The following is a 71,713-nucleotide window of genomic DNA, read 5'->3' as shown; positions in this document are numbered from 1 at the left end:
TAATAACTTATAAATAGAGACTTTTGTATCAAGCTTCCGTAGCTGCTTCCCCTTTCTTAAACTTGAAACTCAAATTTCAGGAAGTCCATGCACAGGCATGGCAAATGGCCAGAGTCCCCAGCTGTGCACTGCCAGCCCCGTACCACCCAAAGCAAGGGGACAGGCCCCGAAACGCAGAGCTACTGTTCAGCTACTGTGACAGCCTGAACTCATCTATTGTGAGGTACCATGGTTGTCACCCTCTTTCCCTTCCCTCCCATCCCTGTTGGCATAGCTGGCTTCAAAAGAAGTAATCTCTCTGCCATCTGAATCCAAGGAAGGTGTCAGTTTGGTTTAGCAGTGTCCCTGGAACAACTCCTGGGCATAATCTGTATTATACTACTTCCATATCACCCGCCTTCTAGTGATGAATTAAAGCTATTTCAGACAACTGTTAATAAGGGCACTGAAGAAATGTAGTGAAAGCAGAGGCTTTCTGCTACATCCAGAAATTGCACTTCCAGCATAAATCACCTCCAGCTTTTCAGCAGTGCTAGAAACTCTTTTCTTGCTAAGGCTGAAAGAAACAAGATTGCATGAGGAGCTCCCTGGCTCCTAAACACTGGCTCTCCAGAAACAAAGAGCCTGCCCTCCTCAAGATCACACGAAACCCCAAAGGAAAATCTCTGTGATGTTCTGACTGTGCTTTTGTACAATTTGATGTTATGCTTTCCTAAGAGCATGGCCTAACGACCTCACACTGATCACACAAGCAGCAGGTGTTGTACAGCCACAGTCACCTCATCTGCAACAACAGGTCAAGTATTGTACAATTTCAAGGCTCTCCATCACTCCATGTACTTTCTATTTAGGTTAATACTTTTCCTAAATAAAACCAGAAACGCGGGCATCCTTTCTATTCTGAGGATCCTAACACATTTTATTCCACAGATTGGTTATATCATTTAAGTCAATTCACCTGTACAAAATGGGTCTTGTCAAGAATAGAACAGAAATAATTTTTTGAGAACTCATTGCCCTTTTTCTGGGAAAGTAATAATCTGAAATCCCTCTTTAAACACCCGTCTAGTTCTTGATAATATTCAAAGATTAACTCCTCCATTCACTGCTGCAAATGTCTAAAACACCTTAATTATCAACTCATTAAATCTAGCACATTCTTTCTCTCTGTTCAGCTATTATCACACATATCTTACTGCTACTAAGCAATGTTGAGAATTGACAGGGGGTTTCCTGTACCTCCTTAACCACAAGAAGAAGTTCACATTGCTACCAATGCCTTCATCATTGCTTCTTCGCTGTGATTTCCTTCATTCGGGGTCTCAGTTGATAATGAGAACAATTCAGTTTTCCATGATGATTTGCATTGCCACGCACTCTTATAAGCTATGCTTTCTGTACATGATTTGGCCATCAGCAACCATTGTCTTGGGCTAAGTTGCATCAAGCCAGATGCTTATCAGGCCAAAGTAGAAAAACGGATAGTGGCATGGCTCTGGAGGACAGGGTCATGGTGCTCCACCCAGGGGGTGACCCATTTTAGAGCCATCCCCAAGAGCTGGGAGATTATCACCTCTGAGAAGCTGTTACCTTTCAGGTAGGCCTCTTGGTAGATGGTAAAAATGAGCTGTATTTGGTAAAGACGATAAAGATGAACCCATTGCCTTGCCAGGTCTCCACCAAGGGGTTTTGAGAACTGGGACAGGCTTTGCTGTGAGCATAGGGGGTTAGAGACCTGCCTCTGTATGATGGCTGCCCTTAGTCTCCTGCAGGGTTTGGGGGTTACCTTGGGGTCAAGGGGCAAGACAGGGGTCAGCCTGCATGGTGCTCAGTCCAGGGCTCCAGGCAGCCACAAGGGCCGGGCCATCCAGAGAAGGACAAACTAGGAGCCGAGGGTGGCCTTAGTGCAGGCCAGGAGGTGACCATGGCCCCACAGCACCCAAGGGAGCCAGGAAGGTCTGGGGTTGGTGACCGGGTTCAGCCAGCAGTATGGTGACAGTCAGAGGTGAGGGGACATGTCCGGTCCGAGGTCAGCCTGGGGATGCCAGGCACGGGAGTGCCAGCGAGACTGGTCAAAGCACCTAAGTCCTTCCAAGTTCTCCCAGCTCTAAATGCATGTCCTTGTTCTCTTTTATCTCAATTTGCCTCACCCTTATTCCCTGAAATATCGGTCTACTGTGGCTGGTTCACCACTGCGGAAGTACCGAAATAGCAGGGAGCCTTGGCCAAGCGTGGGGTTACCCAGACGCCCTACAACGCTAGCCTTGGCGGCACTCTGCAGAATAGAGTCATTTGATCCCATACAGCAAGATTCGTAACCCAAGGCTCTGATCCCACAAAGCCAGAGCAACTCTTTTGTATGCTCTAATATGTCATTAGCTTTTATAAAAGGGAATCAAAATGTCAAGAAAAGGGAAGAAAGAAAACAAATATAGATCATTTGAATAGAGAATAGAAAGTGAATAGAAAGAAAAGGCAGAAGAGGATGTAACAAACACTGCATGCCTGAAGCAAAAGAACAAGCGTTGCATTTACTTGTGGTATTCAGAGAAAAAAATTCCACTGACTTCATTGAGAGCAGAATCATACCTTGGCTTGATGCCTGTGAGATTGCAAAAATGGATATCTATCTTTTGCATCTGGAATAGCCTCTGCATACACAAGCAATCTCTGAAAATTTAGTTCTTCTCACTTCTGTAGCTCTTACCTACTGACCATTTTTCTGTCATTCCTGCATTTAGGAGGGTCTGTAGTTCCCAAATTATACTTGAGGGCTGTTCAGTGACCTATTGTGTCCTCCTGGTTTCTAACACCACTGTGACATCTGTCTCTTCAAGTAGCACAGCCACTGCCAGGGTTTCATCTGGTTTCAGTAAGTTTGACAGAAGTCAAAACAAAACCCAGTAGCTTCTCTCTTCACAGCTACGTCATGACTTCAGAGCCATTTATTTATATCAAGATCTCTGCATTCAAATTAGAACACTAATTTTCTATGAGGTGTCTGCGGACTATTTCTAATGAGTCTGTGAAAAGCAACTAAGGAAAGCAAGGGTATGGGCCTCCACCAAGGGTATGGTGGCTTGCATGCACCACTTACATTTACTCCTCCATTGAAGAAAATGTAGGATGTCTGTACATCAAAAGAGTTGAAAAGCACTGTAGTGGATGCTGCAGACATGATCAAGAAGAAAAAACAGAACTAGAATGAGCCAGAGAGGGAAAGATGTAAGAGGAGAGACAGCGGCCCTAACAGGTCAGCATCATAAGAAGACAAAATTGTAACACAGGCCCTGATGAGTACTGTCACTGGATTTCAGCAAATTTATTTCAACGTTGAATCTTAGCTGTCACATTAATAACGCCCCAGGTACCTAAGGATGTCTGATGTCTCTCGTCTGTTGAATCATTAAATTCACAATACATCCAACACATCCCTGACCATGGATTCCTCTGCAAAGACACTTTATATTGAGCTTGTTTTAGAGCAAGGGCTGGCTCCCAGTACCTGGTTCCCTCATGTGAATGCCTTTGCAACCTACGCTACAGACACGGCTTGTTCTGTTTTGGGGTTTTCAATGATTTTTTGGTTGTTTCACATTATATGTTCAGCTAGAAGTGGCCTGAGCAAATCCAAGCCAGAGCTACCTAGAACCTGGTGCCTGAAGCAGTCTATGCAAAGTTCAGCGCAGTGTGTGAAACTTCTCTCAATGAGGAAGGAATTGAACCCACCAAACCTGCAGCTTTCTTAGTAAGAACTGGGTCCGTGAACACTGCCTCTTTCCGAGGGTTTAGCTCTCTGATTCTCTGTAACTGAAGTGTAGCATTTTTTGCAATTCCCAGGGAGAATTTGCTGTAAAACAAAATTGAATTACTGATGTTTACGATTTTCACAAAAAGACACGACTGTTACTTTTATTTTTTCAGTTGTTCAGATGGGCAGCCAAATAAAAACAAGATTTATTTAAATAGTCCTACCCAGGTGTCAGTAAGCTGTAAATTTGTGACTTCAAAGGTTTCTGGTTTTGACACGAAGCCACTTGTGGTTAATGTACTCATTGCATGTCTAAAGTCTGATAAAAGGCTGCAAAAGGTTGCCTGTTTACTCTCCAGCTGAAGTCAGCTGCTCGAAAGGTCGGAGAGGCTTGCCTCTCCCTACAACCTTGCCTCTTCCAAAATTTGTGGCTTCTTAGTAGCTGTTAACAGCTCATTTTAGAGAGCACACTGCTAAGTTTCAAATATTGCAGCACTTTACTCCTTGGCCTGTGTAAAAGGTGGTGCCCCCGCCCCCCAGTAAATAGCTTTTGTTATCTAGTGCAATGATTTACCCCCATTGTGAAATGCTTATTAAGGAAGGTATATAAATGCCACCTAGAGCTCCAGCATAATTCACACAATGGGAATTAACACTCAGACGTTAACTACTCTAAAAAACACACAACACACACAGCCTCAAGCCTTCTGCCACATAACTGATTTCTCTGTCTAGTGATGTTTTGCAGTACTACAACCCCTATAGCTCTACCTTTCTCAGTAAAACCACGTGTGTTAAATTGGTGTAGCTAAGCAGGGAACCAGGCTGCAAGACTCATATTTGAATAAAGTCCTTCCCTGAAGAACTATCAGCTGCTCCTTACACATTTTTATTGACATATTCTCCCGCCTCCATAACATGAAACTCATCACAAGCTTGACCGTCATTAGGTTGATGCTGGGAAATGAAGAGTTGGGTCGGTTTGGCTTTGGCCATTTGCATAGACCTCATTCATGAGAATCTGGAGCTGTTTGAACTCTGTTTACAGAGAAGCTAAAATAAACTCCATGTTTGTGTGCACACAGAGAAGCTCAGTGACAAGTCTGTGCTTGAAAACAGCTTCAAACCCAAATTCATCTGGCAACCCGGGCACACCCAGTATTTTACTCCTCAAACCTCTGCCACCCACCGCCCACTGCAGATTTACAAATTGGTGTCTAATTACCAAATAGCTAGTGAGAAATGTGGACCCTCTCTTCTGTATTGTGAAAGAAGCCGCCTTTCTCATAACTGGCTGTCCTGTGTCTTAAAGACACTTTAGATTTTATCTGGGTTAAAGGATTTTGCCAGGTGAAGTCCTGCTCGCACAAGCTACAGCTGATGGTTTTGAAGAGGTGCCCAAAAATGGACCTGAAGCAGCCATGGAGATTGGCAGGAGATACTGAAGCAAAAGCTAGAAATACTCACAGCGTTCACCACATGGTTAGAGTGAAAACACCTGCAAGAGCTGAGCTAACCTCAAAGCTTTCCACAACTAAAATTGGGAGACCCCTTTCACTTTTCCTTCCCCACACCTCTCCCCTTTGCCTCTCCCAAGGCCACACGGTCCGGCCATGTTCACGGTGACAGGTTGTGTCAGACACTTCCGCAGCCAGTTCAACTCCTTAACCCGCAAAAAACAGCTATTTTTTTTATGGAGAAAGATGGTTTCCTTTTGACAGCAGTGAACTGTTAGATCAGATTAGGCCACCAAGTGGGAACTTGCACACTTAGTTCATCTCCTTTGCTCAAATACTCTCAATTCTCAAATACTCTTGCAAATAATCTGCCTTTGCCTATCAGCCTTAACCAGAAACTCCACAAAAAGCTCGCTTGTTCAGCTACCAATATCACGGTTCCCTAACATGGAGAAAATAATAGAGGGTTAAAAATTACAGCAGGACCTAGTGACTCACTGAAAAGTTGTTTTAATGATAGGTGATTGAGATATAGGATTTGGGGTTTGCAGGAAGTTCAGAAACTTAGTTCTGTTGCAAGTCCACGTATAAACAGTATTGTAATTTTGAGGGGCTGAAATAGGTGGTATGGGCTAGGATTTGTGTTTACTCATATAAACTGCACACACAGTAGGAAAATTTTGTCTGTTGAACTGTATCCATATAATATTTCAGCAAAGATTTTCAGCTACAGATGTGCCCTTAGAGTACCAGCTGGTTTTAATATCTTGGAAAAAGTGACATAGTCTCATACAATGATATTAAAACTAGCTGATATTCTAATTTATGCAGAAAAAGAAAATAAAATATGTATGGCAATACCTAACATGCTACCTGAATATTACTAAGCTGGAATTCTGACATTCCTTGTTACTTTTTCCTTCAAACAAAAAAGGCAAATTATTTGCTTGTAGAATCACTGTGATTTCATCAAAATATTTCTGTTTAGAGCTCTTTTTTCTTATGAAAGAAAAAAAATACATAATGAAAATTTGTCTGACCTGCTCAGATTAGCAACAAGATGATACAGATATTTAAGGGAGGAAAGTGAGGGCTGCTGCTGCTGAATATTTGTCCCCTGACATTTATCTCTAAATTTAAGAGGAAGTGTCAGCGATACATAAAAACAGGCGAGCTACCTTTTGTAGGGCATGTGAAGATTTTGAGTTATGGCTCAACTCTGTAATGGATTTAATGGGTTTAAATAAAAGCAAACACCAAGACAGCAGTTGTAAACTGCGTCTTGGAGGAAGCTGCTGAAATAGCCAAGGCTTGGGCACAGGCTGCTTACCCAAGTGTGGTGCTGCTGCGAATGTCCGGTGCTGTGCTGCTGCATCCCCTTTTTCCACAGCACTTGAACCAGGGAGGGAACTGGACTTGCATCTCTGAGTCCTGAGAAGATATTCAACACCTGCGCTGTACTGCAGCCCCTCTGCTCCCCGCAAACGCCTAAGGAAAGCAGGAGGACCAAGGAGGCTCCAGCACTGCACAGGGTCAGACCTCACCGTGGCCCTCCCAAATCTTTGGGAGTTGAAAAACACCAGGCAGGTCATCTTGAAGGCACAGCTAGAGCTTCAACAGCAGGTATACACACCTCCAAGATTTCCCTACTAACATTTTTTGAATTATTTAAGTTAATTTATGGCTACACAGATCTTTCCTTGAATAGCAACAGTGGCTTAYGGAGCTCCTGTCCCCTTCGCCTTGCAGCAGCTCGGCTGTGTGTGTGGCCATAGGATGAACAAGAACATGGAGCTGATCTGGCTGGAAAACAACCCTTTTGGGGGATCTTTTTCATCTGTCCCATTCCCTGATTTGGTTCAGCTGTGCAAATTATCATGTTGCTACATGAGAGGGGTTAGGGAGCTAGGGGGAACAGGTGGCGGTGGACAGAGAGGAGAGAATGAAGCTGCTTGGAAAGGCAGCACTACCACCGAATGCAAAATAGTGTTTTGAAACTGTTTATGTCTTGCAAGGAAATGAAGGGAGCTGAAATAGCAAGTAGACAAGTGCGGACTTACAAACCCCTGGCGCAGACTCGGCCACGTGTGGGATATTTTAAGGCCAAACCCCTCACATCACTGTTACAGAACTCCCTAGGCCACACAAAGAAAAGTGGCGGGAAATCAGCTATAACTAAATTCAGTGAAGTTACGTCACCCACTGTCACTATTTAAGTGAATTCAGGAAGGGAAGTTCTCATGATGTATCTTGGTAAAGAGAGACGGCATAAAGTCTGCAGCTGAAACACTTCTTGTAATGAGCTTTACCCACATCAGGCCAAACCTGATTTCTGCTTTTGCATTCATTAAAATGCTTTAACCAAGGTATTTACCCTTTAAAGGCAGCAGCTGGGACCCTAATTTCAATGTCTACAGCATTAGTTTCTGATCTCTTTTCGACGTCTGTCTTAGGAGGAGCTGAATCCCATCCTGGAAGTGCACCAGGGCTATGCCAAGCTTAGGGTGACCAGTGCTGAAGTGGGTATCTGCAGCCCGAGTGAGAAGTGAACCACGTGGCTCCGCACCTGGGGGCCCGGGGAAGCCACACGGCCCCCGTCTTGGCAGCCCAGTGTGGGTGACACCAGCCGATCCGATGGCAATGTGAGCGGTAACTGTGTGTGCAGACAGAACATCCCAAACTGCCCGGGAGGGCGTTTGCCCCAAAACGAATAATGTTAAAGAGGGAACTAACAATAATGTGGATTGCTTAAGAAATGACCATCTGCCGGGTTAAACAGTAACCAGGAAATTACCAAGAGACTTTGGGGGAAAAAAGAAAAAAGAAAAAGAAAAAAGGAGTGGAAAAAACGAAGCATGCAAATTCGTGATGAGGGAAGGGAGCAACAAACCTGGTCTGCCACTGCCAGAAGCACCCCTGCTGGCATCGTGACCTTCATCGTCCCCCACATGCGCACTTTTTTTCTGTGACAGGAACTAGTTGAATTATAGCCTTCTCCCACCGGCAAAAATATAGACTGGAGCGGAAGCAAAGACGAAAAAAGTTAAGTGCAGTTTTATCCATGGCCAATTTGGTTGTACTGATAAATTGTCTCTTTTAGGAAAGTACCAATGTAAGCTGTGAATTTCACTAAACGTGTTTTTTTTGTTTCAYGCCAAGCACTGGCTTTCTCCCTAATTACTAAATTCAGTGATGCTCATGAGCTGTTTTTTCCATTTCTAGTCAGGACTACATAATTTCAGGGTATTGCTATATTTATTTAAACAATTTACTGCTGCAAATATTGAATTGTTTCAGGGTATTGCTGACAGGGTTTTTTTAACCAGCAGTTTTCACTGAGAAGTATCATAATATTTAATTGCCTGCGTCTGTGCATGCATTTCATGTGTGTTTAGAATGAAAAACCTTTCACAGACACCAGGTAAGATAAAACAAGCAATTTTATTTTAGACTGTTTCCTCATTCATTGGTACCAAATCTCTGCTGCTGCATCACTTAACAGCATACAACTCATCCATGTGAGGCATGAGCACACACTATCATTTCTGTCATTACAGAGCATACCAAATCGTATTTACACTAGTGATATGGTCCCTGGGGGCTAATGGATGATATCTGATCTACCATAAAGTCTGCTTGGACAAAATTGTCTCTGCAATTATATTTCAATTGGTAGAATGAATTTGTACCACTTTTTGTCATATAACTGCAGTAGTTTTGATCCAGTACTTGGTGCTCTAAGGCCCAGTTTACCATGTTGTGGAACCACTGCCTTGGAAGAAATTCAGGCTACATGAATTGGGCCACTAGTCTCAATAAGATGAAGGGCTTCTTGTATTCATAAAAGCTGGCCTGTTCTTCACCACTGTATCATTTTGTCTAATAAAAGATATTACCTCTCACTGCACACATTGTCTCTTTTTTAAGCACTTGACGGTTCTAAAGTTTTCCTCTCTGAAACTGTATCTTGGTATTTCTGTGTTCTCTGTCAACAGACTAATGTGTGAACAGAATATATCTATTATATGAATGAAACAGTTCTRTTATAACAAGGAAACTTTTCAGAGAGAACGCTCCATTCAACTGTGTTGCTCCTGTTGGCTTTGCCTGGGTGGACAGCTGTGCCTGAGTGGAGTCCTCACGATTCCACAGGGACCCCGTGTGAGTGAATGCTGTTCCAAAAATGAGTCTTTAGGCTCTGTCTGCAATACAAATGCTGCATCAATTTGTAAGTCAGCCTAGTTAAACAAGTGCTATGACTGTCCTGGAGAAAAACTTCAACTGATTTTGCTAAATTTATTTAGTTAAACAATTTACTGCTGCAAATATTGAAACCCAGAAGTTAATAAAATAAGCTCAGCACACCAAATGATTCAAGTTACAGCTGAAAAGACAGTGGATATCTAAATAGCAGAACTCCTGTTTAAAAACAGAACACAGAAGTAAGCAAATGGCCAGTCATCTGTTTCAAAGATGCTGAACTGTGAACATCTGTATTTCCATCAACATTGTGAACTGCAACAAAGTGTTCCTACTGTAGCTACTTTCCCATCTACAGCAAAGACAAAATKCTTATGGGGAAAAAAACTTTTTTGTTAAACTTGTGCAAGTTTTGTGTACTGTTTCTCGTAGATAATGACCTATAAGCTTGATGGTAGGAACAACAGCCATGAAGTGAATGAAAATATTTTATAATCTGATGTCATTTTTCTTGCTTCTGCTGTTCATCATTCAGCAATGATTTTTTCATGATGCGTTTATAAAAGCTTTTTTTGTATAACAAACAGCAGATGTCACCAGGACTTATTTTAGAGACTGACCTTTTAAGTTGCAGCCCTGCAAGCTTGGGAAATGGCATGAGAAGACATGACCAAATACTCTCAGGCTTTAAGATAGGGAAGCTTTATGGGGTCTGCTTCTGACAAGGGAACCTCTCTCAGCAGCCACTCTAACATTTCATAGGGCAAGACACCCTGTGACAATCTCATCTCAATCTCCCCCAGAAGAGATGAAGCATCACTTCCTTATAAGGCAGCCCTCTAATTCATCAGGTTCAGGTGTCAGAAGTCACACTTGTGATTCTGAGAATGAAACATTTATCACTTATCCATTGGGTGCTAACCACTCGAATCCAAAAGAACCATGCCCTTCCTTTGGTTCCTCTTGCTCTTAAATGAAGGAGTGGCTTTAATGTAAGTTTGGTGCACCAATTTCCCATTTTTACTTGATTCACTCAGTTTGCCTGAATGTCCCTGCAAAGACGGGAGGAAAACAAGCTGTGTCTATCAGGCTTGTTTTTTTTTAAATCTTTCAGTGAGTAATCCCACCTGATTTTTCTAACTTTCTCCACTTGCAAAACACAGTACTCAGCACATTTAATTTGGATGCCTTTCTGCATTGTTTACTCCAGGTGAAATCATTTGAACTGCTACAGAAGAATTTTGTCAGAAGGCGAATTCTTTCCTAGCTGTGAGCTACTCAGTGTCTGTGGTGGGCATAATGAAAAAGGAGAAACCATCTTGCTACAAGTGACTAGCCTAGTGATACAGCTGTAGTTCCCTGATCCATTTTCTTTGATGGCAAAGCTGGTTTAAGAAGCTTCCAGTTCCATACTTTGCTCCCAGTTGCTTTTTCTTCACACACATGCGCACAMACACATTTCCTTAGCTGTATCAGTGTGACTGCTTGTGGGGTTGGGCTGTATATTGGATTCCCAAATGATGAAAACTAGTAACAGCTCTACAATACCTTTTTTTTTTTCCCTTTTAATGCTTGGCCTCAATTAGTGGTATTGGCAGATAGAAAGGGGCAACTAACTGCAGAGTGGATGTGAAAATGCATGGCTATAAGACAGGTGGCAGCAAGGACAAAAACTTCTTAAGCTAGTTTTACTATCTGAGAAAATACATGACATATCTACCATGATGGGATGTGGAGAAGTCCATGTTAACCATGCCTGTTCTCCCAACGAAATCACACATTTGTGCCAAGAAACTCCACCAAGCAAGCACTGTGCAAGCTTGACTCTTTACCCCATGTAAAGGGGACTCAATACAGTAGAGAGGTAGTTCTTAAATGTCTCCATTTCCTGCATCTTTAACCTTGTGTGAGTCACCTTTCTCCCTTTTTCTACTTAATCCGCCCTCCCCTAAATACTTTACTTCAGAAATTGCTATGCAAATCATGTTTCTAAATTATTAGAGGGGGAGGGGTTAGTATTACACGTATCAAATATTTATGTCCTGAGCCATGCAACAGGTTAAAARCAGAAGTTACTTACATTTGCATGTACATATGGTACTTTAAAGACTGACTGATTTTAAAGACGCAGTATAATTCCTGCCTCAGCAGTTGTAGTGGTACAAATTTACAATCCAAAAATATCCAAAACACATGTTTTTTCAATTTTTTCTGATATTCAGTTCATAGATGCAAGGATTAGTCTTTTTCCAGGATGCCAAGTTTTCCCATCTGCCTTAAAATGAACAGTATTGGAAAACTTTTACAGCTGGCATTTAATGGAAAACTGCAAGGCCTTTTCATTATTCTTTCTTTGACCTGCTAGATTAACTCCACTCTGTCCTTTTCTCTGGTTAAAAAGATGTGCAGATAGAGACTTGACTCTGCCTTTTAACAACAGTCACTTCACCCACTACAGGGTCTTTGAAAAGGGTTTAATCTCATCTAAAACATGACCGTGTTCATCACGACTTGGTGGCAGTTGCGTGGTAACATTAATGTGACCATGAATGACTTACTGGCTAAAACGCTTTCAGGTTGCGTTGCCCTTGCAGCTTGGGTGGCGGAGCCACTTGCGCAACAGCTGTGCAGCTACTACGATTAAATGATGTTGTCACAGAAACTTTGGTCTTTGGCTGTATTCATATTTACTACACATTTGTAAAGAAATATCCACTTGAACAAAGCAGGATGTGCACTTTTCTGCATGTATTTGTGCCACAGCACCATAATGTCTATCAGCAAAGCGTGAGGCTGTGGTAGCTGGTTCAGGAGCAGCTTGGACAGCCACCCAGCAGCGAGGTGTAAAGCTGAGGGCTCCACTGCAACCTGTCCTCCCTTGCCAGGGTGCCAGGATCCTTACACATGATTTGWATTTTGACCAGATGCCTGTACATCAGCCCGTCTGGAATTCCTTAGAGGGTCGGTTGACCACCGATTTCCTGGATTTATGTTTGGCTTGGGATAGTTATCCTATCCTGGTAATTATTTTGKTTTTTTTACATGTAATTATTTTTCTACTTCCTTTTGGTTAATGTATGGCTGCTATTTTTAACTTGGAGCCCATTGCAGGTAGTTTTTCCTTGGGAATTAGCAATTACGATTATTTTTGTAAAGCAGAATTCAGTCATTCTGCAACATTAGCCTTCAAACTTAAAATAAGAAGTCTTTAGGGCCTCTGTGTAGAACTCTTCAAAATGGTACTTGCCAAGGCTGAAATATTTTGGCTGTGTGAATAATACCCTACTCACTGCTTTTAAAAAGCAGGCCCGTTTCTTTCACACAGTTTGATATAAACATTATGAACTCTACACTGTCCTAGGCCCCTGTCAAGAACAATGCCTTAGGGTTAATTAGAGACACCGGGGATACCTGCTTTCCTTTCTTTCCCAGTGTATCCTTTTGTAGCCCAAAGATCTCCCTGTGGCATACATCTTGGCTACTTCTGAAACTTCCAGTTCACCTACTTCATTGCCTCAGTTACAAGTTGTGAAATGGAGGAAGATTGCTCTATACAAGTGCATTTATATCAGCCCTTAATCCACCCATCTCTTTTTGCTACCTCACTCATCAGGTTTTTGACATTCTGGTGAAAGAGTTGCTGTGGAAAGTTTTTGCTGGCGCACTGTATTTTGGCATGTACACTAGACAAAGTAGCTGTTTTTTGCCCTCTTGCCCAAACCAGTGAAAGTCATTCTGGTACACAGGGCAAGTGGCCAGGTAGGTGGATGCCAGCCTTCGTCTTTAAAAACAGGTCGGCATTTCCTCCTCTTTTTCCTTGTGATTCTGCATCTGTCCAGTTTTATAATTCATCTATTTGTACATCTGCAAAAAGTAGAGAAGCTTTTAACTGCATCCCAAGCAAAGAGTTTGGGAGGATCCTGTTAAAGATACAGGAAGTTAGAAAAGTCAAAGCAACTACTTTTTTAAAGAACCAAGAGAAATCACAAATAGCTAAAAAAATGCACTTATTTCTGCTTTACCAATTTGAAGTTTTTTTCAGAGATTTTATGAGACAAACTCCTGGCAATACACATATACTTCATAAAAAGAGCCATGTGGAGAAAAAGAAGCACCAAAGGGATCTGAAAGTCTTTGAAATGCTACCATTCCCTTCCTGCGTGGTGTTGCTCTCAGACAAACGTATTTAGTATTTTGCATTTATATAATGCTTTTTGTGAAAAGGGTTTTGGAAAACTTTATAGGAATGATGACAAACTTAACAGCTATTCTTGCCATGCTTAAGTAAGAAATCTAGCAGAACCAGGAACAAACGTATAGCCTCTTCTACTTGACCTACCTGTTCCTCCCCACCTGAATATTCAAGTTTCTCAAAAACAGAATTTATTTTTACAAATATGAAATCACTGTGTTACAGCTGGGAATTTGAAAAATACAGCATGGGATAACAACCGGATCGAGTTCAGAGAAGAACCGTGCAGCCTGGCCAGTGGCTAAACCAGTTTCCACAGCCCAAATCCATTGCTCTATTTAATGGCCAAGTTCACATCTGTGCTTGAATCACTCCCCATAAGTTATGAAAAGGCAGGCAATTACTGCAACAAATCCAAAAGCCCCGATTTTCAGCTGCAGCTCTGCTTTGCATTCTGTTTACTGCTTCCCATTATTCCCGCACAGCGTAATCTGAACTCACCCGCTCTTTCCACTTCCTCGTGGCTTGCAATTTCTTTAGTTCTTGCACATATTTTTGTGTTTTACAGACAATCAGCAACTTTTTAGATCCCTGACTACAGCTCAGCTTTCTTTCATGTTATTTTTAGTCAAAACTAGCTACCAGGCACAAGTTTTGAACCTATATGAAGAAAACCGACTCAAGAGGCCAGTCTTGCAGATGTGGTCTCTCAATCTTTTTTCTAAAGCTAAATGATACTGGATCTTCCCGTCATTTCTAACATGCCAGTCGGCTGCAAATCCTCGAGCAGAGCTGACCGCACTAGGTGTGCCCCCACCCCAAATTTTGCTGAGCCATCAGGCCTGTCCTTCCGCTACCAGGGGCATGGGTTGCCGTGTCCCACTGGCGGATTTGCTAGAGAAAGGGAAGATAAAAGAAAACACTGGGTATGGCTTTTCTAGGCTCATGGAGGGGGGGGATTTGATAAAATCCTCGCTGCCATGCCGGGCCGGGTCACTGTCTCCCGGCACCATGGCACAGCCCTAGGTAAAATCAAGTTGCACCGCACACAGATTGGGGGGGAGAAAAAAAAAACACTCACAAACGGAAGAGGATTCACTTTTTTTAAGGGGAAATGGGGCCACACTGGGATAACCGGCCCCGCTGGGGGGGGGAGGCGGGGGGGGCCGCCGGTCTCAGCGCGGGCCGCCGCCACCTGCCGCCCGCTGCGGGCGGAGCGGGCCGGGCCGGAAGGCACCGCCCAGCCCCGGCGCTCCCCGCCCTCCCTCGCTCCCTCCCTCGCACACGGCGGTCGCGCAGGAGCCGCCGCAGCTCGGCGCCCAGGCGGGAGCGGCCCGGTAGGGGGGGCACGAGGGGCCGCGGCGCGGCGCAGGGCAGGCGGGCGGGGCGGGGCGGGGCGAGCCCGGCCGTTGGGGTTTAAATGGGAGCGGCGCGGGCCGCGGTGGCTGCGGCCGCGCGGAGGGAGCGGGGAGCTGGGGAGCTAAGCGCCTCCATGGGAGGTGCYGACCCGCTTCGCAGGAAAGCGCTGCGGAGCCTTTCGAGGGCAAGTAGGAAAAATACTATTTTTTTTTTTTAATTCATTGCCCGTACAGCTCGCCGCCTTTGTATGGCGCAGAGCGGCGTATGAGCAGCCTTTTCTTTCTATAAAACAACAACAGAGCGCAAGAATCTTACTATGACTAAGTCTTCTCTGTCTTTCCTCTGCTTTTATAATAAAACTTCGGGTGGCGACGGACTAAGCAATACGCTGTGCTTTGCGTGTCTGTGGTAGGAACATTTTTGCTGTTTCACGAACTCTCTGAGCTACTCTCTATGTAATACAGCCTTTCATTTTTGCTGCGCTCTTAAGTAAGTTTATAAGCTTGTAAGTGCGCAAAGTCACCACCAAAAGTGTTTTAGCATAAGCTTTAATTTAGCGTCTGCGAAACACGTGGAAAATCGTGGTTAATTCGGTAATCATTGTAATTCTTTCTCAATTGCTTCCAGGTAGTTAACAAAAAATAAATGTTTTCCCATCATGTCTCTCCAGGCAGTAGCTATAGGTAGCTAYGCCAGAACGGAAGTCTTCAAACATTCCGGCTCTAAAAAGGTAAAACAAAGAAATAATCTAAAAAGTCCCCCAGTGTTTTCATTAACTGGGGACACTGTTTCCAAAAAAATATTCTGTGGCTTTTAATTTGGAGTGCTTGTGGTAAATATTATATTTTAAGCGATAGCAGTTCCATTATGGAGTTGAACTTTGGAAATTTAGGCCTAAAATTGAAAAAAATGGCTAATTTATGCTGTAAAAAAYGTGAAACTGTTTGTCACCCCTTTTTATTAATTATGGCTGTATGTTGCAGTATGCTTCAGGCATCTCTGCTTTCTTATTTTCTGGTAAGCACACTTTGATTACATTTTTTGTTTGGGGGAAGGTTCCTTGAATATTTAATTATCAATCTGTGGTATTGTTTAAATGGTRGTATTTTTAGAGTAAATGGAAATCTTTTATCAAAGTTCTCAGAATACCAGTTCTTTATGATCTAAGAGATGGAGGGGTTGTTTAAAAAAAAATACTATCTTAAAACATTTATGCTTACTAATAAAGTATTTATATTCAGTGTGGTGTGGGGTAGAGTCAGTTAACTACTGATTTTAAAAAGTAGTGACTACCTAAAGTAAGTTCTTGTCAAATTAACTGTTAAATAACTGAGTTCCTGTAAGAATTACTTTACCTGATAATCTTAGCAATATGGTATTTGTGTGTGGTAAAGTCTGTCTAAACAACATTTTTTCTGTGTTAGTGGAGAGAGGAGGGAAGAAAGAAAAAAAAAAAGTACCAAATCAGTTACTGGACAGAATGTTTTTCTAAGCTTCGCTGTAATTAAACACCAAGTRCTAGAAATGCAGCCTGCTCTTTCTGTTGTGAAACATTATTCTTGAGTTAAAAGGGAAATTCTTCTTGGGGTTTTGCTTTGGAAACTTGTGCTTTCCATGAGCCTGAAGGGAATTTGGACTGGGTCTGATCTTTGAGTCACCTGACTCTTCCTCAGGACTGCAGGGGGAATTGGAGGTGAAGAGAGGATGCTGGAGGGCTGGGGAGTGCTTCCCCTTGTTTCTGTGATGTGCTCTGCGCACCCATGGGGCCGTGGAAAGGGGTCGGGAGACAAAAGCATGACCCCTGCATGGGATTTGCGAGCTTTGGGAGACCTCTTGCTGTGCTGGTTTGGGTGTATCTTACTTCCTTACTGGAATTAGCCCCTCAGTATCTAAGTTAAACTGCTTGCCCTCATTCAGCTTATGCTGATTTGACAGTGCAATAAATCCAGCTTTGGGGTTGTAAATGCTGAATCAGAAGTACCATGACTGCACAAAGCAAAGTGCTGATCTGGTATAAACCTGCTCGGCCAGTTCGAATGGGTCCAAAATTTTTGTYGGCTTATATTGGCAGGCTGTATGCTGGATTGAGTATTATCTATTCGTGCCACGTCTCGCTTAACGCTGAATCAAGCATATTGCTGACATAAAGTCCATGTAGTATGTTATATCAAATTAGACAGAAATGGCTATGTGACCATGCTGGATCCCAGGCAATACCACTGGGAGATCAGGCAGCACATGGATGAGGTAGGTAGGTGATGGTTGTGGAATCAGCACTTTATGTGCTCGTGTGTGTCTAAACAGGCTGTTCCTTCCAGCTACAAATTGGCAGTTCCTTGAATTCTTTTCCAATTCATCATTGCTGTTTTGACAAATACATGAACTTCTGACTTCAGCACTTTATCATGTGTAAGACAAATGCACATTTTAACGCTCCTGTTGTGAACAGTTTCATTGAAATCAACCAGTGCTTGTGGTAGAGGAGTTGAGCATATACCTGAGTAGGTATTTGTAATCTCTGTTCTAAGAAAACATGCTTCTAAAAAATAAATAGTATGGTTGCCTTGATAGTTAAAAGTGGTGAGGGGAAACGGCCCGTCTTAACAGACTGTGTGGTTAATTTTGTAACTAAATGCTCAGGACTAGAACCAGTAGTTGGCTTGGGCTCTGAAATGCTGCTTTTGATCACCTGCCTTTGGGTAAAATGCAACATGCAGAGTTAAGATGCGAAAGCTCATTGTATAATACCTGCTTGTAGGGAGCTTTCCAGACAGGCTTTTAGGCAATTCAGTCACTGCCAGGAGTTGGTGACTGGCAGCAGGCAGTTAACAGTGTTCTTCTGCAACCCCTGATGGGATGAGTGTGAGACTGGGGGTACTGTCATCGCAGTATTGTTGTCACATAACCAAATTGTCTGCCTGTGTGTTCTTGTTCTTATGGCTTTTCTGATTCATCTAGCAGACTCTTACAGAAACGGCATATTCTTCARTTCCCTCGGTGTATACTCCAGCGAGGATTAGCTGTCTTGCTCCAACACCTCAAATCTCAGTTCTGTCAGGTATGCCATTTTGTTCTAAAATGTCTCCCTCTAGGGATTTTTACTGGTGCTAGTAGCACTAGTAAAAGCTGTTGATAAAATCTGTTTTAAACAAATGAAATCTGATTGGAGAGGAAATCTCATTTATTGGCTTTTAAGATGTGACATCAAAGTATATTGTAGAGTTTGAAAGTATGGTTCTTTGCCTTTTAAAGGGTAGTTTGGCTGTTTTAGTTATGCTAGCATTTTGAACACTTGAATAAAATACTTGAACTGTTCAGATGATTCTTGAGAAGTTGTTTTAACTCCTTACTCATTCAAGACCTCCATTCTCAGATTTTAACAAATTACCAGAATTACTCATGTGAGTATCGGTTGCAAAATTGAACTTGAGATTTTTATCACTGGAACTAACCTATTCTTGGTAACGGCTTAAAATTTCCTTCCAGGCTTGGCAGTGCAGAAACCTGAGTTAAAAATTTAAAACTTGATCTTAGTTGATATAAGAGAAAAGAGAACAAATATTTAGCAGAGCAAGTCACCATGATTATGTGACTTGTACTAGAGATGCTCATGATGCTGGAGTGGTGGAGGTGAAGGATGAGAGGAAACGGTAAGGCTCTCGGGTTGGCCTTTGCAATAGGAGAGCAGATCAGATGAGGAGTTAAAGGCAGCAAGACTGAATGTTGTGACTGCACAGAAAAGGTAATGTTTTTAGCCTGGGCTAAGTTATATTTATGCAACTGAAACATCTGATAGTTATCAGATTGCTTTCCTTTCCTGAAAAGATAGAAATGTATGTTTGTTTTTTTGGGGGGGAGGGGGGATTTTGAAAGTCAGCTAGCTTTTATTTTCTCACTCCTGCTCTTGCGCTATAGTGGTTGGCTATACAGGCAAGGTATTTGTAGTGCAGAGTCTGTTTGGCAAACACCAGCCAAGCAAAAGTGCAGTTTTGCAGCTACTTCTGCATCCCTGCTAGAGTTTAGTCCTGATCAGTGGCAGAGGACTGGTCCTGATCACTGTCACAGATGAACTGTTCAGCTCATTTTGACTTGGCTTTACTGTGGAGATTGTTGCTAGTAACACTTGCACCATAGCGCCTACGTGTTGTTCTTAATGGTTGTTGGGTTTTTTTCTGCTTTCTCTTGATGAGAAGTGCTCTTTATAGACTTACTTTTCCAAAGTGCATGGGTTTTGGTTTGGATCCCTTCATTAGCAAACTCTTATCTACCAAGCAGTTTGAGTGCATGCTGGCAGGTGAGTGGCTTGTTGTCTTCTATTGAGGTGTGTCCAGGGAGAGCAACCTCTGGGCAAGGTCTGCTGTCTGCAAGACTTGCYGCTTTTTTCAAGCAGTGGTGTTTACCATTCCTTGTGATCATAAGTAATCGATCTTTAGACTGGAAATGAATCTTCTTGTTTGTATCTATTCTTAGAATTTTACGATCGACTTATCTTCTCGGAAGGAGACAGTTGATCACTTTGTCATGATGTGGTTGATAGTTTCTTGTTGAAAAATATTAACCTTTTGTCTAAACTCTTCGTTGCTTGGATGATGGCAGTTCCTATGAGACTTTCTGTTGAAGGTATAGAACTTTGATTTATTCTTGAATAGCTACCAATTGCAGTGTATGCTTTTACATCACACTTCTGTTGTCATGTTTGCCATTACAGGTAGCTTTTCCATTTTCTATTGAACTCCAATTTTGCAGTAGATTACTTAGGGCTGTGGCAGGTAGTAATTTTTATTCCTTCTGAGGCTTTTTAATGAATTCACTCTGGCTGATTTTCTTTGTGGATCATGTAAATGTTGCCACCCCTCTGACTAACGAACTAAAGGTTACTTTGGCCTTCTCCACGTGAGAAGGAAGTGTCTGACTGAAACCTGTAAGCACTTGACCTCTTTTTCCTTTTATTACTAAATGTATGCTTTTTTTTCTTCCTGCTGTTCTGATCCTCCACATGTCTTGCTATAATTTCTTTTCTATCTGTGGTTCAATATGAGAACTGAATGCCTATTGTTTTTCTTAAAGTTTGTACAGGTTTTGAGCCTCCAAAACTTTATTAAATAATGTTGGGAGACTTCCTTAGTTAACTACTTTGGTTATAGAATTTTGTARCTCACAAATTTCATCAGGCACTGACAGCACCTTTGGCTTGCAGATTTCCAGCTTTTTTGTGCATTGATCTGTTGTGAAGCATGTAAGATTATCTTCCAGAAATAACTGTTGTGGGCTGTAGATGTTGCAGAATTTTAGTAGTTCCAGGGGTTAAATGAAATACCAATGTAATTCCAGTAAACCTTTTCTTAAACCTTAATGCTTACTGATATGAGCCCAAGCCTCTTTCAACAGCCTGTGATTTGCCAGAAAGGATATGGAGTTTACAAATAGGAATTAGAAGTGTGTTTGTTTTGGGTGTGTTGTGGTTCCCCCCTGCCCCAAGTGACCTTTTCTCTTATTGGCAATAGAACCAAAACATGAAAATGGTAAATAGCAGGGCTGTAATAGTTATTTACGTTGTACTTCATCCAGTTTTGTAGAACAATGATGTTTTCGAGCACACTAACAATCAGCCATCGTTAGTCTTAACTAATTGTATGTGTTGTCTAGAAGCAGCCTACTTTACTGTTGATTTATTACCTATGACCCTATCAACGACAGAATTGCTTCCTGACTGCAGAAAGCAAGATCTAGTTGGAAGAAGTGGAACAGAGTGGTGCTTGAATTCAGTTCTTCCTTTTCTTCTCACCCATGTCAAAAGTGAAAATTGCATTTTATTCATGCTGTAAATTAGCCTTTTTTAAATTGTTTCCTAACTTACTGATTTCTTTGGTCTTCTGAACAGATGAATACTTGAGGCCAGCAGTGATTGGACATGCAGGAAGTTTTGGATCATACCCAGACAGTGCTGAAGCTATCAAAGACATTCTCTTGTCTGTTCTAAATGCATCTGGTCTGAAGCCCTCTTTGCTGTCAGAGCAGACCACCATGCAGAGAGCTGAACATCCAGACAGTGACCTGGAGCGGTGGGAAGAGAGCAGCGATGGGGATAACAATGATGACAGTGATAGCGATTCCCCACATCACAGTGCTGCTTATACACAAACAGATATTAGRTTTACAAGGCATCGGGTGTGTTGGGACAATACGCAGTGTGATTCCTCTAAACCTCTGTTGGATTCTTTATTTTGCCCACATTATTCTGGCAGGGATCTGGCTACTTCCTCCTTGAATGGTTTCACTCTTTCAGAAGTATCCCCTCTAAAGCAGGACTGCTTTACCCAAGTAACATTAACAGGAGGCACCGTCACATCAGCTGTTGTGCTTGCTGGAAAAGAACATCGAAACTCTTTCAGTCCCYCAGAACGAGACTTGGCTTTTACAAGTTTTCTCCCAGATTCAACAGTTAGTAAGCCAATAGATCCATTAAAATACTGTGGTGCTTTGGAGCCTGCACCTGTTAGCAACAGTGACTGCAGTTCTCTGCATGGCTTTTCCCAGCCAGAGCCATCGGATCAACCAGGTAACTTTACATTCACAGGCCCATCTCTTGTTTTAAAATTTCTGTACTGGGAATGGAGGGACTACTGTAATTGAAATTGGCCTTGTTTATGGGAATTGCAAATGATTATACAAAAGCTCTCATTCAACATGGGTGGGAGGAAAGAAAGAAATCTCAAAATGAAGGCAAGTGTTAGAGTTAGTGAAACATGAGGCTTTCTAGCTTGGAGTTTTCTTTTGGTCTGCAGTCACAGGAATGCTTCTTTAGTAGAGACCCTATGATAAAATGTAAAAATCATTGAGCTGTGATCAGTGCAAATCATCCAGCAGATGAGACTACCACTGACTTTACCTTATCTTCGCAATTACTCTTATTCTGAAAGCAGATAGCAAAGGTCTTGGAGTTTGGTGGTGATTCACTGATGTGTACTGGCTCCTCCAGACATCTCTTGGTGTTTGACATGAGCGGGAGGTAGGAGACCCCCTTGATTCAGATTTTGGGTTAACAGCCATTCTTGTTACGGCTCAACGATTTTTCCCTCCTACTTCTCATCCCCTTTTTACATGCACCAGCTATTCTCAGAGATGTGGCCTCTTTGAATGCAGATCACAATTCTTTTTACTCCTCCTCTGCTTCAGCGTGCCTCATTCACCACACTGAGTGGGTGTTGTCTGTGAAGAGGAGCAGATGAAGCAGATTGAAAGCTGCTAGCAGAGTTGATCTCTGCTGAGTTGGGTTCCTCTTGTTCCTGCAGTGGCATGGAGCCCCCAGCAGCATGGGGCCTCACAGTAATGAGTTCGGGCCATTTGGTCAGGGTTACACCAGAGTTCAGCCCTGTGCCCCAAAGCTGGCAAGTGGAGCAGCAAATGTGGCCTCGGGATGGCACCTGTGTAATGGTGAGATGTGCCAGCCTTCCTGGACTTTGGCTCAGGGCTGCAGTCACTTAGCGGAGCAGCAGAAGACTCCTTGTGTTTAGCACCTAATGTTGTTGGTGTCCTTTGCTACAGTGAGATGAAGCATTTTGATTTTATTTTTGCAAAGAATTTTGTGTATCTGATGTCCTAATCTTACTAGATAGYGAGCCCCGAGAAGATGGTGCAACTGAGACCTGATTCTGTACTGGATGGAAGACAGGTGGGAGGTAGCAGTCAGCCTGCCTTTGTATTATAAATAAAAAGCATAAAGGCTGTTTTGTCTCTGTTTGATTAGTAGTAATCAGGGGCTAAGTGATGACACTGTTAAGCTCCATTTCCAAGGTCTGGTACCATCTGGCTATTCACTCAAAACACATCTAATGCCTCAGTCTGCACTGAGCTCTCAAATAGGCACATGCCGTTGCAGGGTCAGAGGCTTGTAGTAGGATCCTTTTAATTACTTTATTAGCTTTTTAATTAAGCTTTAAGTATTAGAATAATATTTTAAAATTTTAATTGTCAAGAATTAAAATTTAATTGAGAATTAAAATTAAAGTATTTTAAAATAACTTAGCTTTATTAGCTTTTTAATAACTCTTAAAAAGTCCCTGTTCTATTATTTAATTAACTTGGCCTTCTGGGGTAGGCTGTTATCGACAGGTATGGCAAAGACTATGGTTGTTTGCTTCTGGTGGGTATTTTTTTGGCTGATCCAGGCATGACAGACTTAAAGTGCCCAGCAGAGATGTGGGGAGAAGCAAACAACACCCTGTGGTTGGAGCTGGGTTCAGCCAGTCATGCAGGTTTAGGTATCTCAGTCTGGAAAACCTGGCCAAGTCTCTAAATGTCAGCAGGGACCATGAGGCAGGTGTATAAGAACAGAGAAGCTGTGATGTAAGTGGGATATGTCTCAAGTTTCTGTGGGGTCAATAAGTTTTTGCTTATCTAGAAGGTGATCACAGCAATRAGGCTGAAGGCAGCCTGGTGTCTGAAGAAGTGTCCTTGCTTTTATAATCTAAAAAGTAATCCTGAYGGGGGCTGGGGGTCCTGTTATACATTGTGCTCTGTCTGCATCAAACTTTGATTTCTTTTCTGTACAACTTAAAAAATTCTGCAATCAGCCATTCACTGTTACTTTCAATCATTTAAATCCCAGGTGCAGGAGAAAGAGGGCAGGGGAAGCAAATGGCAAACTGAAAAAGAAGAAATAAAATGCATGATTTGAGGGCAGGAAATACACAGGCATATCTCCTAATTGAACCTTTCAAAGGAAATGTGCTATTTCAAAGGAGATGGATCCTCACTTTTGTTTCTCATACATTGATTACAAAGGGCTGGACATGTGAGGGATGCACAAGATGACAGTCATGATGACTTAAATCAAAATAAATCTTTTTTTTTTTCAGTGGGATTTAATAAGGGAGTTACTTCTGATCCTGTGAGATTCCTTTTAGGACTTGTCACTTTTTCATACTTCAAAGGGCCAGCAGCTCCACACAGCTTTCTGAAAAGTTTCAATCTTCCTTAACAGGGAGTCTGTGGCTGAATTTGTTTTTTTTTTCTGAGGGGTTTCATGGCTGGTGTGTCACCAGCACTTCACAGGGCTAGTTCTTCCTTTTAACCTTTGTATGCATCAAGGCCATTTCCTCCTGTGGCTCCTAGGAGAGCTCTTTCCTTAGCCTCAGCTGCCTCCAGGCCATGGTGCCAAGGAGCAGAAGGGCAAATGGGTTATTTTGGGTCAGATGTGGAGTAGATTCCCATTGCTGGATGCACTGAGCTCCTTCCTGTAGACTGCTGTCCTCTATAAATCTCCTCAATATCCTCCATTTGTTGCCAAACCTCTGGAAAGAGTGAAAATTTTAGTGATAATTGTTCAGTTAAGTGTCATAGTAAAACTTGATTCCAGTAAAGCCTGTCTGTAGTGATAAATGCTATTCTGAAATGCTCATACAAAATGCATGTTTCTTAGTATGGGTCTGTATCCAATCTTTTTTCCTGCCTTTTTTTCCTAGTTGTCCTAACTAGATTGCTTCGGTATGGAAACCACACGTTCTTTTATAGAAAAATGAGGAAAGCAGAGTAATGTCTACCTTCTGTTAAATTCCCTGAGCAATAAATAAGTCTCATTAAGTCTCCCCTTCAGAGTCCTCATTCTTTTAGGTTTTTTTGTCTGTCTCTAGCCTTTCTTTCCTCTGCTCATCTTGTCTAAACTAATTTCTTCCACCTTTGTTCCTTTTCATGTTTTTTTTTTTTTTAAAAGGAAAAATGCTTCTAACTCTGCATCTTGCCCTCATTTACATTATCCAGCATCTTTAGCAACACATGACATACTGTAAAACTCTCATGGTTTTGGAGTCCTACACCATTCCTTCCTTTCCACCCACAAATTCTGTATGGCACCCAGATGTCACACAGTACAAAACTCTGCTTTTGTGTAAAACAAAACTAAATTTTGTTTAAAAGTGCAAAACCAGAATTGCTATTGTTCCTTTTTACACTCACTTTAGTAAAAGGTGGAAGTGGGATGCAAAGAGTAAGCAAGAGAGAAAGTTTTCATTTAGACTTCAAAATGGCATTGAACATCAGCCCTTACCAGTTTGCTGGGGCTGGTGTTTTAAAGAGAAAAAGGAATCATTTGAYCCATTTCCTTATTTCTGCTCTTTTATATTCAGAGCCCCAGTTCTGTCTCTTATCGTAACTGATAAGAATGCAAGCTCTTATCAAGCTGTTAGTCTTTAGCAGTACTTACATCTCCCCACACACTGTTTATTCTGTAAGATGAGTCATCAAATAGATACAAAAATAACCTAATTGTATAGTGACTTTGCACTGATTAAAAGTGTTTTCAAAAGTCAAATCAGCATGGTATGTGTGTCTTCCCTGTTTTCCTCCTCAATAAGCACAGTGTATTAATAAGTATTAACAATTCTCTACAAAAATGTTAAGTCTAATTTGCTACACTCTAGCACCATACCTGACTATGCTTAGGGCAGCATAACAAGAATTACTACACTATAAAGAATCTAAAGTAGTCCTGAGAGTCCGGTGTCCTTTAGTCTTCATAAATTATTCTTGTGTTTTGTGGGCCCTCTTTTCCCTTTTTAAGATTTTTCAAACAGAAATTCAGCTTTGGTGAATTTTTTGGAAAAAAGTCTTTGATTAAAACCTGTTATCTGCAAGGGCATTAAATGGCTTGTATGGTGATAGCATTTAGACAGGATAGATTTTATACTGTAAACACCAACACAACCCCCCCCAATGACCTTGTAGGTGAAATAGAAATCAGTCTGTACAAGACCAGAGAAGAGGGATACAGTAAACAAACATTAGTTAATGTACAAAACTGGAGTCATCTTTTTTGATATCACTTTGGCATTGTACACTTACAGAAAATATATATTATCTTCATCACTCTTCTAGCAAATTTATTGTAGCAGTGATTGTAATTTGAATACAAAACATAGGGTTTGATTTCGTGCCTTCAATTTTCTGTAAAAGAACATGACTATGTTTACTTATATATAGGAAACAATCTGTAGTACAGCTTAAACCTGCAGAAAAACAGATGTGTTCTCTGCTTCACAGTAAAACATTCTTAATGGGAAAAGAGATTAACTTTGTTTCTCATACTCATTGTAATTCAGCAGCAAAGGCCAGGAAACTAAAAACTGCTATTTTGGGAAGCACAGAGTACTGTGATTAATGCATGTGCTCCACCTGGATTTATTACCATGCACATGCATTTAGTAGGACCACCAGGAATGCATCGATGAGGGCTGTGCTGGGTGAGGCTCCTTCCTCTTGCAGGGGTTAGGAGCTAGCTGAGAGTTAAACCGGGTTTTCCTGGCAATTGATACCCATGCTTCAGGTTGCCAGGGTATAAAGGCCAACTTGTTTCTCACATTTCTATCTACTTCTCCTTTCATCACTCCGTCCAACCTCAGCTGTGGTCAGTTTTGGGAAAGAAAGTTTGCTTTACTCTCTGGAAATCACCCTGCACACATCTTGGGAACTGTAGATGAAGAAACAGCTAATAAAGCTCATGTTATACCCACAGGTTCTACTTCACCTTTGAACATAAGCGCTGTTCCCTTGAATCGTTCCTTGCAGGATATCTTCGTGCTTCCAGAAGACGTGGAGAAGGTGAGGGCATCAAAAAAACCTGTTGTCATAATTTTTTTTTTCCCATTTTACATGAAATAAAGTGTCAGGAGGCATTTCTCAATAATTACTGTCAATTGTTACTAAATCTCCATAGATGCTCTTTTCTCTGGTTACCTTTAGGGGGAAAAAAAAAGAGGTGATGGAAAAAAATCTTAAAAAATGTTGTATTTTCCCCTGTTCTTCCCTTCTTTAAGTGAACAACCCTTCAGTCTAAAACACCCATTTCTTTATTTGCTTTTACTTTCCATCCATCGTAATTAAATACTTTGAATTATTTTAAAATAACTGCAACATTTTAGAACACACAAATATTTCCCTTTTCATTCCAGCATTTTCTCAGACGTATTCCTTGAGCCAAACTATGTTGCAGTTAGCATATGGACAGGATTTGCTTCATGTTTTTTACTGTGAGGAGACAGGGGGGAGGCTGACTTTTTTGTGCTTATGATGAGCTCATGAAGTTGCTGTAAAAAATACAAAGCAAATGACAAGCACAGTAGTTGTAACATCTGCAGTAATTTAAGGCAGTATCTAATAGCTTCTAATTTGCATAGGGGTTTCGAATGGGTTTGGGTGTGTTGCTAGATAGGCAGCCTATTTGAGTCTATAAATAGAGATAAAGATGGCAAGATAGCGCTGTAGCATATAACTGTGTGCTAAATTGGGCCTTAATATCTTTTCTAATGATTGAAAAAGAGAGGTTAATGCTATTAACTATTGCAATGAGTAGGATTTAATACAAAAGAACTTTAAAAGTTTGTCTAGAAAAGGAATCTTTTGCAGCTTTGTGGGTGTGGAAGCATCACATCCTGGGCCCAAGAGGCGATTATCTTTGTGCATGGCATTACTTTTACTGGAGTGGCAATTTCTGCGTTTGATTTGAAGCTCTCAGTGTCCCTAAGCTGCATTAAAAAAAACAGGGAACTTTGGAACTCGCTTTTCATGTCGCTTTATGTGTAAGGCATTTCAGAAAGGAGGTGACATTTCTCCATCTGTAATATGGCAACCAAAAGCAAAGTAATTTGTTCTCAGTCACCAAGAGACCACTGAGTAGATACCTGGATTTGAAACCATGGTCACCGAGCAAGGCAAGATCATGTCAGCCACTTCTGTGCAGATGGCTGGGAGCTGGTATGATTACAGGTGGAAAAACTACAAAAAGCTGTCACCATGAGTGGGGCTGCTAGAAAATAACATTTTTAGGCTGTAAAATAATCTCTGGTTGAAACTGGTAAAAGCTTAGGAGACCAAAGACTAAGCTACATGCAGTGTTAACAAGTCTAAGGGTTGCAGTCCTGTGCCAGGAAGAAGGTCCAGATGATCTAGAGGAACTTTCCACTGTGATGTGAGTGGGAGAGAAATGAGACGAGGTGGGTGTCACAGCAGAGGTGGGACCTTCCTAGGGTGACAGACCCTGGTGGGAGGCAGAAGTGAAAGCTGAGGGAGATGTACCCTAAGTCACTCAAATAGGATCTTGTGCCATCTTTTTCCAACACGGCTACCTCAGGTATGCTCATGACTACTTTTATCAGCAGGACATGCTGGTGTGCTGTGCTCTCCCACTAATCTGGGGTTAACCACTGCCACACAGGCTCTTTGAACCCTCAAAGTAGGAGGTTTCCTCTTCCAGCTCCCCTAAAGAAAAAGGCTGTGTAAACCTTTCCTTTGCTAATGGTGTGTCTTGTGTCCTCATCTCTGAGGAAACTGTTAATCAAGGAAGTGATATTAATCAGYGTTAGGCATAAGATGAAAGTCTCTTCAAACACCCATGTGTACTTGTGGGCCCTCTAGTATTGAGACAACTCTATTTTAAATGCATTTGCTTGTGAACAATTAGAAAGCAGAATAGATATCTACTGTGCTGCTTAAGTTTCAGCTATTTCTAAACACTGATGTTTTTCTTAATGCTTCCTGTGCAGATTGTATGGGATGTCATGAACACTGACATGAGCGGTACAATCTTTTGTAGCATAAGGGCACTTTTAAAAAATTATTAATTATTCTGCACACAGAATCTGTAGCCTTAGGTACTTCCAGGTTATTTCAAGCAGAGGTTTAGCCTTGCACAATGTAAATGTGCACAGTTGAGCCGAGGGGGGAGGGTATCCTAGGCATCTCTGAGTTCCTGTCTGCGTACCTGAGTGCACATATGCCCAGTGACCCATGCGCTTTTGAGCTGAACCTGGGGTGGGAGCCCAYGCCCAGGGCAGCAGCAGTGGGATGCTCTGCTGGAGGTAGGGGAAACAACAGTGACACTGGGGCAGAAAGCCCAAAGGTTGTCCAAGTGTGTCGGTGGCCCTGGGATGGTTTTACAAGTTCCCTTGTCCTGGAGGATGGGTAGCCCTGGCAGGCAAGATGGTAAGGGACACCATGGAGGGGTTGCTTCTGGCATGGGAATGCCACAATGAAGCTTTGAAACAACTAACTTTTATTTAAGGCAGTGCAAACACCACAGATCCTGGGCTTCTGCTTAGCCTTATTGCAGACTTTCTATGTAGCCTTGATTTGACCATGTAAGCTCTCCTGCTGCATATTCCCTACGTAGTGGTATCACCTCGCCAGCTTAACTCTTAACGTGCAAAAGCATTTTACTAGCTTTTGTGCTACTCACCCTCTGAAGATCTACAGTCCCTTTAAAACTTGCTAGTTCTGACCCCATCCAAGTTAGCATGCGTGCAAAACTGCTTGCACACAACTGACTTAATTAAATCCTATTAAATACATTATATGGATTAACACATGCATACTAATCAATACAGTGTAACTAGAAGACTACATCCATAAAATGCATACCTGTTCTTCAGTTAGGCATGTAATCAAGTTTCTTTTTATGTAATAGTTGGAGAAGATAAAAGCAAATTGTATGTTTTAGTCAAGAGTGAGACAGATAATTGTCTGGGCTGTTGCCTTTTGCTTATTGTCTCTGAATTACCTGAGGGCTTTTTGGTGCTTAAAGGAAAAGCCAAATAGCCTTACATTTTCATTTCTTGAGTTGAAGCAGCATGGGGAAAAATTGGGCCATGTCCTAATGAGTGTTTCAATTTTGTGTCCAGGAGAACGCACACTTCTTTGTTGCAGATATGATTATAGCATCTCTGGAAAAGATGAAATGTAATATCCTAAGCCAACAGGCAGAGTCCTGGGGTCTGGAGGAAACCAGTGGATCAGATGGCAGCTATCACACTGATTTGGAGTTTTCTTCCTATCCAGGAGTAAAGAAGTCAGATTCTTCTGTTGCCTCTTCAGACAGTGGTTATGAAGGCAAGTTGCTTAGTCTATAATGCAACCTTTTTTACCAGCCTTTGCCTTTTATTATTGTGCAAGAAAATACTAAAAGAATTTGGGTGTTTCTTGGAACCAAATTCCCTTCTTCGAGTCTCACAACACCCAATCAAAGCTGTATTCCGTAGGGATCATTATTCCACAGGTGAGTTACCTGTGGGTCAAATTCTGTCTTTTGAATATTCACATCTCTGTGTTTTATTTATTGTAATTAATTTTTTTTATATATGAAAATGGGAAGGTAAGATTAAAGTGACATGCCAATCACAACTCTCCACAGAGCATGCTTGCAATTGGTTAGTTTTCTCTGTTGTTTAAATCCTTTTTTGTGGGATTTGAAGTCCAGCTCTTTCCTTCCTCTGCAGTGTGCAGATCAGGCCACACAGTTGACCTGAGTGAAATTGCCCAGAATAGTCGTGCATGTACAGTTTGAGGCAGGATAACAAAGGCTCCTGGCACTAGAATGCTTGTGTCGGCAAATGCATTTGTAAGTGGAGTTCAGTGTCATATATAAGACAAATCTTAGTGATGAAACTTCCAGTCTAAATTACGTAACTCCTGGAGAAAATCAGTAGTTTGCTTGCACGTAAGAAGGAGACTTCCTTTTATACAAAATRCTTTTGTCTGAGTCTCTGGAACCTTCACCCTGATCAAGCCTGTACTTGAGAGGGAGGCTGTATGACAGACTGCCCAGAATGGGCTTCCAGTGTGTAAAAGTTGCTCTGTAAATAAAATGTGTAAGTTAAAGTTGGGAAGCAAAAAAAGTGATATATATAACTGCAACTACTCTGGAGATACTGGAAAAGTTTTACTGATGCCTGTTTACTCTGGACAGGCTGTGCTCTGCTGAATGTCAGCTCCTCGGTACATCTACCGTCACATCACGAGGTTACCAGATTTCCATGCCACAGTGACTCAGATGATGAATACGTAATTATTGGTAAGACTTTAAAATTATAATTGCAGAAGCAACTTTATTGTTCAGCTGAATCTGTTGCATCACTTGGAAAATTTACTGACATAGTAGGCATTTTCACAGGAGAAATGACATGACAGAATGGAAACAGCTACATATGTGTGACTCTGTTAGAACACGTGTGAAACTCCAGAGTGGTACAGGACTTCCTTTCTACAAATGAATATCTTTGCTGGCTTACGGGCTAGAATTGTATTTAAGGAAGGCAGTGCATGCGGATGAGCAAAGTGTGAAACTTGCACCTAATTTACAGCCTCAGCCAATTATAGAAGCATTGTTTAAGAGAATTTAGGGAAGTGTATTATTACTTCTGTATTAAACAAGTTGATTTTTTTTTCCTTTGACAGCTCTACCCTGTACTCCAGGACTAGAGCACACTGTCTGTCTCTGTCTCCTTGTAGTCTCTGGTGCTTTACTTCTTCTCAGGGGATCCCAAGTTTCTCTAATTACCTTCTGGGTTTTACATATACAGAAATATAAATCCTTAAAAATGGTCTGGGCAGCATTTAACTTCCATCTTACTTTTTGCTGTTAACAGGTGCTTTTTTTATTGTCCCCTTTGGTTTTGTAGAGATTCACTTGTTTTTCACCTTCTCTTTCCCTAAGCTCAGAACTGACTCACAAAGGAGTTCTGGTAGCAAGAGTTATTTTGATGTATATAAGTGGGGAAGCATTTATCTTCAGAACAATATGCTTGGCCAAAATCAATGCAATCAGTGTAAACACCTTGTCTGCATAAGCATTTTTGTCTATATAAACATAATGAAGATGTGTGTGCTTTGATTCTGTTCATCTCACCTGCTACTAATTTGTTTATAGCATTATCTAGCATGTTTGTGATTGATGTCTCAACACAGTTGTCAGTGTCCAGAAGAATTAATGCATGCTCCATTGATTCTGTACATTAACGTTCGTGTCCAGTTTCTTCTATCATGGGCCTTTTGGGTGGGCTTGGACTAGCTCAGCTTAGTTTCTCTGTGTTGATTTCCTTGCTCTTGAAGGGAGGCTGGTGGTGATGATTTGAGGTGTAGCTGTTAGGGAGTGCTCTTCACCTGTGCAAGTCCGAGCTCTACAGAGGAGATCAGACTCCTTATCCCTGTCTTACAGCCAAGGCTGAAGTTGTTCCTCACATCCAACGAGGGTGTTTGAAAGATGAATGTATTTTGACACCACAGTAACTCAGAAGATAGATATAAACCAGTGCTGAGTAACAGAAGCTTTTTTCTTAGATAATTTTTTTCATGATAATTTTCTCCTTTCCTGCAGAACTTGAAGACCTTGAAAGTCTGTCAGTCTCCCCAGATGAAAGGTAATGCTGTTTATCTTAATATAATAGCCCACTGGCACTGGCTTTTCTGCTGGACCAGCTTTCTAATGCCTTTTCCTTCTGGGGCAGGGAAAGGTGTGGGAGGGGTAAATTTGGTGCTCCTAGGGAAGGGGAAGGAATGCTGCTTGACAGCAAATGTCTTTGCGGTACTTGGCTTAGCATGGCATTCCCCTGGTCCTCGAGTCTTGCTGGAGGGTGGTGGCTGTGGCTCTGCGAGGACCTATGTGTATCAAAGCAAGGGAATAGGAATAAAAGAATGGGAGAAAGCTTTTCAGGGATGCAGAGGAGGCAGGCAATGGAGCTGCTGMTGACATGCTGCTATTTTTCACCATCTTTATTGCTTAACTTTCAGATCATCTTTTGAACCGGGCTGTAATTCTGCCGAAGCAACAGCTCAAGAGCTGTACAGGGCTTTCAGAAAACACTGGTTGCAGACAGAAGCTGCAGTTCAACTGTCTGGTTTCCTGAGTTCATCTAAGCAGAGAGTGAGTCTGAGCAGAAAACAGCAGGGTCTTTATTTGGTTCCCCAAATAATTATTGTCTCACTCCAGCTGCTTCACTGTTACGGAAAGGGGGAAACTGCATAAAAAAAGTACAGACAGGGTTATTAGTTTGCAGATTATTATTAGTCACAGATTATTAGTTTGTTTTTAAAAAAAAAATGGGAAAATATCTTCTCTGTTTAGCAATTTTCAGTACATTTAAGATGTTAGGCAGTTGTGTACAAATCAGGATGTACTTCAGTAGTTTTTCCCTGGGCCTGTTATGAGGGAAATTAAGCCAAGGGGGAACTTGGTTTACTTGCAGGTGAAGGCTGAACTATGAAATCCTGGAATATAAAGGGAGATGTTTCATAGCATTTGGTATGTGTCCAACAGATAGGTGGTTCATCTACATGAGTTTCTTTCTTGGAAGGTTGTGCTGAAAGAAGAGATTCCAAGAAAGCTGGAGTCCAGTTTGAATCTGGCTGAAGAAATAAAGATTGTATCCAAATTAAGAGGATCTTCTGGCTGGGCCCCACCAAGATCTCAAATTATATTTAATATTCACCCTTCAGTCAAGTAAGTCTAAGGGATCTGAGTGCTGTCATGAGGACAGCATGGGACTTGTCCATAACCTGCAGAGGAGCCTGGGTGGTTTGACAGACAAAAATGGGGATTGAGCTAATGCAGTGCAGCCTTCTGCAGTGTCTGTCACTACCTTCACTAGAAAGTGGATGGCATCTTTTTCCTCTGTCTGCACCTTTTTTTCTCTCTTGGCACGCACGTCCTGATTAATGTGGCATGTGTCCTTTTAGATAATACACATACTGTTTGGTGTTACGATAATGCAGTGTTCAGCTGGACCCCTAAAAATTCAATTTTGCGAGATTACTTTGAGAATATTTGTAACAGTTTCCCCACTTCTCTGCTGACATTTTATGCGTAGTAGGTTTTCAGCAAGGAGAAGGAAAACAGATTGTGTTCAGTCTCACTCTCCTTGAAGTGCTGTTAAATGCACAAAGTAGGGAAACTGTCTAATTCCCTGTGTTGCAGGCCCAGTTGCCTTCTCAGTTACAGAATATTCAGACAGATGTGGTGGTTTTTCCCTTTTCCTTGATGTTGGTGATTTCTTAAGAAATGGGAAAGAATTTAAGTTCTTGTAAAGAACTATCTTTAGAAGCAATAATTGATGACTTTCTCCATGGAATACTTAGACTCCCGCTAAAATACTTTCAGATCATCTTTTAGAAGCCCCCCCACAGGGCTTGCCTTATATATCTTTTTCTTCCAGAACCCCCTTCTTTATGTGGGGAGGGAGTCAGCTTCCAAGCTGGAAATATCCACTGGTGCCAGAGTAGGTGACTTGTACTTTGGGAGAATGTGTTTTGGGTCATGAGAGGTAACTCTTTGTCTTTGTGTTCAGGAGAGACGCTGTGGTGGCTGCCCAAAACTTTACGTGTGTTGGTTGTGGAACCCCAATAGAAAGCAGTAAGTACTACAAAACAAAAGAAAAAGAAAAGCCCCACAACTAGTAACCAGGCTGCAATCTTCACCTGCATGGATGTACGACAAATGTAAATTCTATCTGAACTAGAATGAAAATCTCACTGTCGGATGTGCCTGTAATAAAGTGGGCAGTAGGAGGATCTTATCACTGCCTGGAATTTCTCRCTACAGACAGAATACGTGATAGATACCCTTCTTATACAGAGTAAAAATTAATGACTGTCAACAACAAAACAGGAAGTGCTATTAAAAAAAAATCAAGCCTCCAGGCTGCAAGATACTGCTTTTACTTTTTTCCAAGTTTTCTTTTTGTTTGGTTGTGTTTTTTATATGTAATTCCTGGCCTGTGCCAACTTACATAAAAATATTTTTCAAAAAATCTTTAAAAGCAAGCTTATAGAATCAGTGGCTTTGTTCTTTTGGGTTTGTTTTTAATTTTTTTTTATGTCTTCATCACAAAATCAAGGCTTTCAAGCCTTGTTCTGTGTCTGCCAACAAAGAGCAGCATTTGTGATAGCTGTAAAGTATCAACAATCTGCGATGGCACATTAACTCAAGCAAACCAAAACTGCTTTATACAAATGTAACACCAAGATCAGTTCCTTTTTCCAGTTGTTAGAAGTGTTTTTTTTGTTTGTTTGTTTGTTTTTTGCAGGTATGGCAACAATGGTTGCCTATGAGCTCGTGATGGTGAATATAATCAGTTCTGTTTGATAAATGTGGCAATGAGGAAAGCTTTCTGTTCTGAGTACGAACCCTGTCCATGTGTTTACCACAATAACAAAAAATCCCTGCTTTAATTAAAGAAAATCACTGCTCCTTACCCCCAGTAGATTTGAATTATTTAGACTGAATAGACATACAGAAAAGAGGTATAATCCCATAGACATTCACACTTTTGTTGTTATCTACTCGCAGAATATATCAGGAGACTCCGCTATTGTGATTACCTGGGGAAATACTTTTGTGACTGTTGCCACAGCTATGCCCAGTCTTGCATTCCTGCCCGAATACTGATGAAATGGGACTTCAAAAAATACTACGTGTGCAACTTCGCCAAACACCTACTGGACAGCATATGGCAGCAGCCAATTTTCAATGTGTCATGTATCAACAAAGCCCTCTATAGAAAAACAAAAGAAATGGACAGGGTGAGGGTAAGTAGGGCCCCTTTTATTGGGAATTTATGGGTCTGAGGCTTTTGGGAAGAACTCTTCAGGGCAAGTTGTGCTTTGCCTTGTGCGTATGGGAAGGGGGCACAGTTGACTTCTCTGCATTTTGCCTTGTTCCTTCACCATTTCTGGGGCTTGCCCTCTCTCCTCTCAGATGAAGAGGGAGGAGGGAGAGGGTTTCCAGGCTATGCCAGAGATCTCATTCCCTGTTGTCTTTGGAAGGCATTTCTTTATTGATTTCCAGTTTGAGTTCATTGGGGAGCTGGACTCCTGCAGTAAATAATTACCTCCACTAAGCAAATGGCTGTTGGAAAGCTCCAGAAATTCTGAATGACTCCTTATTTTTGTGGGCCATTAGCAAAAACACCTCTGGCTAATCTAAGGGCTGTACTTCCCCCACCTCTGCACAGCTTGAGGAAGGGGGCTTTGCAGAATATTGCAAGCCTGCTATGCACTCCCCTCTTGGCTGAGACTTCCACATGCAGAGATTGTTACTTGTTCTTACATGGGCTCAGATCTAGCATCTTGCTTGGTGTGCTGACATGGAGCAATTTATAGCATTGGGATTTGCTTCCCTTGTCAGTGAATAGAAGTAGCTTTTGCATTCGTAGGTCTTTGGTGCATTAGACAATCCATTTGTTGAACTCTGCTTAGTGAGAAGTTCCTGTTTTTAGATTATGGCTGATGTACTGACAAATGGTTACTGACTCAAATAGTAGTTGTTCTGCACTTCTAAATGTATAAGTACAATTGTTTTTCATTTAAAATTGTTTTGTTTTTCTTCTCCTTCATCCTTTAGGAGATACAAGAACAGCTTTTTCATTTAAAAAAGCTGTTGAAAACCTGCAGGTTTGGTGAAAGGTATGGACCATGATTATACCCCAAAAAATTGATTATAAAGTACACAACGTGCTTACAAAAGCTGCCTTTTCTAGAGGCATTTGAGTACGGTTTTTAACAAGCTAATCTGATCATCAGAAAAAATTCTGATAACAGAGCTTCCTTCTATTGCACTGCAAATACCAAGTGAAGAATAGCTTCTATGTGGTAGCTTAATGTTCCTTTTAACATACTTAGACATTTGATTGTATACGTTTGATGATTTTTTTAGAGATATATTTTCTCCTACTTTGTCCCTCTTAGGTTAGCTAGTTCTTAGGTTAGCTAGCTCTTAAAAGGCCAGAGATATTTATGTATATCTTTGAGATGATTTGTCTTGATAACAAGTGTTCTGTGTGGATTTAAAGATTTCCTCCAGAAATCCGTCATTTGCTCAATTCAATTTATTTTATAAGCATATTAAAATGAAAGTAGTAACCAAAAGTGCAAAATATCAGATAGAACATTAGAAAGTGTAAAGCTGACCTTGTTTATTGCTGCAAATTAAAGACTTTGGTATTCACCTGCCCAAGCCATGGGCATAACTAGTGGTTAGACGTATGAGTGATAAAACTTTCACCACAGAATTGGTGACCATTTTTAAAATAAGGAAATAAGCAAAGTAAGCTTTAAAAGCAGGGTGTGTTCTCTCTTCAACATGGACCTCTTCAAGGAAAGAATCAATTAAATGTTGACCAAAATTGAATACATATATATTTTAATGATCCCCTTCTCCCACCCACCCATGATTCCATTATAGGAATAAGCATTAAGATCCTCACTGTACCTTCTACACTGATTGCGTGTGAAAAGCTTTAAAAGTAATAGCTGTGGTTTCAGTGTTCACCCACTCAGTATGAACACAATTTTACCTGAAAGTGATCTGTGCAGAATAAAAACCCGAAAGATCTTGTACAAAAAAGTAAATAACCCTAGTTTATTGTATTAGAATACTGTACATGATTTTACTTACTGTTTCTGGAGTAGGAGAGAACCCTTTACATCTTATTTGAGAATTGCTGAAATAATTGCATGTGGCAGCTCCAGTGCCTGAGTAATGCACATTAAAAGTAGACTTTTTATTCTAAACCCCTAACCCTTCAGTTTTTGTTAATACCTGCTCAAATTGTTAGCGGAAGTGAGACAGGTTTTAGCATGGATCTGCTTTATATGACCCCTTGGTGACTAGAGAAGTGAGAGGCTTATTCTTCAAATATGCTTGAAAGAAACACATTTTCTTGTAACCTGATCTGGATTTTCTTTCTCGTTTTCTCCACAGGGTACTGAAAGAATTTGAACAGGTCCCAAGCCATCTGACCGAGGAGCTGCACTTCTTCTCACTGGAGGACCTGGTGAAGATCAAACGAGGGCAGTTACTGCCCCTTCTTAAAGATATTCTGAAAAGCTCCACCTCTCATGTGGATGGTTGTGAGGTAAGGACATGCCAGGGCTCTCTAACAGTGTGAAAAATATCCCTACTGACATTCCCAAATATATATATAGTTCGATAAATAGACTAAACTTAAAAGTAAATCAACTCTCTTTTTGTTCTTGCAGCTCTGTCAGGCAAAGGGGTTTATCTGTGAATTCTGTCAGAGTGCAGATCTAGTCTTTCCGTTTCAGATTGCCAAATGCAAAAGATGCGCAGGTATGTTCCAGACTGAACTATTTTCCTCTATGCTGGGGGATGTTGGCATGTAAAAGTGTTCAGGCCTATTTTTAGAAAATACTGAGAATATGCTTCACTAAAAGCACGTATATTTGAAATCTGTGGTGGCTGTCTTGCATCAGTGAATTCAGAGAGCAAAAATACAAACTTGTCTGAACATAATTGTGGCTGTGGGTGGAGGCTATATTTTTGGGTCTGCACTTGAGAGAAAGCCAGGGACAGCACTATATTGCTGCTATGTCAGATCTTATCCGCATTCAGTGGAATGCTGTGAGTCTTTCCAAAATGTTTAGCCATAGTTATTACAATGATTGTTGTTCTGGTCTTGTGCTGCTTTTGTTTACTTTTATACTTGGGTAAACTAGATAGAACATCCTTCAAGGAACACACCCATTGATTCAGTTTTTCCTGAATGTAAAACTGCTTGTATGTATAAACAGAGTGCAAAACATGCTTTCACAAAGCGTGTTTCAAGTCTGGAGGCTGCCCCAAATGTCTGCGGATTGCAGCTCGGAGGAGGCTTTCAGAAATGCCATCGTTTGCACCTCTGTGAAACTGGATTTCTTCAGCGATGACTGTGGATTTCAGAAGATGCTTAAAGCCAAATCTTCAGGTGCCTGACTATGAATTAGATAATGTTGTTTTAGACATTATTACTTTTAATGCATGTCTTATTTAAAAAAAGAAAAAAACAATTAAGGACTTTAATATCATCCTTGAAAACTTCCCCCAAAACAGTTTCACCCTAACTGGTGACAGAAAGACTGGATGTTATTTCTGTGAGCAGCATTTTGCTGCTGTGTTTTGTCCTGTATGTAATATTTTTAATATTATATTTTTCAAGGTATAAATGGTTCTTTTCTGTAACTCTGAATATAATGTATAGATAGTAAGCAAATTTTGGAGATTCTTACCTGTGTCAGACTTTAGAAATAGAAAAAGTGATAAAATATGAAATCATTCTCTCATAAGATTCTGCAATAGAAAAAGTTTGTCTGTGAGCTTCCTACAAATGCTAATCTGGAATTCTGTTTTGGCAAGCACTCCATGTGAAACAGTGAATTGTAGGTTTGTCTTTTAAAAGGATGTATGCAACAGCTCTACAGAAGTATTTTTCCAGACTTCCTTCCAGAAATATGAGCAAAGGTAGTGGGCGAGCAGGAGAAGTACTCCTGTCTAAATCCACCCTCACATCTGAAGCATTCTGAAGCCTTGCTTGTAAAGAAAGGTAATTTATGGGAAGCTTGAAAGCTGCTTTTCTTCCCAGCCCCGTTGGTTACCTCTGTACTTGAGAGAGAACCTGAAACAGTGCTATATTGCTGCTAAGTCAGATCTTTCCATTCATTRGAAATGCTGGAAGTCTTCCCAAACCTTTCCTAGGCAGGGAAGCACCTCATGCCTTCAGAAATTAGAGCAGCAACTTGAATCTGTAAAAAATTTTTGTGTTTCTGTGGCACATCTGAAATACCAATGAACAGAGAAACTTAAAAACTTGAAAGCATGTACCAAAGTTGCTTGCTCCCCAAAAGGATGTTCTTAATACTTTGAAATTGTTGTTCTTGTTTTGGCCTTTGTTCTTCTTCTCCATACCCACTAGCTCCAGCTGTTAGCAAGGAAAAAAACAGTTGCCTGTTACTGGTATCTATGAAGTTCACCTCCAAACTAACCCTCACAGTACTAGCAAGCTCACTGACTTTTTTTTTTTTTTTCCCTGTGGAGGAGAACAGCTTAACTACTTATTGCTCAGAAGCAAGATTATAACGTCTTACGCAACATCACCAAACAGATACTGACGTAGGGTGAAACGCGGTGAGAAAGGGCTGCTTGTGTGGTTGACTGTATTTAATATTATGTAAGAGTAAATTCTCATTCCTGCTCCTGGGTGTGCAACTAACTGGATCACATGAAAGGCCTTGCTGTAGGGATTTGCTGCTTATGAAGGAGCTCACTTGAGTAATCCTTCTGTGGGTTAACCTGCAGGGCAACTTAATACATCTTTTTCATTATTCACAAACTTAGAAGAGCTGATCTGGTTTCTGGCTGTGCTTTTCACAAATGTTCAAGTCTTATTAAACACTGGTGATGCAGATGTATGCAGGAGGGGGAGAATCAGAGAGTTTTGTGCATCAAGTGTTGATACTTGCATCCACTCAGTGCAGTCCAGGTCTCCACAGAGCCTACACAGCTTCTCCTGACTAATCATTGCTAAGTATCACAATCTGAACTCAGCATTTCCTCATCAGTCAAGTACAAGAGAAGACCCTGGATGAATTTGAGTAGCTTCAGGAAATTGGAAGACACAAGAGGATTAGCATTGCTGTAATACAAGTAAAATAGTTAAAATGTCCTGCTGCTAAAGCTAAGGCAAGAAGGGATGAGTTCTAAGGTGTAAATGCGTTGGTCACAGGTTGGAAGAGGCTGGAAGGATTAACGGGGGCTGCTATCTGCTGCTTTTGAGGGAGTAGAGCTTTAGGCTCTGAGAAGGGTCATATCAAAAGCTTATTTTTGTGTGCTGGTGTCAGCACAAGATACCATAGGAACATGCTGAGACTATTTGCCCTGAGCCTCCATCCGGTGAGAACTGAGGTGTGAGTAACTAGACCTGTGCCCAAAGGGCAGTCTCAGTGTTGCTGGGGTGAGTGTTTCCTCTTATCAGATGCATATTCCTGGGATAGCATAAAGCAACCAGAGTAAAACTGAAAGCAAGCCCTGTATTTTTGTCTTAGTGATAACATAGCTTGGGCAGGAAGGGTGACTTCCATGCTACAAACTTGCTAGGTCTCCTTAGGGAGTGGCTGTATTATTTGAATCAAGTTGTGAGGTTTAGCGTTGACCTAAGAAGGTCAATATGCTCTTACTGAGCATATCTCTAATGAATGGGTAGGTACCAAGTTTGATGTTTTACAAGGTTAAACCAGATAATAATGCAGATCCAAGATAAGAACTTCTTAAGAAACAAAAGCTATATGGTTGCAGTAAACTTCTTTGCAGTAACTAAAATCCTGCATGTGGAAGTCCCGATGAATTCTTTAAGAGAAGAAAAAGAAGGTGCAACTTGTCTCTCACCCAGGAGTCAGACAAGTTCAAAATAAGCTGTTTGCTAGCTGGAAAGGTGAACATGTTTCACAAAGAATGGTGACGCAGGAGAGATGATTCTTCAGCAAGGGGAAGAAAGGGAATTGTCGCAGCTTTCTGTTTGTCTGAGCAGCAAGGACCAATGCCCAATCTTAATAGTGGATTTTCATGACTTCCTGTGCTGCACACCACGAGACTGCCTCTGACTCCTGTACATGCACTACAGGAGAGTACACAGGATGTGTGCTCTCGGGAAAGCGGGCGACGGAGAAACCTGTTTCCAATAACTGCCTGCCTTGCTCCACAGGCAGAATTCAAGTCAAGGTAGTTTTGTTATTAACTTCCAAGGAGTTTTCAAAAGAACAGGATACAAACATCTCATCCTTGCTGCTAACAGTTTTACCTGCTTTCCCTCTAGTTGTTTATACTGATTTTTTTTTTCCCTCACTTAATTTCAATTGTTAGTTCTTTGGAGCTGGAAGTGTTTTCCTAAGACTTTGGACAGTGCTTTGCAGCCCAGACTTTCATAATGCATCATACAGCTATTGCTGTAAATAATAGGATGATGCTAATTGCCAGGTGTAGTGTGGCATCACAAATACAGGTCTTGCTGCAATTGTAAGCAAATACGTCAAGTAATTAAGCAGCTTTATAGGTCTCTAATTTCAAGAATGTCTGTCACACTCATTCTTTTTGAGAGGAAAATATTTATTAGTAATGGAAAATGTATTATTAGTAATCTAGTATCTTTTAGGCCAGCAGTCTGAATACTCTGAAAAATATCTTGAGTCTTCTCTCTAAGGCATCAGCTGTACTTGTTTGGTTTAGCATTTGATGTAATCATTGGTGCCTTGTGGTCTGGAGTATTTGTCCTCCCTCAGGATTCTGAACAAAGCTAGGAGACACCTTTATTTTATACGTGTAAGAACCATATGCGACTGAGCACATATTGTGTACATGTCTGACTGCAGACAGATAACAGGCTTCTAAAGATTGCAGAAACAAGAGGTCATTAAAGGTAATCTACTCTTTAAAGGAGGGGGGAGAGGAGAAGAGGGAGGGAATAGGCTTGCAAGACCCAAGTCTGTCTATACCATACACTTCAGTGCAATGGGGAGAGAGCTGAGCAAGACTGGTAGCAGTAAAAGGAGTAAAAAACCTCTCTAGGGAGGATGAATGTATTTTACATTTGATTGGATTAAAAATAAAAATACAGGTAAATTAAATTAACCCAGGACTGCTCTCTGGTACTGAGGGCAGCTGGTATAAAATGGCCCAAGTTGAAAGTACTCCATGCTTTTATTCACCTGAACCATGTGCCCCATACAACTAGCCTGTTGGGAATGGTACATGGTCCATGCTAACGTCTGAGCTGCATTTGCTGGCATAGGCCAGAATTGTGTCAGGTTTTTTCTAATAATCTGCCAGTGTAGAGAGCTGTGTTGCCATGCTCAGAACCAGTGCTCAATTTACTGGTTATAGATACAACCAGAGTCTGATGGGCATAGACCAGAACCTGGGGATCTTCCCTTCCAACCGAGTGCTCAGGCTGCAGTGTGAGAGTCACCTCCCTCTCACCCACTCTTCCTGTGGCTCCATAATGGAGAATGATCCAGATTTGCCTGGTGGGTCATGATACCCTATATCCTTGTGAGGGCAACTTTATCTGGGGAAGCAGGATCCAAACCCCTTTGTGCTGAGAGGGGTCTAGGACATGGCTCTCATATTCCTTGGCATCTGTTCTGAGCAGCTGATTATTATGCAAAGGATGAGAGATGCTGTGGTTCTTAACTGATCACAGACAGTATGTAACTTTAGGCCCTGAGGGTACTATCAACATGAGGTTGACTGTTGGAGAGCAGAGTCTAGGACCTAGAATTGCTTTAAGCTGTAATCGAGACTGGTGTTTCACGTCAGGAAGCAGGAATTTGACTGAAATAATTTATTTTAGCCATGTTGCCTATTTACAAATTAATGGTTTCATTAGAAAAAATACGGGTGTCATTGGTAGGCGTAATCACTCATAGCCTCAGAAAAATTTGCAGCTTGCTAGCTGCCAATTTCTCATCATCCACAAAATAATGGAATCTCCCTAAATGTATTTTTTCTCTGCCAAATTGCTGAAGGTTTGCTATTTTGGGGCTTTCAACACATTATGCCTTCTGGCAAAAAAAAAAAAGGTACTTTTCTTCCTTCGCACCCTGCAGGTTTCCCCTCAGTGTATCATATAAGGTAAGGTTCATTAATTTGCAATCAAACCAAGCCACTGTGTATTGCCAACTTAGTAACAACTGTTCCAAGGGCAGGGCTGGACAGCAGGGGAATTTGGGATTTTCATAGCTAAATAAGTTCCCTGAGTATGCTGGATATATAAGGGGAAAGAGTGTAATCAAAGCACCTTCTGCCTGCAAAATGAGATGGTTTATACAGAGGAATCATTAAGCAGTTGAGGAATTGCCCAGCTGTTTCTAATGAGCAGGAGTCTGATTCTCTTAAGATGTTCATGGGCCTAAGGGTGATTATCTGTGAAAATACCATAGGCAATCTGTATAGCTGTGGGCTCAGAAGCTCTTATGGCATGGACAGATCACCACATGAACAGGAGCATCTGAGACAGCAAACCAGCAAGAGTTAGGCACCAAAATAACTCTGTCCAACTATAAGGGCTGTATCCGTGACGTGGATTTATGTTGTGACAATGTGCATTCCACAGATCTGGGGCAGGCACCTTCCTCCTCATGCAATGCAAGGGAAGCCAGACACCAAAGGCCTGCATCCAGTAAAAGACTTAGGTGTTGAAATCAGGATTAAGGAGGAGCCGAGTCCAAAATTTCAGTCTGATCCTTTGGAGGCCTAAATTCCCATGCGCCTTCTCAGTAAAATGTTCCCGCTGCCCAGAGGTCTTCTCCTCTGGCCTATAACTGTTCTAGTCTAAGTAGCTTGATAACAGTTTCCTCCCCATGCCTGACAGGGATTTGGAAATGAGGAATTCTGCCTGAATGAGGGATAGAAGCTCCCTTTAAGAGAGCTCGGGAAACAAGACCAAATGCTTGTGGAGCATCTTTGTCCATCAGCTGTTTGCTGGAACCATAACTTTATTCCAGTGCCTGTTGTCTGCCTCAGATGACAATACAAAGAAGCATTCCCAGGAAGAAGTCATAGTGCCTCACATAAAGGAGAACAAATGCAGTGGTGTGGTCACTTCAAAGCAAGTCAGTGACTGTGCTGAAATGCTGCTGTTTGCACATCAAGGAGTGTGGAAGGAGAATTATTTGCATCACCTGGAACTGGCAACTATTTTACTGTGCTCTCATCTCAGTCCAACAGTTGCCATAAATCAAGTTCCCCTCCCTGGAGTCTCAGAAGGTGAAACTAAATCAAAGCAGTAATGGTTTTACTGGAATAGAGTATGTGTTATGCCTCCTACACACTAAATGGAAGAGACAGAAGAAGAATGTGAGTATTATTTTATGTGCTAACACAGCACAGAGGATATATGCATGCTACCGCTGTAACGCAGAACTTTCCAAGCTAACTCACAACCTAGTAACATCTAGCAATGAGTGTCTCACAGGAAAAACCATCAGCAGGATAAGCTAGTCAGCGTAGTGTCAACATGGTCCAGCTGCTTCCCAGTCAGGAACAAGCTCAGCATCGTTCTGCATGAGCCCAGAAGAAAGTTGGCAGGTCTACAACCAAGGCAGAGCTCCATGGCTACTCAGAAGTGTAATGAAAGACTGAGAAGTCACTGAAGTAAAAACAATCTAAAGAGGTGAGGTGAGCAGTAGAAAAGTGTTTGCATCATTTTGTGGATACCAGAATGGACACAGAGGAGCTGAGGCTCAAACACCCCAKAGGAAGTTTGTGATACAGCCAGAAGCATACTCCAGATCTAGTCCAGCATCTGAGCAGAAGATGTAGCAGAGATGGAGACAGACTCTCTCAGGAAGGGTGAAATGCACAGAGAAGGCTGAAGAAGGCCCTGTCTATTCCCCATAGTGAAGAAGAGAAATTTGATTCTCTTAGATTTCATCAGTTTATTAGTCAGTTTGTTAACAGCTCCACTCATCAATCATTCTCACAGAGTCCACTTAACAGTAGGGGTCCCAGACTCATCTCTAAAAACCTTCAAAGACACCCACCTCTCTCCACTTTTTGTAGCACTGTGTTTGCTGTAGTATGGCTCCTTCAGTAGGTGCCCAGTGTTTACACACAAGCCCTGTGCCTGAGTTAGACAGGCCAGACCCTTCCCCCCAGGCCCCAATCCCCACTATTTCTGTATTTGTCAGACTGATGGGAAAGCAGAAATAACTACCAGCACATCCTGACCCACTTCCTATTTCAAAACTATTTTCTGGCTGGTGAACTCTTGCTGGTGCTTCCTCTTCTACAGAGCAAATGCGCACAACTGCTGCTCCAGCAGGTGCTGGCTGGAGATGGCCATGACACCTCTCCATCTCCCCTGCAGGTCCAAGCCACCTTCTAGTCACTCCTTCCAGGAGCTAGGGAAATCCCTCAGACTGCCCATCTGCTGGCTTCAGATCTGGTCTCTGAGCCTCTCATGCTGAGTCTAGGGGCTCATCTCCATGAAGGTCTTGTTCTGGCCCTGTGCTGAGTGTTCACCAAAGGAGCATGATGACCTTACCTTCATGTCTTCCCTCATGTTTTTGTCTTCTCAGATCTCCTTTCCATGGGGAAATTCTTTAGACTGTCCCACCTCATCCTTTCCTTCCCTCTGAGATCATGCGTACACGTCATCCACTCCAACCTTATCAAGAGTTTCTAGGTTCCAGAGCTGCCCCTTTTCCTTCTAGCATTTTCTTCCCTCTTCCTCTAGCATCTGCCACCAGTGGTTTTCTAGAGCCTGCAGCCTTCCTTCCTTCCTTCCACCTCACCTGCCAAGAAGGTACACCTTGCTGCCTGCAGTGCACTGCCTCCAGCCACTCTCTCTCCTAGATGCTCATCTCATGCCCAGCTACTCCCTTGCTGTCTATCCCTATTCCTCCTTCAGAGGAGTGATCCAAAGGACTYTTTACTTTTCCAGAGCATATCACAAAAATTAACCTCTTGCCTTTGACCATCACTAGATGTCTCTTTCTCCATGACACAAATCCCCACCACTCCCTGCCAGGTGCATTTTCACCTTTCATCCCTTCTTCCAGCTTGACCTGACTGCCAGCAAAGTCTGAAACCCTTGTTTGCCTGCATGAGCATCTCAGATTCAAAGACTTTCCCCAGTCCAAGGCAGTCAGCATTCCAGTCAAGCTTACAGGAAACCAGCTTTTCTGAAGGTGCAAGACATATCTCACGCCTTTGCTTTCCACATCCTGCTGAGGACAGACCATGAACACATGATTTTTCTCAAAAAACGAAACTGGTTGTAAATGCTCAATTTTTATAACCCAGGACGTCACATCTGGTCTAGATCTAGAAACACCATTTGTCTGATGTCATGAAACATTGATACTCCTTTGTCTTTAAAGGCGGGCTGTGACCCTATATGCTGTAGTACCTGGCTGTCCTTAGGAGACTATTTGTCAAGTCAGCAAGTCCGAAGAGGCTTCCAGCCCTTTATGTGCACTGGGACTTACCATGAAAGCAAATGCCACTAGTAGGTTTCTCAAACAAAATGTATCATTGTCCAAATTTGACAGCAGATGGCCCCACTATCTCCCTGTCCTGCTGCTCTGCTGCAGTTTCAAGTACTGCTCATGCAGGGCAAGGAAGGGCACCCAGTATTTACTGTTTGCCACTAACTCTTCCTGAACGACCAAGGATGTTGTACAAGACGTTGTCTAACAAACATGTGACTTGTGACTACGCAGGACTTCTCTTGTGGGTTCTGCCTGAGTCAGGAGAAGGAGGAACAAGAGGAAAACTGCTGACACAGAAACATTTCTTTTTTACCCAAGTGAGATAAAAGCTGGTCAAGGGATTTCCTGCTTTTTGCAAAGGTTCAGTGCGTTGTTCCCTCCCTCCTATCCTGTAAGCAGGCACAATTGTGTGTGTGTGTGTGTGTGTGTGTGTGTGTGTGTGCGTGTGTGTGCGCGCACCTGTGTGTGGTAGGGTTAATCATCTCCTGCATTTGCACTATGACACTGCAGTGTCTCTTCCACATTGCAACCCCGCCGCATAGTTGCAGTTAGCCAGGCTGCTCTGGGACCTGCTGAGCAACAGTGTTTGGCACCTGGGAGTCACTGAGTGAGAAAGAGACCCCAGAGCTGCATTGAGGCTCAGGGTGGCAGGGTGCCACTCAAGCAAGAGGCTCTGACATGACATATGACCCAGCATGTGCTGGTTCATGCACCGGGGCTGCAGGAATTTGTGAAATCCGTATATAAGCTTGTGCTTGTAGTTGTGTGTGTTGTTCGCGAACTGCTCATAGAAACCCCAAGTGGCCAGTCTTATATTTAATGTTCAGCCATGTGACTATGCAAGTAAGTACATTATTACCCAGCCCTGGGCTTCCAAGCCACAGGAGATCAGGCACTGGAAAACAAGACATCACTTAAATTTTGCCATGTGTGTTGCCCAAGGACTTTGGCCTATGCCAAGATGAGGGACAAGAAGGAAATGAAGAAAGGTATTTTTTCACATGTTGATCAGAAGCATCTGTCGATCTCAAAAGGGATTTGGCACAATTATGGGCAGGAACAGGGTGTGATGAGGACAGCAGTGATTTGCATCTGCACATCCCTCCCCACCCCCCCAGCCCTAATCAACAAAGTGCAAATCTCAGCTTTCCTGTCATTGTGAGAGGTATGACATGCTTGCTTACTTGGGGTCCAGGAGACGGCTCAGTGTAGACAATGCTGGGGATTTAGGCCAAGTGACAGGAATAGCTGAGAAAGTATCTAAGTGTGCTGAGATCAGTGAAAGAGGACAAAATGAGGAACAGATAAGAATGGAAAGAGTGAGCTCAGAATAGTAGGAGCAAGTCTGTTGGGAGTTTTGTAAGTCAGATGGGGCAACAGTGCAGTGCTATTATGCACAGATCATTGCAGATTTTCCTGTTGTAAACTTCACTCCCCCCAACACCACACTTCTTTCCTTTGCTTGCCTAATACATATGTGCTTATAACTGTGCTACAGCAAACATTTGCTTCCTGGGAGGAGAACGTGCTCTAGTACGGTCCGGGCGACTGCACCACTGTGCAAACACAGCTGGTCCAACACAACCCTGTGTGTTGGCCTAGAAACATATCTGTATTTTACAGGTACAAAATGCCACATGTGTAGCCACACAACCAAGGACAGTACACAGCCCTCAAACACTGGGTTTTCTTCTTTAAGCAATGGGAAAGGATATACCTGCCATTTATTATCTGTGGCCCAAATCCTCTCCACTGGCTGTGCAAAATCAGTGTGAGGGGGTATGTCACTCGTAGATACAAACCTTACCCCCTGCATGAAAAGGGTAGAGCTCTTGAAGTGTCTTACTACACCATCCCTATTATCTGTGCCCTTAAGCCTCCTTCCAGCAGACTGCAGCAGCAGATTCAGAATGGAATTGCAATAAAAACTTTCCTTTCCTTCTAACCCTACCTGCCTCTACAGATTTGTCTACACACACCTACTTGTGAATGCAGGCACAGGTGTGTGTGTGTCTGTGAGCGTGTGTTTAAAGGAGCAGGGCCCAATGTAAAAAGGTCATGAAATGCCAAATGTAACTTTTGTTTAATTAAACCTCTTGTCCTCAAATATGGCCATGTCTGAGAAGCAGGAATGCTATGTATTGATCAGTCAGTAATATGCTATTGCTGAGCTATCTAAACAAGATATGAAAGTTAGAATTATATTTTTAATGACCTTTAGCTGAAACAAGTTAATGATTTTTCTTCTGACCTCACAAAAGCTTTGTCCTCTGCCTCCAGGGTACAGATGACAATTTCAAAATCCCACATCAGTGGGGAGATTTAGCACTAGCTGGCTGTAATTTTAACCTTTGCCAGTCCTTTCTTTGAGAAACTGCATATGAATGAACTATGTCTTCAAATGTAAATTATGGTGCCTATGTTTCAGCATGTGGGTCAGACACTTTGAAGTTACACTGCAATGAACACTTCTAGTAAAATGCTCAAGGATAGTTTTAGGAGATGAATTTCCTCTAATACCAGCTAACCCTAACACATTTAATGATGTGTTTGGAAGTGCCCTGGTGGGATAGGAAAGCAAATCAGGCCTGAAGGTTTCCGCAGAGGAGCTGAGAAGAGTTTGAACTGAAAATCCATGTACTTAGCTGCCAAGCAGCAGTTCTGTTCAGGTTTGCATAGTTTGATCACAATTTTTTTCTCACAGTCAAAAAAACTTCAGAAGATAACTTGCTCCAGGTGCCTTGCTCCACAGGGTAAAAGCGACTCTAATCAAATGATACAGTTTAAACCTTGGTTGTGTCACAAACCCTTCATACTATATGCAAAAAATTTAAAAAAAAACAAAAGCCAGTCTCACAAGGTAATTAAAACTTCAGGAAAAAGTATCACTAGAGGGGGCTGGTTGTACATAATTTAGTTTTATACTGAAGGATAAAGTACAGTGATGTCTTTTCTGGTGCCTCAATTCCACTGCAGCTGTAATGGACAACATCAGCCTGTGCAAACATACCTAAGTGTAGCTGCAGCAGCACAGGCTGCAAAGCCTACCCAGAACCAGGGGTAAAACCTGGAGCACTCACCTTGGCAATGTTATGTTGCTGTGATCATGTGGCTCATTTAAAAGTGGTTCAAGGGTGTTAAGATGAGCTGCTACTGTCTACTCCAAAGATGTGGTTGCAGAGCCACCCTGAGTATGGAGATGAGCAATTTTTTTTTCTGGGGAAGAAATGCCCATGTGCAACAGCAGTTCTGGCTTCTACAGAACACAATTGCACTGTCTGTTGGCTTCAGGCTCTGGCTCCTCACTCTTACATCTCCAAGCTTGCCCATCTCTGTGCTCTATTTCTAATGCTTAATGTCTTTAACTCCCTTTACAATCCATTCTGTGTGAAAGACACACCAGCTGCCAACTGTCTCTGCTGCTGCCAAGTTAGCAATGCAGAGAGCATACAGCCTTCTGCCCCTGGAGCCTGATGGAGAGGCTCTGTGGGTCTGGTCCAGAAACCCTGAAAGCATTTGGAACTCTTTCAGTCTGGAGTCACTATCTATTAATTAGCCCTGGGTGCTTTAAACATAGTGAAGCCTACCTGCATTGCTGGTTCAATGTCCAGTGTCCATAGGTATCTACATTCTCCTCACAGCTTTCTGAGGCACTTTAAGTCTCACTGCTGCACACACTTAGATGGGTTAGTATTCTGTGTGAACAATGCAAAGGCAACACTGAGTTCATGCAAAACTACTAAGCAGGAGGAGGAGAGAAGACAGACTGTGTCTGCACAACTGTGCAGAGGTTGGAACATTTACCAGGAGGTGAAAAGCGTTCCTTCTTAGTCTGAGACCGTTTCAACTCCCTGTAACCATATCTCAGCAGAGCTCACCAACCAGAAGTCAATAGGTAATAATAAGATGTGTACTGGAAAGCAGAAGGGGTGATGGGAATGGAAATGGACTACTTTTCTTCCCATGTACTGATATTACATAACTGTCATCAAGACTGCAAGATTCATGGGGCCAGAGAAAGAAATTGGCAGAAGGTGCCTGTCTTTGTGGCCTAATGTAGAAGACATTCTCATAGGAACAGGAGGCCTGTATATTGGGCCCTGCCCTTGATGTTACTGATGCATTATTGTGTAATCTAATCCCTGGAACAGATGTGTCCATCTTTCCATGGGATTTCTTGTGTTCAAAGAAGGCCAGAATCATCAGTTTCTCATTTCTCCCTCCCTTACCTTTCCCCTCTTTGTCACTTTGGACTGTCTCTGGGCCTGAACTGCTTTTATTATGTTGCATATACAACGTTTATGAAGAGCCATTCCCAGCCTTTCCAAGCTCAAGTCACACAATATCAAACTGCTCCTGAGACACACAATGAATCTAAGGCACTTACATCTGAAGGCTGTGAAAATACTAGATTTTGGCCAAGTCCAGTGAGGCCATACCAGGGACAGGGCAACAGTCTCTTTCCTCCATTTAGTCCAAGTTGTAACTATGGGTGTTCCAAAGTGAAGTAAGACTCGGTCACTGACTTCAGTAAATTGGGGTCCAAAAATCTCTTACAGATCCATGGCAAAAATCCTTAATTATAAAAATTGTTTGCCTTGGAATAGGCATAGGTACAATGTAAAATGGTTCATTGCTAGTGGTGGGGAAGAGTCTGATAAAGGTCTCTTCAAGTATCTCTGGAGGAAACACAGGGTCAGCATGTAACTTCTTCAGTTTTACATAGGGCTGAGTCTGCCTTTCATTTTGATCCAACTATATATTAATTGATATGAAACAGACCATTCAGAGCTGAAAGCACTTTAAGAAAGATGATAGGGTAAAGTACACACCAGGTGATTCCATCACTCCAGCAGAGCCACAAGGTGTCCAACAGAACAACATAACCTAAGAGACCTCATATACCTTAATTATTTTATCCCATACCCAGTTCCTCTGCTATAATCCAGATCACTTTCCACAAAATACTGGAGTCAAGCCTCAGACTGATACAGGAAGTTTCTGTGGCAGGATGATGAGCAGGCATGGAAGTAAAAGGGAAGCCTTCCAAATCTAAATACGTTCCTGTAAAGTCGAATGAGCCGAAGTCCTTTGCCATACCGAGGTCCACTGCAGCAGTCACAGACAGTAAAACTACAATGGAAAAAAAACAAGTCAGAAACTTTGCATCATACTTCTAAGACTATATACACAGCCATGGCAGTTCAACTTCCTCACTGACAAATGCAAATTAAAAAAATTATCTGGCCTCAGAATGATTAYGATTCTAGGCTGGAGAAGGAGCCTGAACTTCCTCAGCTCCATTTCAGCACAGGCCTACTCTATTCCAAAGAAGTAATTACTCTAGCCTGCACAGTCTGCATGGCACAGATGCATCAAAAATAGAAACATGTACTGAACTTTAAGCGTGGGGAGGAGAGGGAAGGAAGAGAGGAATTCTGCAATTTCCAGAAATGGAACTGACATCATTTTTGTCTCATTCATAAGCTTCAGGTCAGTCTCACTTCTGAACAAACTTGCTTGACACCTGGCCAGAACATGAAGCTCCAGCACACATTTTGTCTGGAGAACAGGTGGCAGTGTAAAATTCTAGCAATATTAAATAGAAGACTATTTGCACACAGCATCTGATAAATCTCACTTAAATGTAGATTTTCACATTCACTCAGATAGCTACACTCAAAATCTGAACTGAGTATATCTGCATGGATACACTGAACATTATGTAACAGCACACCATTGATCAACATTAATTTAACGTGAAACAGTGAAGTATGAACTACCACACTACTAATACTTCTGGAATTACTGATGCGGGGCAAACTATGCATATTTCTTGCACACAACACTTGTGGAAGGCAAGGGATCAAGACATATTCTGTATTACTTACTCATCCAGTATTTTTTTAATATCTTCTGAGATGTCTGTGTATCTTTCCCTTAGATTATTTCTGGAGAAGCAAAGGGCAGCCAGATGAGTGAGCTTCTGAGGTTGGTTCTGATTCTGTTCACTCCATAACAAGGGATGTATGAAGTTATTTTTTATTCTGAGACATTTCAGTGGAAGATTCAAAACCCCAGATGGCAAAGCAGAGAGCTGGTTCCCTTCAATGTTCAAGAATTCGAGCTGTCTGTAATTTTAAGGACCACTAGACATTTACAAACTGTTCAGACCATATCCTACCTTGCCTACAGCTATATAATTTCCTAATTCCCATTTGATGAACCACTAAACCAAGCTAGCACATATTTATAAAGAGCTATGTGTTTCTTACAGTGCATTTAAGCACCGGATGCAACTATACATATAGTATTTTTCCAATTATTATTTAAATATCTGGGTTATCTTTAAAGATGGGGCTGGGTGTTTCTAAATGCGTTAGACATGTACATAGAGAACATCAACATTAAGGGCAACAAAGAGCAACAGTCTCATGTATGATTAATTCCTTTTGTATAGTTTCTACTGGGTGTTTTCTGTAGAGCTGGGTTTTAATTCTTACCTCACCAACATTTCACACTTCTTGAAAAGAGCCATGCATGGTTTGGAGGTACATTTTCTCTTTGCTCATCATACAAATCAGGTATATGTGCAAATAGATGATCCAAATGAGAGAATGATCACATTTTGCATGGAAATATTTGACTTACAGCTATCATCAAGATGCTTATGAATATTGGCTGGCTCTATCTACAGCTATTTCTGGTATGCAATTGTCATTTACTGTTTCTGTTTACATGAACCTCCCACGCAGGACAGGATTAAGAAGGAGGAAGGTGCCATGAATTTTCCCCATGTATTCACTGATATAATTAGGATCAAAATATGGTCTACAGGATTATGATGTAGAGATCTGTTTTCACTTTATGTTGCTTATATACCTGAGGTTCTTGATGTCATTGTGGATAAAGCTAATATCATTATAAGCAATGTCCAGATGCTGGAGATTGTCTAATAAGAACAACCTACAGCAAAATAAAACAGAATGATGAGTTAGAAACACAGATGATGGAGAATCATAGAATAATTTAGGTTGTACAGGACTTCTGGAGGTCATCTAGTCCAACCCTGGAGCTCAAACCATTCTGTACTAACTGCGATACAGTGCATAGGTCTTTATTTTTTACCTAATATGAAAATACATCATGGCTTAGCATCTTTTTAGCATCCAAAACAGTGATTCAGCTCTTGCATGAGCTGAAACGACCTCTGGAAGTATCCGTTTCTCCCCATTCAGTGTGGATGTTGAGCATGGTGCCTCAATTAAGTACCTAAAGTGAAGGGGATGAAGCTATGTTTCAGCATCCTGAAGTACTCTAGGAATGGACTTCTGCTTCTGTGCTCCAGCACCTTAACAGGAGAGTCATGTTCTAATGTATTACCTAATTTTTAAAATGCTGCTTATTTTTACTGCCATACAGAGGCAGGTAAGGACAGGAACAGACCATAGAGCCAAGAATGGAAGCCACAAGACCATTCTTCCTCAAAATGTTTTTAGCTAATACGTCTATTTACTGAAAATGAGCTACAGCTGACCAATATATATGTAGTGAAGATTCAATATGGTGTGGTATTTTAGCAAGCATTACAATTAACTGTTTCAGTACTTCTGTCTTCTACTACTACTAGAAAGTCTTTTTGTTTGGGTTCATGGCACGGCTAGAATGGAAAATAGTGAATGATTATAATGTAGGTCAGGATAAAAATCCTCGTTTATGCTTAGAAATGTTGCAGTCCCCTCAATTAGTAAAACATATCTTACCCAGCTGGAAGTTCTGAGAGCAAATTGAAGGAAATGATAAATTTCTTCAGTGACTCCAGTCTGTAAATGTCATTGGGGATCTCTCTGATAGGGTTGTTTCGGAGCACCAGGACTTGTAAGGTTTTGATATTAAGCACCTGAGGAGGGAAGGAACAGGTAATGGAAACAGCAACAGCTTTTCATCATAAAGCATGTTCTGTTGTAGGTTTTCTGCATTTCTAGCATTAGTAAGCTATGCTGGAAGAATTGGAAAATAAATATTATAGATTATCTAATATAAGTATTGGATATGCAGATTATTGCTAATTATTGAAAACATCACTGCAATCATTTATGAGATATAGTTAACAATCACTTGTTGTATCACTTACAACATTGTGAGTGAGAATTGCAAGCAGGGCTGCTAGTGCCCCTGGATGTTAAGACCGTCCAGCATTTCTCTTTATAAGCCTTGTTTTTGCTCCTGATGTTGCATCCTAACTTTAACTTTTTGAGTTGAAATTCTCCATTCCTATAATGTCTGCTTCAAAAATGTTCAACCATATGAAAGTAAATCATAGAAAAATATGATAAATCTTCCTGCTTTTGAAAGGGCTAGTGCAATGCTTTTCAAACCATGGATCAAAATCACAAAAGGAGTAGAGAAAGATTTCAGAAGAGAGACTGTTAACTGCTAGAAGAAACTTAAGTACCTATATTTAAGTTACTCATTCCACTTTTTAAGCTCCTATGCGGTTGGCTGCATAAAGATGGTAAGTCAGAAGTAGGGGGAGGGGAAATCACACTTCTGAAAAGTTTGTGAAGCACTATTTAGCTCTTTAGCTCAAGAGCTCTGTGCTCTTGCAAAGACATCTGAAGGTCTAAGCTGGTGCTGCTCTGAGAGGGGGGTTGGACTACCAACCTCCAGAATTCCCTTCCAGCCTGCATCACTCTACAACTCTAAGTTGTCAGAGGATGGCCTTTGCCAAGGCAGACCCAGCCCTGGGCCTGAACAGGAGAGTATCAGCTGGCATGGAAGCATGCGTGTTACCCCCTGGCAATATTCATTGAAACAAGGATTGGGGAAATGCCCACTGTCCCCTAAGATCAATGCGTCTGCCAGCATCCTCAGGAAAATCAGCCTTAATTTGCCCAAGCTGCAAGTGTTTGAAAACAATATAGTCTGTCATTAAAGCTTTTCTAGATTTTGATAGCTACTCATTCCTAGTGAGTCTGTCCATATTAAGCCTGCTCTAATTTGGATTTTCCCAGAAACTGCAGGTCTTTAGCTGCTGTTGATCATGTCACCTTCAGGTCTGAATACCTTAAGTGAATTGGGCAGACTGAGACCACTGTCCTAGGGGGAGGAGGCGGATAAGGGAATGCCCTTGGGAGGAGGTCCTTCTCTGAGCTCAGGGACAGGAACCTGGGACGACTTCCGTGATTGTTACTAAACCCCAGAAAACCGAAAAACCAAAAGGGTAAAGAAGTCGAATACTGTAAATTATTTTTTTTCCTTTTGTTTTAAATATCTGTGCTGTGACATTTGCATCACTGATTAAATCATGACTCTTTGAAAGTTACTTTTTTTACCTGAACTGGACAATATCAGCTTCACATCATTTTTAGTGAAGTCATGGAAAATAAGCAGCAAGTACTAACCTCCTTAGGAAAGAAGAATAAATTATTGAATGCCAAATTAAGGTTGACCAAAGTATCCACTAAAGGGGTCAGGTCTGGAAGACGAAATAGAAAGTAGGCCTAAAAGGTACATAAAAAACAGGTCAGCTGCATAAAACCCCCCTGTCTTTTCATTTAAATGCACAAAAAGTAACATCCTTAAGAACAGCTCCTCAGGACTCACAGATCTATCATTAAACAAAACCAGAAATACCATAGCTTGCCCTGCCTGTGAATGGAGTCAGATTAAGCAGTGTCAAAGACATGCCTGAAGGCCATATCAGCAGCTCAAAGCGCAGCCCATCTTGCCCTTACCAAATCCTTCACTGTTCATACGCCTTTCCATCAAATCCAAATAACTGGTTCTCTTTCAAGGGTGGGCTTTCTGTTTACAGCTGGTAAATATATCCACTCAGGGAGCAATCCTTGGCCACAAGTAATGTGGTACAGTGGCATATTTGCACACTGCCTGCTTGAGAGAAGACTGCATATATATTGCATAGCCCTCGGCCATGGTTCTCCCCTCTGCTATAATGCAAACTTGTTATTTTGAAAGTGTTTTTTTCAGATCAGAGAGTCTGAAATAATGTGAGGACATTTCTCAAAGCCTGCCAGACTGCTGTATCTGTAGTGCAACACCATGGCATATAGGAGGAAAGAGGATGACAAGCCCTGAAGCAGCCAATGAGTATGGAAAAGGGAGCCAAATCAGGTGCAGTCTTGTCTAAGCTGCTTACTAGCTTGGGCCCCTGCAGTGAACCACCCCCAGCACTACACTTGGATTTTGTTGCAGAGGGAGCCATTTTCTCACACCAAGAAAAACTGGGAATGAATGAATATTTACGCAACGTGGATGATCAGGGAACCAACACATAATAGAGCAGACAGGGGCATGAACACAATGACACAGCAAAGCTATGCCTGCAATCACCAACAGCACCAAGGTTTTCGCTCTCAGTGGTGCCCCTGGTTCAGGCTGCTTTCTTAACTGTGTGATGAAATAAGTGGTGCAGTTCTGTGGCTGCCTCTAAGCCCTGTGATTTTGGGCTCCCATTCTCTCCTTATCCCACCCTCCAATTTTGTTCAAACTGTACTAGACTTCCCTCTCTGATCTTCCTAAGGTGTAGCAGCCTCTCAAGTCATTCCTAGCTCTGGAATGTACTCATCCTACGGAGAGCTGCAATCCAAAACAGCTCCAGAGCCCAGGCAGTGAAACTTTTTTATTTTATCATTCTTTATTAAACTCTTGCTTTCATTTCTAACCTAGAAAATTCTATACAAAGAACGCTGCTAGGAGATCTCTACTTCTGCATTATTATGACTCCTTTCAGGAAAGTATAATGTTATTATTACACACACAGCCTTAAACTACATGGATTGTGAGATAATATTTAATTACAGTGCCAAATATAGTGTCAAAGACTCTATAATATATATAAATCTAGCATCTATTTCCTTGTAAGCTAAACTTCATTAATCATTTTCATGATAGATATACAGTAAAGCATATCTACATAACATATACTACATATTAAATTGCCTGTAGTCATATCAAATCTAAATCTAAGAGTTACAATACAATACAATATAAAAGTTACAGTAAATTGTTACACAAATATCAATAATAAAGATTATTATAATGAAATTAAACTTAAATATTGCACAGGAATGTAGAATTTCCATAGAATCCTGGAGTCTTGGTTTTGCAAGAAAAACAATGCTTCATCTGAAGATTTCCCAGGGTGGTAGTAGTAGTAGTAGTAGTATCTGAAGTCAGATTAAAACAAAATTTTCAATGTTACATTAAAAACCCCACAAAACCAAAGTTTTTCTGGAGAAAAAGAAGATTTTTTTTGTAAAAATCTGCAAGGCCTGGTACTGGTCCTGGTCCTGGGAAGGAGGGCTAGCAGTCAGTGGGCCTGGAGAAGAGGGGCATCTCTGGCTTTCTTCCCTTCTCCAGAGAGTGCACTGGAGGCAGCAGCTCCTGCGCTCTGGGTACCAGGGGAATAATGTGTGGCTCTTCAGCCACATTCTCCAGTCTGACAGGTATTCTTTGACTCATCCAAGGAAAAGATGGTGGGCTGGATGTTTTGGTTCCTAGTCTGACGATGGGATCACAAAAGCTTAAAAACAGAGCAAATTTTGGGTGGTACTTCTCTAACAACAACAACAGACGGTGGTCATAAATCACTTAAAGAATCGCTTTGGCTAGAGCTTGTAATTATATCTTCAAGCACAGAAGTGTGACTTACTGTAGTGCTACATGAAAACCTGTTTTCATGTCTAACACATTTCTGAGATGCCGAAAAATATTTCCTGTCCCCAAAAGACAGTAAAGTCAATAAGATTTAGGATTGTTTTAGACTGGGCAAATTGAAATATCTGGACAACTTAGGAACATTGTGTATTATCATTTAAACTTTTTATGAATCTACCTTTCTGTTTTAATAAATAAGGCAACATTTCAAAGGAGAGGTGCCTTAAACAAACAGAAGATGTGTTTTGCAAAATATAAATAAAAAACATTTAAAAAGACAATTGAAGATGTTAATAAATTTTATAATTCAATTTCACTGGAAATTTTTGGACTGTTTTTTAATGTTGGCCAGGAAGTAGGTGGAACATCACAATGCATACTCTGAAATGAGGCCTCTCGCCTATTTTCATTTTGCTGTTACAGTTCTGCACAGCTCTGGGTCTTGATCCTGCAATTCCTTCACACACAGATCTTCACTACCATACAGCAGACAAGCACATAGCTGACCCAAATTTCTGGAACTTCTGGACACAGTGAGTTTCCAGGAACAGAACCCCAACCTCAGCAAAGCATCGGGTCTCTCAGTTCTTCTAGAGATAAAAAGAATGCAATATGACAAATCTTCAYTGCTATTATTGGAGGCTTCAGCAAAGTTGCAGAGATCATTCCATTAGAAGCTCCACAAAGATATAAGCCATGTCAATACTGTATAATAAAGTGCCTCAGAGAGCAGTGAGGAAACTCTAAAAATAATTGAGGTCAGCTTGCTCCAGAAAAGGAAGTAGCATAACCACACCAGTACAGTGCTGTGCATGGGCTGAGAGCATGGCTTATTAGCTTGTGTGTACTGAGCTGGCTATCCTGCAACCCCAGTCTGTGTCTGCATGTAGCTGCATCTTGCTGTGTGGATGCATCAACACACCCAAGGCTAGCCTGGAGCTCTCTGCAACATGCAGCAGGTGAATAGGCCCTCACAAGGTAGCAACCATGCTGTGGTATATGAGTACTTTTAAGTAACTTAAAATAATTTAAGTAGCTAGCCCCCTCCAAAAAGAATGGATGCAACATAGCAAGGAAGATTGGTCATCAGTGGTGACTTTGAATCAAGAACTCTTTAGTATGTGGCAAGACCTGACTGTCTACAAGACTAGTCTTTCCCCAGTGAGACCTCTCAAAAAGTCAGAAAAATGACGGTAGTGTCAGCAAATAATTCTCTTAATAAACACTAGGTAAAGCATATATAGGTAGAATAAAATAGGAGGAGTGGTCATTTGAGGATCTTAGCTCTCAGATGGTAAAGTGAAGAGTAGCTCCACTGACTTGAGTGCTTCAGAAATGATTTACACAAGCTGAGGAGCTTATACTGTACACTTTCAGCAAAGAGCAAAAAGCTCCATAAATACTCTTCTCTATACCAACATAAGGGTATTGTTGGGAAGAAAGTGAAAAATCAATAATTGTTTTTTATAATATTCAGAAAGAGAACTCCAAGCACTGTTTGCTCATGATGGTGGTTCTGGTATTTCCATCTCTGTCATTGCCAGTTTCCATTTTGGTGATGCTTTTGCAGAAATGGATAATAAAGTGACATCATCTGTTTGATTTGATAATGAAACTTCTTACACATATGGTACCAAAGAATCTCACAATAAATAGAAATCAGGTGGACAAAATTTGTACCATATTGCTCCTGGTAAACATCATGGGCTACTTCTTAGCATATCTTACAAACACAGTCATATCACAGCATGACATTTTCAGATACAGAGAAGCTCACTGTGAATACTGACATTTCAAAGGTTTTCTAGATGACAGAACAAGAAAGAAAACCAATAACATCAATTCTTTCAGGATCATATTAAAAGGGATTAAATACTTAAGGTTAATTTACACAGAGGATTTGTTTAAGACTGAGATGCATTTAAAGCAGAATGTATCCAGCTGTGCAATTTATATCGTACATATATATATGTATATGCAAATAAATAACGAATAGAGTTTATATTTTAAGAACTAGCTAATCTTGATCTCAGAAACAAACCAAGTGGAATTATTCCCCAAATCCCTGATCAGTTATTCCTGATCCACTCTCTGACTGGATATATTTATTCTGAGATACTAATGTCCATACCATATCCACTCTCTACGTCCAAGGAGGATTTTGCTTATCCAGATAGCAACTCCTACTGCAATGAAAGCCTAYAGCAGACAGTGGGGTAAAGACTACAAACCATTTATATAAAGGTGGCTTAGAAAACCATTTCCTTATGCTAGCTGGCCAGGATTTGTGTCCTCCAGGAGGGCAGACATGTAAATTTGGGCAGAGTCCCACATGGGAACTTCCATTTGGCTGAAGCTTTTTGAGGCTCCTTCAGTTAGGAGACTGCAACTGCTGGTCCAGATCCATCAAAGTGCAAAGTTTAGACTAGCGGGCAGATTCCCTGAAACCCAAACTTTTAAATCTCTGGCTTCTTATGAAAAGCAAGAGGCACCTTTTCCCACTTTCTGAATCTCACCACACCTATGTGTGGTACTGATGTAATTTATGTTGAATTACAAACATGTTGGCAGGAGGAACACTGCTGAGCAAGTGCCATGCAAATTATGCAGGGTGTATCAGAAAGAAAATGAGACCCAGTAAAAGTACAGAGGAAACAGGGAAAGAAGGCAAGAAGAAAGGAAAGAAGAAACAAACAATGTAGAATTTGAGGCAACAAAACTACAGAAGAAAAGCATGTAAAACAGCTATTGCTACAGCTACTCTAATGTTAAAAAAAGCTTTAAATCATTCTAAGCACCTCTTTTTTAATGCAACTGTATAGTAAGTATTTTAAGAATGTTTATGTGGATGAGGTTACAAAGCCAAAAGATATTTTGAATGAAAGCTGCTATTGACTATTAAACACAGCAATACGAGCAATGCATCTTTAAAGGATATACCTGAAGGTTAAGAGCAAGCTTCTGACACAATAGGCAATGCAGTACTTCTAGTTGGGACCTGGACATCAGTTCTTCCTCTTCATCTTGCTTGCTTACTGCAAACTGGAAACCAGTTTTCCAAACATCCTCCACAGTATTGCCATCAGGGACATCATTAGACTCTATTTTTTWAAAAAAAAAGGATGTCAGGCATTACAGAATTTCTTAGGGAAAAGCAAACATTAGAAAATAAAAACCAAATGAAAGGTGTTTTGCAAATGTCCTAAATCTAATCCTTTAGATCCTCTGTTACCATACTCAGACAAAACGCTCACGTACTAATCAATTAACTCGTGAATATCTGAATAAAGATTGCAGGTTCTTTATAAACAATTTTTTTTTTTTGATGGGAGAAGAACAAGACTTCATGTACAGAAAAAAAGGGCCTGGGAGCTGAGTTGGATTATGGCCTACAGTAATGGCAGTAGTTTGCCTTACTCCATAGTTACCATTTGCAGTGGTACAGATTGCAGGGTTTTCATTGTGTTGCAATGCTCTCAACACAAAAGGGTTCAGCAATGGCATTCTTCTCCTAAGCGCTTCAGATTTTGGACCTTCAACCTTACTGTCACTTCAAAGAAATGCTAAGTTAAGACTGCAGATTATTTTGCTATTTTATAGTTATGTATTTCCACTATTTCGCTAATGCAACAGCATGCAGTGGTTATAGTTCCCTATGTCTACAGGCTGCATGCTGCATTTCTGAGAACATGATTTCCAATAGTGTCATTTCATGACTGTTGCCCCATGCTGTACACCTAGTTTATCTCACAAAAGTGATATATACCTCGTTCCTACCTGTAAAGGGTCCTTCTTCTCTTTCAGATTCAGCCGGTGTTAAATAGTGCATAGTATCTACTTTTTCTTTGTTTTCTTCTGGTGAATCACATTTTCTCATTTTCTCTTCCAAGGGCATTTCTAAGGAGAAGTGCAAGATAATAGTGGAAGATATTCTGCACACACAAGAAATAGATAACTTTATACATATGGCTCATATGGCTCAGAATCTTATTGCACAAAGGCCCTATATATTATTCAACCACAGCAAGAAAGACCTTAATGTAACAGCTTAATTTTAAACCTCTGCTTCTATAGCTTCAAAAAAGACATAGAATCATTGAATAATTCAGACTGGAAAGGATATATGGGAGGTCACCTAATCGAACCCCTTGCTCAAGGCAGTTCTAGATCAGGTTGCTCAGGTCCTTGTCCTGTTGAGTTCTGAATAACTCCAAGGATGGAAAACCTCATAACCTCTCTGTGCAGCCTGTGCCAGTTTTTGACCAACCTCATGGTGAAAAAGTTCTTCTTTATATCTAATCCAAATTTCCCATGTTCCAACTTGTGTCTGTTGCTGCTGGTCTTATCACTGTGCATCTCTGAGAAGAGTTTGGCTCCAATTGAAGATGGCAGTAGGATCTGCCATTACCCATCTCTTCTTAAGGCTGAACAGCCTTAGCTCTCTCGGTCTTTCCTTGTATGTTGTGGTCTCTAGCTCCCTGACAATCTGTCATTATCTGTCTTATACTGGAGACCCCCAAACTGGACACAGTAGTCTAGGTGTGGTCTTGCAAGTGCCAAATACTGGAAAATAATCACTTCCCTTGACCTGCTGGCCATACTCTTGCTTATACAGACCAGTATGTGGCTAGCCTTCTTTGCTGCAAGGGCCTTGAAAGAAAAAAGAAATATTGGGCCTGGACCAATAAAGCATTAGTGTAATGGAAGCAGCCTGTAGAATCACCTATCTGAATAAGTATCGGTGATGTAAGATCCAGGATTTTGTAGGATGTAAAGTAGTAACAGAGATCTGAAAAAGATCAATATAATCACATTTTTTCCTCATTTTGGACTCAATTAGTTGGCTATACACAATACAGGGAGACCAAACCAAAGACCTCTAAAAGTGTTAGGATTGCTTTCCTAAATCCTGGTGATTGACTGGGCCACAATTTTCAGTCTCATGGCATGGGACTTTTAGCATTTCCCTTGTATACCATCAGTTATAGATAAGTTATCCACATTTAAATTATCACTTGTTGTTATCTTAAAACTCAAAATAAAGATTGTTACTACTAGCTATAATTTTGAACTGTGTATTTCTCAAGTAGTGACTACAAATTCTAATACCTAGACAAACATAAGCACAGGAGTGTTTTCTCCCTGCAAGGCATGCTCAGGAAAGACTTTCAGTAAGGGAATGTACCAAAAAACCCCCAACCCTCATATACTTAATATTAATTACCTAGGATCTTCTGTTGCTCAGACTTTCTTATTGAAACTAGTGGTAAATCAGTATCGGACAATACCACTCCATTAACTTTGGTCTGTGAGCTCCTCTTTTCAGTCATTAATCGTCTGCTGAGTACTTCACAGTTATAGTGGGAAACAACTGGCTTTTTGAGTGTTGTCTTCAATGGCAGAGGGTGAGAAGATAAAACGGCAGCAAGACTTTCCAATGTAAATATAGGAGGAGTGAAATGGGCAGGGCCAGTCCTCTGTAATTCTGGTCGCTTCATACGAAAGAATCTGTAATTTTTGCGAAATGGGAAGCTATCAGGTCCACTAGGATTTTTAGTAATAATAAAATCTCTCGCAGGAGTATGAACAGAAAAGATGTTTTGCACATTGCTTTGGATTGGTATTTGGCTGCTTGAATGGACAGGAATAATTTCATATTGGTCAACTTCACTTGCAGGAATGCCTGGTAAAGACCAACATGCAGAATCACTGTTCTTAGGGCCTAGACATGGAAAGTATCTATAACCTTTGTGCTCCACTTTCTGTATTGGGAAAATTTGCACTGGACTGTGGGAAATCTGATCATTGCTGAGGTAAGCATCTGTTTGCTTGTCTTGACCTTGAGAACTGACATAACTGCTAGAAACTGTTTCTCCATTTTCATCATTCGTACTCTTTATTGCTCTAGTTTGGTACTGTCCAAGAATCTTGCCTGGTGAAGACAAGTGAAAAAAAGAAACTTTTATAATGAGGCACACTCATGCATCCTTTCTGAAAAAAAGTTTATGTGACAAATTCTCCATGCCCCATACAAATTTTCCTTGTTCAGAGAAAATGCATGAACAATTAAGACTTAGCACCCCAGCACTACCTTATTTCAAAATACATTAGTCTTTTTTTTTTCCAACATGAATGGAATTCACCTAAACACTGTATCGAATGATGTGTAGTATGCAGTAGCAAAGTTAGATACCAAGTTGGATGGAAAGGGCAGGTTTTCAGATGTATGTTTTGAGGTCCTATTTAGGGATCTGGGGTCTGTTCTGCTAGGTGCTATGTGACAATGCAATGAGATCTCTGATGTGAGAAGTAAATGGGGCTCCTTCCATGAAAATGTTGCTCTGTATGCTCCACAGAGCTCCCCATACTGCCTAAACCCCAGGCTAGCCATACTGAAAGGGAAAGGAGCAACTATTCAATAAACTTCCATATCAAAAAGGCACCATGGAGTGGAATTGTTTTAAGTATGATGATACAAGTGAGGTCAGTTGTGGTCACACTGTGAAAGGAACATGGGAATCAACCTCTGGAAATCTTCTCAACGGGGACTGCAGGATTTTTTCCAGCCTGTAGGCAGCTTTACACATTTATCAGGACTGTGCAGATGCACTTCTACCAGCCCCTGAGGTCTGGATTCATCCTTACACTGTTAGGCACCCAGCTGAAGCACCAGAGTCAGAAGCCTGTTGGCTCCTGGGTCCTCTTAATACACTAACATACACAATTCCTCACATAGGAAGCAGGGAAGGACCTCCCAGAGCATGAACCAGATCTTCAGCAAGATAAGCAGCTCGCTGGAATTGCTTAACTTTCCTCACTGATTACGGAGAGGCTGAGAAACCCTATTTGCTTAATTTACCTCAAACCTTCACACTAGAGTGTGTGGTGGAATGGTGCTGAACCCTAGTGTCTCACACCACTGAGGCAGAGGTTCATTTCCTACTCTCCACATAAGAGACAGACTTTGGTACAAGGGTCATCCCCATGGACCTCATTCTGGGGGTCCGCTGGTTTCTTAGCTAGTCCCCAATTTCCAAACAGTACTGCACCCAGCAGACATTTAGTGCTGACCATTTTTATTAACAAAGAAATATTTCCGAAATATTTTTCATTCAGCCTGTGCGATTCCACAGGCTTGGTGCTCTGTTTCCTTTGCTATTGGGAGACTCATTTCAGGGACCCTGCTGAGGGAAGAAGTCACCCTCCATAGGTCTCTGCTACAGCTCAGCTGTCTAAGAAAGCTGGAACCATTCACTGATCTCTCTTAGTTTCTTGCCCTTCACTACCGTGACCGAAAGCTGCCAAGCCCTCTGCTGGACACAGTCCACCACAACAGCTCCCTGAATTTTCTGCTGCCTTTTCAGTCAACAGCTTAATCCTGTYACATCCTCACTTTTTACAATTCCCTGCAGGAGAGAAGACACTTGTTAGGCCACCCCACTGAAAGACCCATTATCTTTTTTTCTTAGCTCAGGGCCCTTGGTGTCAAGTCTCCGTCTCACACTTCATGAAGCACAAAACAATTCCATCCACCAAGATGATCAAATTACCATCGCTGAAGAGCTGGTTTCTGATCAATGGTCATGCTGCTGTATAAATATCCATCAGATGTAAGGGTTACATTTGGTGATGGGAGAAATGATCCTTGAACAAACGTTATTGCGCAGTTCTTGGATTCTTGTCAGCTTATAAATCTATAAGCTATAAATAGCATCCATCACTAATCATATGTTCTACTACAAGGAGAGCCATCACAACAGAACTTTGTTTCAGGATAAAAGGTTTATCTGTCACTTTTAAAATGGTTTAAATCACTGAAGCACAGCTCTAGTAGTGAGCCAGAAATATTTAGATCCGTTTGGACAGCGCCAGACTGGAAATGAATTGTTCAGAAATAAACGGAAAGTTTTACCAGCCTTTTAAAATAATCTCCAGAAGGACCTCATAATATCAAGGGGCCAATAATTACATCTTTTGACTTTTCAACCTTACTTCTCTAACTGAATTTTCCTTACTATTTTTTTAATATCATTATAGAGGTATTACTGTTAATATATTATCATTATCATTGTTTCTTTTAAAGCAATATTACATATTTGTAGTAAAAACAGTGTAAGTGACAGTACTCTATCAAAGAAACAAAATAATTGATGCTGAAAATGACAGCTTAGTTTTAATTTATTCCAAACATCATAAAAATGGGTTTGATTTTTTTTCTGTTGGTCTGCTTTAACAACTATGTAAAGAATAAGCAGTTTTAGCTGTTTAGCTGTTTAGCTGTTAACTCTTACAGAATTACAGAAGCTAGAAGGAAAAGAACAAGGCTTGCTTCGGGCTGTTTTTAGCTCAGTTTGTAGGGATAGTATTGCTCTTTCACTTTACCACTTTATTCTATTATGCTGACCAGTGAATAAATATTGGAAAATTTCTGTATGCTATGGTCCTACGGTGGATCCTGCAGCCTCACAGTTTTAACAGAAGTCAGTGAACCTGTTCAGACATCAGAGTCCTTCTAAACAGATTGGCTTTCAGGATTGGTGCCTATTTTCCAGGTTATTTCTTGATCACTTAAGTTTAAAATTTTCTGGTTATAGATTGTGTTTGTAGTCTTAAAGATTCATGCTTAAATATTTAATCAATTGCTACTTTATATAAACTGGAAAGAGCTTTTCATTCACATGAACACAAAATGTCTATTTATTTCTGAACCATATTACACTGCAAGTTCTTTGTTTTTAATTAGAATTCCCTGATGCCTTCAAAATAAATGTCTATTTATATTGATGTGTACTTTGTGAAGAGCAGAATCATCCCCAAGAACCTCATTTTTTTCATTTTCTCTGAATCAAAATTGCATTTCAATTCCTCTTTGATTTGACTTCATCTGATCTAATTTCGCTTACATCTTCAGTTTTTCATGTTATCTTTTGTATCTTTGGGTGAACTAGAGTGAATGCCTCTGTTGTTCGGTGGGCAGTGTTCAAGCCTGACAGGTAGAAGACCCAAGTTCTAGCACCTGCCCAATTACTACTTCATTATTTTACATGAAGTGGAACAACCTCTCAGAGAAATACAGGGAGGGTTCATATTGCAGCCCTATTCACGCTGCTTTGCAGTAGCAGCTTAACAACACTGGCTGGCAAAGATTATTTAGATTAATCATCTGCTGAACAGCCATAGCAATTACAAATGGACACTTTTACAGCACATTTTGTGCTAGGGTGACAGGTTTGTGTCAACTCACTTTAGTGTTACTGCAATGCACATCAGTATGTGAAGTCAGTTCTGTATCCTTCATACTGCCCTACCCAGGAACTTGTGTTAGAATTAGCTGACTGGAGCCAGCGTGGGTATCCCTCTGCACTCCACTGATTATTTACAGATTAACCAAGCATTCCCAATCCATCTTCTTCTACGTTAATTTTAGAGAACACACAGAATTTTAAACTATGCACTACAAGGACTGTCTTTGTACAATTTACCTTTGCCAAACTTCTCCCTTGGTGCAGACAGCTTAGATGACTGCTTAGGAGGCAGAGGTCTACGAAGTAGTTTTGGTTGCTCAACCATTTTCTGCTTTGCCTTTGCTTCTGCTGGATAACCGAATATGCTTCAAAAAAATTGAAAAAACTGACAACAAAGCAAAATAAAATAAATCACCATCTCTGGCTTAATGTGCTGAGCTATAAACATCTGCTCAGATAAACTGGGTGATAAAAAAACATAAAACATTCGAAGTGGCCAAAAAGAACATTTGTTCTCTTAGTGACCAACTTGACAGTTTTTCTAATTATCGTTAGTGCTTCTGAAAATAAATCAGTGATATTATAAAAAAAAGTAAAAAAGCTCTTCTGTTAACTTTGCTATGCTTGCATTAAAAAAGATTTTTAGCACTTCTGTCATAAGAGGTGAGGCAATTGTGGCAAATGAGGAACAGTAAAATAGAGAAACATCCTATGTCTAGCATTCTGAAAGCTCTCAGAAACAGTTTTCTGCTGGATAAACAGATTTAATAAGAGCAACAGTTAATACTTTTACCCCAGTTAAAAAAAAAAAAAAAGCTGAGTCTGCATGTAGTATATTTATGCTTCTTTCTGGCTTCCTATTAGCTTTTGGATGCATACAATGATACTGATTTCAATCAAAAGAACCCCCTAGCGTTTGGTTTTGGAAATCCTCTTATTAGTAATCAAGTTTAGCACATTTCTGATTCTCAGTAATTTTCAAGATTAAGTATATCCCAAACTGCAGGGTTTGGGGGTTTCATTGGTGTAGGGCTAATAACATCACATAATATAAAGACTCTGTCCTGAAGAATTTAAAATCAGAAGAAAAGCAAAGACAAACCAATGATGAAGGTGACTTTGGACAGAAGCTAGAAGTCTATACAGCATGTCACAGGAAGATTTACTAAGATTAAGAAAATTATTACATATAGCTAGAAGAGGATCTCTCTATGCAAAAAAAATTTTCAGTAATCTAACTGCAAAGTAGAGCAACTTGAGACTTTAACCTTGTCCACACACAAAGCTGCATTGATTTAAATGAAGTGAAATATTATACAAATTTGTCCAAATTGGCACAATCTCTGCGGATGAACCAGCTCTCAAGTGGAATACAGAATTTAAAAAATATGCCTGTACTGTGTGGAGCCAAATATGAGCTCCCTGTGTGATACTGCGATGAAGAGAGTGAACACAATCCTTAAACATGTAAGCAGGACTGATTTCAGATTTGACACTTAGCTTATGGACTTGAATGACAGTTAAACATGGAGATGGAGAAAGGAAGAAGCAGGGGGAGCTTGAAAAGCAAGCCTGGAGTTCAATTTTAGCCATGTTGAGTTTTCACATGGTCAAACATCATAACAAGATGAGCTACCACCACACAAGTAACTGGAATTTGGCATGATGCATGACATTAACCAGAAGCTCATTGCAATAAAATGGAGGTACAGGAGGAGGAATATAATTAAAAAAAAAAAAAAAGCTGCAGGACCTACCACAAAGCCAAAGAAAATGAATTTCAAGAACAGGTGCACAACGCTATAGCTATGTCTGGACTTCCTGGTAGCACAGTGCATCTTAGCATCCTAGTCTTTCACTCTTGAGGATAAAGGCTGTGTTGAATGGCACTTGGAACATGAATAGGATAATAATTTAGGATAATTCAGGTTGGAAGGGATCTCAGGAGGTCTGTAGTCCAATCTCTGCTCATAAGCGGATCAACTGTGAGTTCTGAGCAGATTGCTCAGAGCTTTACCCATTCTGATCTTGAAAATCTCCAAGGATGGAGACTCCACAATCCCTCTGGGCCACCTCTCCCACAGTAGAGGCAGCACTGTGAGCCCCCTTCTAACATGAGTAAAATCAGGACATAGTTAGGGTGCACGCCTGGTTACGGTACATATGTAAACATGGAAAATGTTCTTGGTCTCTCTCATTTATATGTAGGCTGTGTTGAAACYGGCTGACAGATCACAGAGGGTGAGAAATGTTCTCAGATTTAGACAAGAGGAAATTCTCAGTGCCTTGAAGAGCACTGCCTACAAATTACCAGGGGCAGAACAGACTGGAAAGAAACAAAGGCCCAGGATGAAATGGGAGTGAAAGAGCTCCTGACAGCGAGTGTGAACAGCACATTCAGTCAGGTCAAAGACAGGGAAAAGGGGGCAATAACTGCAGAGGCAAGGAGTCGCAAATGGTATTGTCTGTCTGTCCACCTGTTTTTAATGGGAAAGATCAAAACATAACCTGTGTTGTGAGGTGAGATGCCCAGGAGGTGAAAGCACCAGAAGAAACCCTGAAGTTATGGAGATGAGCTGGGTGGGGATGAAGGAGAGCAGACTGGGTGGGGGCCATGGGGCAAATGAAACACAGGCAAAAAAAGCTAGTGTTTTTGACAGGAAAAGAGGAAAGAGTTGATTAAGCTGTTAAAGACAGGAAGGAAAAAAGCGAGTCAAAGGGAGAGCGAATGTGATTTTCTCATGAGATAAAACTGACAACGACTATAGTTGGTGAGATTCTAGGTAAAAATAAAACTGAAATCAGAAGCGGTAATAGTAAAGACTGTGGCCATTAAAAAACAGCTGTGGTCACAACGGTAGGTTTAATTTAGTCACGGAACAGGCCAGTACAGCCAGGGAGACATCAACATCGAAGAAAGAAAGAAGCAAATTAGTGGAGGAATTCAGCCTGGTCAGTGTGCAAGAAGAGAAGCAAAGGATACAGGAGATGCGCGTGCTAAACCCTGCCGGGAAGAGACCTTGCAGTGGGAGAAGAGCAAAGTCAAAGGCAGAAAAGAGTGGGGGGAAACTTATCGTGGAGAAGAGGGGGAGCGCTACAGAAAGACCTAAGATGCGGATAAAAAGGCTTGATAAAGCTTCTATTCTGCTCTAACCGTAGCCAAATATCAGAAACCGGACTCGACGGAGGAGGCCAGGCGCCCCCCGCCCCGCCCCGTCCCCGCGGGGGTCGCCGCCGCCCGGGCGGCCGTTGGAGGCGGCGCGCGGGGGCGGTTGCGCGCGCGCGGGGCGGGGCCGGGGGCGGGGCCGAGCCGGCGGCGGGCTGCGGCAGCGGCGGGGGGGACCCGGCATCGTCTTTGCAACGTGAGTCCTCGCTGGTAATTTACTCCCGCATCGCCGAGTTCTTTTATTTTAATTTTTCCCCCGCAGCGAGCGGGGCCGCGCTGGCGGGGTGGGTGTCGGGTGTCAGTTTGGCGGTTCCTGGTGCGAGCTGGGTCGCAGCTCTGCGGGTTAGCGCGGGGCCGAGGCCGGTGCCGGTGCCGCAGTCCGCGCCGGGCAGACGGCGGCTGCTGAACGACGGCGGGAGCCGCCCCCGAGCGGGGTCAGCGCTGGGTCCGGCCCACCGACCTGGGCGAGCGGGGCCAGGGGAGAGGGACTGGGAAGGAGAAGGGGGGGGACCCCAAAATGAGACACTTCCAGCATCTCTGCTAGATGAAAATGGTCTGCGCGGGCTGTGTTTAGTGACTAATGGGGAGTCTGTGTCCGTGTTGTGCCAACAGTGACCACCCACCATCATTTTCTGTGTCAAAAACTGCCCTGTCGATAGATGAATCTTAGTATTTATTTTCTAAACTCCTTTTTGTCCACAGGGTCCCACTACGGACAACTGCTTTATATCAGAAATAGTTTTAAGAATTACTGAAGGTCATTTCCTTTGACTCATTATGGAAATGAAGACGCCGTTTTGCATGTTGCAGATGACTCTGCTGTTTGTCCCTTGCCTGCAAGGTTAATGTTTTCCAACTAGATTGGCATCAAATCAGTTCCCCTGTCTTGCCTCTGCTTCTGCTCTTCCCTTGTACCTATTCCGCTCCCTAAAGATTAATGATTGGAATAGGATGAGGGAAAAAATCTGATATCTCTGTACAAAAGAACCTATGTATATGAAATCAAAGGTATGGCTGCAAAGTGTGTAACTTTGCCAGAGGGGAATTATTTATGTGACACATCAACGCATTGATATTTTTTATGCA

The 71,713-nt window shown here is 41.5% G+C and overlaps 2 protein-coding genes across 12 annotated transcripts; one reads left to right on the top strand and one right to left on the bottom strand.

Moving 5' to 3' along the window:
• Nucleotides 1–15,064: 15,064 nt before the first annotated feature.
• RUBCNL (RUN and cysteine rich domain containing beclin 1 interacting protein like) lies at nucleotides 15,065–63,942 on the top strand. 11 transcript variants are annotated; one of them, XR_003254593.1, is made up of 18 exons: nucleotides 15,067–15,143; nucleotides 15,630–15,689; nucleotides 17,918–18,017; nucleotides 20,841–21,518; nucleotides 26,469–26,554; nucleotides 29,629–29,836; nucleotides 30,693–30,797; nucleotides 32,100–32,142; nucleotides 32,513–32,645; nucleotides 33,076–33,221; nucleotides 34,066–34,130; nucleotides 35,067–35,305; nucleotides 36,120–36,181; nucleotides 37,479–37,632; nucleotides 37,757–37,847; nucleotides 38,309–38,481; nucleotides 52,482–52,528; nucleotides 63,894–63,928. XR_003254593.1 is itself a non-coding variant. In XM_026072195.1 (16 exons), exons 2-16 carry the CDS (start codon nucleotides 15,618–15,620, stop codon nucleotides 38,419–38,421), a joined length of 2,292 nt encoding a protein of 763 aa, XP_025927980.1. In that variant the 5' UTR covers nucleotides 15,065–15,143; nucleotides 15,587–15,617; the 3' UTR covers nucleotides 38,422–39,887. The 11 variants fall into 11 exon arrangements, 8 of the variants coding, with proteins under 8 accessions (XP_025927980.1, XP_025927978.1, XP_025927977.1 ...); XR_003254594.1 differs by lacking the exon at nucleotides 52,482–52,528 and having other exon boundaries at nucleotides 63,894–63,942; XR_003254595.1 differs by lacking the exons at nucleotides 52,482–52,528; nucleotides 63,894–63,928 and adding an exon at nucleotides 56,528–58,463.
• Nucleotides 50,336–68,752, bottom strand: LRRC63 (leucine rich repeat containing 63). The gene is made up of 10 exons (XM_026072238.1): nucleotides 68,730–68,752; nucleotides 67,699–67,826; nucleotides 63,441–64,148; nucleotides 61,994–62,113; nucleotides 61,157–61,317; nucleotides 55,942–56,040; nucleotides 54,301–54,437; nucleotides 53,420–53,503; nucleotides 52,429–52,668; nucleotides 50,336–51,670 (listed from the first exon to the last, which is right to left on the bottom strand). Exons 1-10 carry the CDS (start codon nucleotides 68,750–68,752, stop codon nucleotides 51,511–51,513), a joined length of 1,860 nt encoding a protein of 619 aa, XP_025928023.1. The 3' UTR covers nucleotides 50,336–51,510.
• Nucleotides 68,753–71,713: the final 2,961 nt, after the last annotated feature.

The sequence above is a fragment of the Apteryx rowi genome, unplaced genomic scaffold (assembly GCF_003343035.1).
Source record: "Apteryx rowi isolate R43461 unplaced genomic scaffold, aptRow1 scaffold_339, whole genome shotgun sequence".
NCBI classification, from domain to species: Eukaryota; Metazoa; Chordata; class Aves; order Apterygiformes; family Apterygidae; genus Apteryx; species Apteryx rowi.
The sequence above is the reverse complement of the archived record's forward strand: the minus strand, read 5'-3'. Positions and strand labels throughout refer to the sequence as shown.

Coding starts and splice junctions, on each gene's coding strand:
- LRRC63 (XM_026072238.1), bottom strand. CDS start 68,752: ATGCAGCTTTGTGTGTGGACAAG. Junction 56,041..61,156: donor AGCTTGCTCTTAACCTTCAG/GTATATCCTTTA, acceptor TGTACCTTTTAG/GCCTACTTTCTATTTCGTCT. Junction 54,438..55,941: donor TATTCTTCTTTCCTAAGGAG/GTTAGTACTTGC, acceptor TTCCCTCCTCAG/GTGCTTAATATCAAAACCTT.